The sequence below is a fragment of the Cyprinodon tularosa genome, unplaced genomic scaffold (genome assembly GCF_016077235.1).
Source record: "Cyprinodon tularosa strain WSP-4 unplaced genomic scaffold, ASM1607723v1 ctg85, whole genome shotgun sequence".
Lineage (NCBI taxonomy): Eukaryota > Metazoa > Chordata > Actinopteri > Cyprinodontiformes > Cyprinodontidae > Cyprinodon > Cyprinodon tularosa.
This window is the reverse complement of record NW_024039618.1, coordinates 406,028-478,116: the sequence shown is the minus strand read 5'-3', so window position 1 is coordinate 478,116 and position 72,089 is coordinate 406,028. Positions and strand designations below refer to the sequence as shown.

At 38.8% G+C, this 72,089-nt stretch overlaps 3 protein-coding genes across 3 annotated transcripts; 1 reads left to right on the top strand and 2 right to left on the bottom strand.

Moving 5' to 3' along the window:
- The first annotated feature begins 4,276 nt into the window (after positions 1–4,276).
- Positions 4,277–6,231, top strand: LOC119775105. Its single transcript, XM_038272999.1, has 2 exons — positions 4,277–4,603; positions 5,155–6,231. The coding sequence occupies exons 1-2, from the start codon at positions 4,277–4,279 to the stop codon at positions 6,229–6,231; spliced, it is 1,404 nt and encodes a 467-aa protein (XP_038128927.1).
- An 841-nt stretch (positions 6,232–7,072) lies between these two features.
- LOC119775079 lies at positions 7,073–9,354 on the bottom strand. The gene is made up of 3 exons (XM_038272955.1): positions 9,120–9,354; positions 7,530–8,902; positions 7,073–7,352 (listed from the first exon to the last, which is right to left on the bottom strand). Exons 1-2 carry the CDS (start codon positions 9,346–9,348, stop codon positions 7,530–7,532), a joined length of 1,602 nt encoding a protein of 533 aa, XP_038128883.1. The 5' UTR covers positions 9,349–9,354; the 3' UTR covers positions 7,073–7,352.
- Positions 9,355–24,453: 15,099 nt separating this feature from the next.
- On the bottom strand, positions 24,454–62,619 carry LOC119775096 (macrophage-stimulating protein receptor-like). The gene is made up of 21 exons (XM_038272981.1): positions 62,456–62,619; positions 60,641–61,924; positions 48,136–48,312; positions 47,914–48,033; positions 47,652–47,822; positions 47,403–47,569; positions 44,845–44,974; positions 44,615–44,754; positions 44,343–44,522; positions 44,106–44,202; positions 43,772–43,996; positions 43,509–43,655; positions 43,260–43,422; positions 41,891–41,977; positions 40,121–40,321; positions 39,954–40,034; positions 39,300–39,481; positions 39,102–39,211; positions 37,641–37,806; positions 26,099–26,235; positions 24,454–25,384 (listed from the first exon to the last, which is right to left on the bottom strand). Exons 2-21 carry the CDS (start codon positions 61,838–61,840, stop codon positions 25,156–25,158), a joined length of 4,110 nt encoding a protein of 1,369 aa, XP_038128909.1. The 5' UTR covers positions 61,841–61,924; positions 62,456–62,619; the 3' UTR covers positions 24,454–25,155.
- Positions 62,620–72,089: the final 9,470 nt, after the last annotated feature.

The window sequence follows — 72,089 nt, the reverse complement described above, 5'->3', positions numbered from 1 at the left end:
AGACCATGATTCCAGGTGACGATCAGTCCAATTTATGTGTGGATTATGTTTCTCCAACCATTCGAAACCAAGCACCAAGGGAGAGCATGCGGAAGGAAAAACAAAAAATGTTATTGTCTCTCGGTGGTTACCTGAAAGAAGTAGCTCGAGGGGCTGAGTTTGATGGGTAACTTGGTGGAGCCTTTTCCCGTCAATAGCCGAAACACAGAGATTGAGTCAGAGGGATTGTTTCAATCTGAAGTTGTTGAACAAGGTTCGAATCAATTAGGTTTCGTTCACAGCCTGAATCGTTGAATGCAGAAAAAGAGAGACTTTGGTTAGCACAAAACAATGTGGCTGGAAGCAACAGTCGAGGAGATTTCTTAGTGTTAATTTGGCCCGGCAGACTCCTCAGATCCCCAGGCGGGCCCTAGCTTTTGATTTAGCCGGGCAGGAAGCGATGAAGTGTCCACTCTCACCACAGTAGAGGCATAATTTACTCAGAAAACGTCTTTGTCTTTCCTCAGGGGAGAGCCTGGTGTGTCCCACCTGCATGGGTTCGACATCCCTTTCCCCAGAATGAGAGGCCTGAACCGGCAGAGGGAGAGACTGGGCCTTAGGTCTTTGTATGGGCAACTGCTCTGTGGGGGAAGAACAAACAGTTACGTTAAGTGAGGCAGAGGAAAGTGTCCCCTGATTTCTTGGTTTTGAACTGTTTCTAGCACGGATTCTATTATCCAGTCTGATTGTCAGACGAATTAGTTCCTCGAGGGTGGCAGGTTCGTCGAGAGTAGCGAGCTCATCCTTAATGTGCTCATTTAATGCCATGAAATAGGCTCCCTTCAAAGCGCTTTGATTCCATCCGGAAGCTGCCGCTTTAACCCGGAAGTTGATTGAAAATTCTGCCACAGAAGAATTACCCTGCTTTAAATTAAATAGGGCTCGAGAGTCAATAGTTTGATCAGTTTCTTGATTGAAAACCTGGGTAAATTCGGAGATGAAATCAGAGTAAAGGCAATCAAGGCTATCGTCAGTGGCAAATCTTGCCTGAGCCCACTCCAAGGCTCTTCCTGTTAGCTGAGAGAGGATGAAGGTTATCTTTTTATAATCCGTAGAAAAGCTGCCAGGAGAGTTCTGAAATATCAAACCACACTGAAATAAAAATCCTTTGCAATCTTTCATGTTACCCGAAAATCTTTCTGGAAGACTTGGGCGGAACTCGGATGACGTCACTACCGGTGACCTCGGAGGAGGAACTGGACCCGGAAATGGTTGCGGTGCTGCATTAGCGCTGTTCAAGTAGTTAGCACAGCTTTGAAGCATATGATTATGAGTTTCAACCAAGCGATATAACTCACGGAGCGTTTGGGTTTGTCCTTGAATTTGGGCATCCTGCTCCTCCAAGCGACGGGTGAGGTGATCTGCTGGGCCTTGATTTTGGCCGCAGTGTTCTGTCATGATGGGTTCACTAAGGATGACCCAAATATGCAGAACACCACTAGACGGACACTGGAGTAAAAGTTCAACAAGTTTATTTAAGCACAAGCACACTGATTGACTGGTTCTGGTTCGGGCCTGGAGACTGGTTCACCGGAGTCTGCGTGAGAGACAGTTCAGTTAGCGTTGCACTCTGGAGCTTGCTTTTTTGATTGTTACTGATTGTACCTTGAGGGTTCTTGTAGGAAACTTTGGGAGGGTCACTGTTGGATCTGGAGAGGAGTTTATCAGCAGAGTCCACTAGCTGCTTCAGCGTCTTACATCTAGTTCTGAGTAGACCTTGGCCTTGGGTTTTCCAGCTCTTAGTCCTGAGCTGCATGAGAGTTCATTGAGGTTCTTCAGGTTTGGCTCGGAGGGTCGGCTCGGCAGGTTAGCTCTTCCTGAGCTCCACTGAGGAGAAACTGGTTTCCTGGAAGACAGAGACAAGGGTTAGAATCCAGGCTGGATTCAAAGTCACAAAAGATTCACAGAGAGACTAGGCTTAGGCGCTGACCAACTGGATCAACACTGCGGCGTTGAGGCAAGGTCTGAAGACAGCTTTTATAGTGGATCCTCTGATGATCTGATGGGCTGCAGCTGTGCAGGAGGTTCACTCAGAAGGATCCACGGCGGGCTCTGCTGGAGAAAGGTGGAACTTCTCCAGCTCCCAACAATAACTCCATCAAAAATCACACCCAGACAACCTAGGGTCACCCAAATACTGATTAATATGTGGAACGACATTGTTAGGAGCAATCACTGTCTTATCGGAGTTGAACTGCAGAGAGTTAGCACTAAGGAATTGTTTAATTTTTGCTTTCTTTTTGGAGTCCATTTTTTAATATCAATGGATTAAAGGAGCAATATTATGGAGGTCATAGATTCACTGAAAAAGAAAACCAACCATTTCAAATTTAACATTTAAATCCAATTTGAATTTCATTTTCTAATTGCCCATTTTAAATAGAATTGTTAAAGTGGAATTGTAAATTCTATTTGTTAATTCATTATCAAATACTACAATGAAAATATGGATTTTCAAACCCTATTTCCTATACATACCTTTCCTAATCACATATTTAAAAAGGTTATTACTTATTTAATTTTCTTTTTTAAGTTGTATTTTCAAATCCTTTTTGAAATTGTGTTTTGTTTTTTTTGGTTTACCAGCTCCATTTAAGATTTACGTGATGCTTCTGGTCCTATACGTGATGCTAAGACTTTTGGCAAATGTATTGTCCTTAGCTCCATTATCTCCATCCATTAGCTTGGTTTTAAACAGAAGAAAATGTGTTTTTTTACAGAGAGAGAGAGAGGAGATGTTGAGAAAGTGACTCTCTCAAGGAGAAAGTTCTCCTTTGAGTATGACATTGTCATGGACACTTAGAAACCACAAAACGCCACCAGAGTTAAAACACAGGTTTTATTTTCTTCTCCTTAATCTTTCTTATAATGAGTTGTTAGCTCTGCTAAGTTGCATGGATTCAGGAGCAGGCAATTGACTTTGGAGTTGCTGCCTTCCTGATCTGGAACAGAACTTTGAGGATTGGGATGATAAATCTCTTAAAACATTTTTCTCTCTTCTGCACTAAGTTCATCAAAGTATCAAAGAGTTGCTAAATCTTCCAATTCTTTGAGCAAAACTGGATAGCAGCAAAATATCCTTTACATTTTCTTTTAACCCTTGCATGAACACATCTATTTGAGCTTCCTGGTTCCTGCTGCTATCAGCTACCAACAAATGAAAATCAATGATATATGCTGTGACAGATTTATTGCCTTGCTTCAGAGAAAGTAAACCCCAGGCAACTTCTATGTTGGGTAAAATAGGATCAAAAACTCTCATAAGTTCCTTAGAGAAGGCTGAGTAAGATAAACATAAGAGAGAGTTATTTTGTCACTCCGCAATGCCATGCTGCCTTGCTTTGCCAGAATGATGAGAAATAATGAAAGCTACATCAAATCATTTAGTCAGGAAGGAGGAAGGTTTTAGTTCAAAATATATTCACATACTGGGTCGAAAGGGAACAACATTATTCAGGGTGTCCTTTAAACTGCTCTGGGGGTTTCAGACATGGTTCATAGGAGTCAGGAACAGACACGGCGGGCATGGCCACAGAAGAAGGCTGAGTCTGGGCATAAGCAGAGCTAGATGTAGACATGTTATGTAACAATGAAAATATTTTTGGTCTTCTCTGCCTGTATCTAATCTGGATCTGTAGTTATCCACATTAGAATGCCACAATTGCACCCATGAAAGGTCCATTACGAATTTTCTGCATTGACCTGATAGAGTGAGGACCTGAAACTTCAGCCAGACACAAAAATGAATGTTCAAAAAAAAGTATTAAGAATAAATTATCTGGATAACAGCATGCAGTCATTGACAGAAACAAGAACCACTGGGGAGGGAGAGACTGGTTAGTGGAGTTGAATAATTTTAACCACACATAAAAAAAAGCCATTAACCTTCTCAGAACTCTGGTGGAGAAATAAACCATTCAATGAGAGCTAACTGCGGGGTAATGTGGTCACCAAAGGTGAAATGGAGGCGAGACCGATTGGCTGTCTTCACAACACAAGTCACTGACAAAATGGGCAAACAGATCCAAGAATAAGGCTTGAATGATGGTCAGAGAAAAGAAGTGGGGTAAGAACAGTGGAGGTAGATTCAAGCAAGCAGATTTAAAACCAATCGGTCTCCGTCAGTCACGTGACATTTGTTGCTTAGACGCCATTTTGAGTGGAGAAGGCGTAGTGTAAACAGCCGCAGCACAGCCAAACAAAAGGACTAAAGGATTGAGTTTTTTTCGCCGACTACATGGAAAAAAGTAAGCAGAATGCGAAACTACCGTACCGGGAAAAACTTAACAACGAGGCCAGGGACCGTTACTTGGCATTGGATATTAACGGCATAGATCCCTATGATCTCCGGAGCAAAGACTGGAGCTCCGACGTCTCTTCACTGCCTCCGACCTCATCAGTGGACATAACCACTTACCTAGTGTTTGGCGTCAGTGCCTACACGTGCGAGGAATTCAAGGCATATAAATCACTGGAAGCACACGGACAGTTCACAAATGGCTGGGTTCAGGATCTGTTTTCCTACCGACCACAGATGTGCAACAACACAGTTGTTACTGCAAAGGTAAGCTCCCTCAGCGCTTCTCAAGCAAGCTCCTAAATGATGTTCAGTAATCAAAATATTTTTTTTTTTTATGCCCACGTTTACATAGCAGCCTGTCCAAGATAAGTCTGTACAGTTAACATAAGCCTGAAAACAGGGGCGGATTTAGAAAAATGGGGGCCCTAGGCAAAGACAGGCAGGGGGCCCTATGAATGTGGTCGCCAAAGTCTCCAGTAGCAGAAAAATTTTGCAAGATTCGGCGCTAGGCCCTTTTTTGATATTAAAGTGCTAGAAGAGCCTGTAAAGTCGCTCAAGTACAAAACCGCTCATTGTATCATTTTTTTTCAAATGGTTTGCTGCTGTCCTTTTAGCGAAAGCATTTATATCAAAAACATAATTAAAGTGCACAAGTCAGGAATAGCTGTATTAAACATACATGTTATGGGGGCCCCAGGAACTTGGGGCCCTAGGCACCTGCCTAGTATTGCCTAATGCTAAATCCCCCCCTGCCTGAACATATGTAAGACTCCCATCCCACTAAAACGTTTGTATCTGTGTTATGTTCCTTGTAGGTCATGCACTCCCAAAGACTAAACGACACACCACTGAAACCCTGGGCCATCATTGACCGATCAGGAGCCATATCATCTGCTCACTGTACATGTATGGCTGGGATAGCAGAGACCTGTACGCATGTAGCTGCCATGCTGTTCAAGTTGGAGGCCACTATCAGATGCAGGGAGAAAACAACTGTTACAGGAGAGCCTGCATACTGGATGATACCGAACAACATAAACAAAGTGGGAGCGGAGGTGGGACACAAGATCGATTTTACATCATCAAAAGCTAAACGGAAAAGCCTAGACCAACTCTTGGATGGTCAGGCCGAACACATGCCAGCGCTCAGAACTGTCACAAGCACCTGCACAGGCAACACCAGCACACAGGACCAGTGGAGCGCATATCTTTGTGAACTGCAGAAAGCCTCACCTAAAGCTGCTGTTTTGTCTTGTGTACCAGGATTTTGTGATTCATTTGCAGACACATTACAGCCATGTCCTGCACCAGATTCATTGTCCCGACTGCGTGATAAAAAAATGGATTGCAGTGATTTGTCTGCGTTACGGCTGCACTGCAAAACTTTGTTAAAAAAGGCAGACATTTCACAGGACCAGGCCCACTACATAGAATTGCATAGTAGATCACAGCACAGATCCTCAACATGGTATCGGTTTCGCACAGGAAGGGTAACAGCATCAACCATGCACGCAGTCTTTCGGTCAGATTTGGACAACCCTGCAGTTTCAACCGTCAAAGCAGTATGTGGCACAAACAGCGGTGCAACCAATCATTGTGCTGCCACTGTATGGGGGAGACAAAATGAACAGAGAGGGCAAACACAGTACAAACAGAAAATGGAAAACCAACACTGTGACTTTGAGCTAAGCCAGTCTGGGTTCATTATCAACCCCAAGTTTCCCCAGGTTGGAGCATCACCTGATGCAATTGTACTGTGCACCTGCTGCGGAAAAGGCTGTGTCGAGATAAAGTGCCCATTCAAGTACCGAGACAATACCATTCTGGAGGCATGCAGGAGTGGTGATAAAAATTTCTGTTTGGAAATGGTGGATGGTAAAGCTGCAGCTTAAGAAGGAGCATCCATACTACAAACAAGTGCAGACCCAAATTTTTGTTGCTAATGCAGCATATTGTGACTTTGTAGTGTGGACCCTGAAAAACATTGTCGTGTTACGTGTGGCACCTGACCCCAAGCTGTGGAATGCACTCCTTGAAAAGGCACAGCAGTTCTTTGAGCGTGTGTGTCTCCCTGAACTGGTCAGCCACTTCTTCACACGTGATGCACAACGAGCACCGCTGACAGACAGCTCTGATCCTGTAAGGAAAAGACCTTGCAAGGCTGCAAAACCTCTGGCTGAAAAAGCAAACAACATTGTAGCAGCTGACAAGCTATGGTGTTTGTGCCATGGACCGGAGGCCAAAGATGACATGGTGGCCTGTGACAATGAAAACTGCCCCATCGTTTGGTTTCATTTGAGTTGTGTTGGCCTACACCTCAAAGATGCTCAGTCTGATTTTTGGCTTTGCCCTCAGTGCTCGAATTCAAAAACTTAAACTGTCTTTGTTAATTTAAATGTGTTTTGCAGTGATGTTTGTGTGTTTACATATGTTACCAGTATGTTAAGCTATTGCTTGTGTTTACTTTTGCACTGATCACTTGACACTGGAAGTGCTCAAATTTAAGAACTTAAACTGTTTTTTTTTTTTTTTGCAGTGTTGTTTGTGTTCACCAGACAAATGTAGCTGAGCACCTTATACTACTACCTCTTCACTTTACATATGTTACCAGTATGTTAAGCTATTCCTTGTGTTTACCTTTTGCACTGATCACTTGACAGTTAAATGCACACATAAAAACAGTTCAACTTAATATTTTTCTCAATGACCCATGTTCTTTATGCTACCAAAAAAAAGGAATATTTACAGTTTTAGAAGGTTTTAGAAGACTTTTATTATTCTAAAAAGAATGTTTACAAGTTTTCAGTGTTTGACAATTTTTTATGATGCTACAAAAGAATGTTTACAGGTTGATATTTGCAGGTTGTGGGGATATTTCTATTATGCTAATGTTTACAAGTTTTGTTGAAAAAAGTTTATTGTGCTAAAAAAGAAAGTTTACAGTGTGTACAAGCCTTCCTTATGCACAAGTAAAAAAATCAAAATGCATTTACATCTTGGGTGATTTCTGTATCTGTATCCGCTTCTGTCAGTGAGCCCCAGGGCAGCTGTGGCTACAATGTAGCTTGCCACTATCAGTGTGTGAGTGTGTGTGTGAATGGGTGAATGAATGTAGTGTAAAGCGCCTTGGTCAAGTCTCCTAACTTGAATAAAGGCGCTATATAAGTACATGCCATTTACCATTTACCATCTACACCACAGTTGGACAATGATTTGTCAGGGCACAGCACACAGTGACGACCTTATCCAAGAATGTGACCTCTTCTCCAGCACAGGGTAAAACCATTGAAATAGGAATAGTTCCATTTAAGATTTTGTACTTTTGACATACATTTCCAATCACCCGTTCAACATGGATTCTCAAATGTGCTATTTTCCTAGTTTCCTCCACATCTCTAGCTGCTAACTGACAGTGGCCTTTGGTGAATGCTGGGAGTTTAACTTCAGCACACAGCATGCCCACACACTCCTGTATGTCAAAACCTCTGTCAGCCAAGACCAGGTCCCCAGGCAACAAATTGTCAAGGAAGCCACTGTTCAGCGTGATGTGTTTGTCGCTTGTACGACCTCCCCAGCCTTTGGACAAAAAACAAATGGCTCCTTTGGGTGTCACACCTATTAAATATTTCATGGTGTGATTGTGCTTGTAGCTGGAGAACATTTGGGCACGCGCTTTTAGGTTTGATGGTTTTTCTGTAAATATCTCAAAGCAGTCAATAATCACTGCTACTCTGTTTCCAAAGGCCTCCTTGAACTGATGTGGCATTACTTTGCGGAGAGTGTCTCTGTCTGGCCATATAATAGCACGCCTCAAATTTGCATAAAGACATGAAACCATATCATGAAATGTTCTTTGTGCAGTCCTAGGAGAAATATGAAACAGATAAGCAAGGTGCTGCAGAGGCAAATCCAATCTTAAGCGCATGAGTGTGAATAGGAGCATCTGAAAAGGAGTAAGACATTTCTTTTGATATGACATGAGTGGCAATAAAAAATTAAAGAGCGCCAGGAAGGTTGCAAGGTTTGGCAGACCAGTGTAATACTTTACTTTTTCATCATCAGCTCCAAAGAAACTATCGGATATCATGTTCTCATTAAGTTTGCGTCGCAGTTCTATATTCTCTTCTGTCAGGCGGTTGACCTCTGCACGCCTGAGCACACACAGGTCACATTCAGGCTGAGTCACAGTTTCAGTGGGGTTCTGCACCTCCTTGTTTGTGATCAGCTGAGGGTTTTCTTCTCCAATCTCCTGCTGAGGGTGTTCTTGGTTTTCTTCTCCATCCTCTCTGATCTCCTGCTGAGGGTTTTTTTCTCCATCCTTTCCAACCTCCAGCTGACCATTTTCTTCTTCAGCATCACATGTCTCCTCGGTCTGTAGCCCGTCAGTGTTTACATCCTGGTGTATGCCTGTCTCTGCTGACTGAAGGGTCTGTTTCCGTGTCTGCTCCCGTGCCCTTCGTCTGGCAGAGCGACCAGGGTCTGTTGGTTTGATAAACGTGTGTCCAAGATGTAAGGATGGGGCCCAGTCTGGGTCACTCTCCATCATCTCATAAGCTGGCTCACCTGAAACCACATGTTAGGTTTGATTTAGAAAGCAAGTTCATACTGGATAAGGCTATGTCTTATATCAAATTAATTAATTAATTTAATATGGGTGTTTAAATTTGTTTTTGAAATAATAAAAAATAATAAGTTAGAATAATGGTGATTATGAATAATAATAAAACACAAATAATGCATTTTCTGACGTTTTTTAAGTAATATTAAAAGTTTATGTTACCTTTATGAAAGTGCCGAGAACAAACACACATGTGGGGGAATGTTTTGTTGAAAATGAGATCCTTTCTCCTCACTGCTGAAAGCCAGGCCATGCGACGTCTCTTTGTTATTTCCTCCAATTGAGGTCCGTGTGATCGTTTCCAGGTTGGAAAACGGAAAAAACGGATTCCTTCGTCCCCCGATCTGCCATGCCGGGACTGGCAGCCTCTCACACAACACGCTCGGGCCATTTCAGGTTAATAATTGTGCCGAAAGAACAGCCGCGTGTGGGTTAACTCGACTTTCCGCCTAATATGGTGGTTTTCCCACGATGCACCGCGCCCGAGGTAAACAATGACGTCACCTGGCGGAGACCGACAAGGTGAGCTGAGCTGCATTGATTGGGATTGGGCATGGTTGGCACAGGTGGAAAGAATGAACACGCCGTTTGGCAGTGAAGAACAGAGCAGAATTCAAACACTGGTGATCAGTCAGGTCAGAATTATAACAACACATTCCTAAAATGCCTGAATACAAAGTTTCACTCTTTTTATTCATGCATCTCCCACCCAAGTTTCCACTGACACAATGTAGTCTGTCTTTAGACATGTTAAACTATAAAATCCATTTCTTCCATGTTCCCTAGAACATGCACATTTACAGTGAGAAAAATCAGTATTTGTACACCCTGCTATATTGCAAGTTCATGGAGGGGACTGAAATTGTCAACGTAGGTGCGAGTCCACTGTGAGAGACATAATCTTAAAAAAAGATGCAGCATTCACAATATATGATTTTTTAACTATTTATTTGTAAAATAGTGTCTCAAATAATTATTTGATCACCTGGGAAAACCAATGTTAATGTTTGGTACAGTAGACTTTGTATTTAGGTTGGTCAAGCGTTTCCTGTATTTTTTTGCCGCACTCCTCCACACAGATCTTCTGTAGATCAGTCAGGTTTCAGGTTTCATGCAAATGAACTGAATTTTAATGGTATCAGGGATACCAAGTAAACAATACTGACAGTGAGTCAGATGCATGCTTTATTTCTAACAATTCTTTAGCCTTGATGAAGCAAAGTGCAGACAGGCTGGCAGAGGCAAAATGGTGAGTTGAGAGGTTAAATTCCTAAAATAACATTTATAATGGTACCAGTATCCTGACCTGATATAAGCCTGATCAATATGTGTAGTTTAATTTGAATTCTACACAGAATCCAACTGGAAGGAACTTTCAGTACAATACTTCTAGCAGATTGGGTTGCACCTGCCTTCACGTAAACATATTTCCATCCACAAAGGCACAAATTGCGTCCATTTGCTTGTTAAAAAAAAATATATATATATAGTCTTCCAGCTAAGATCACTGATCTCTATTTATTCACTGGATTGCTGATTGCTCGTTTGGTAGTATGGGGTTGTAGTGAAGCCACCGGCCGCCATATTGTTACTCCCTTGATAGACCAGTCGCAATGTAAACAATATGTGCTCTACAGCATTGAACAACGATGATGTTCTAATTTTTAAGGGGACTTAAAACTTTTAAAATGAAGATAAATTCATCACTTTGACACAAAGTTGCTGTTTTATAGCATAAATAGATTACTTTAACTTATAACAAAAAATAGGCACATCACATTGTATAGTCAGTATGAAGTCAATGAAGTCTCTAATATACAAATCCATCACAATGAAATTAATGTGTTAATGGGGCATAATAATACTAATGTGCCAAAAGCGCTAAATTAATGATGTGCATGTAATAGACATATTTATTACAGTGTTATGGTCATTATATGGGGCTCATATAGAGGTCAAATATTTGAGTTTAATTTTTTTTCAATGTTACATCCATCCATCAATCTTCTTCTGCTTTTCCGGGGTCAGGTTGCGGGAGTAGCAGCTTCAGTAGGGAGGTGCAGACGTCCCTCTCCCCAGCCACTTGGGGCAGCTCCTCCGGGGGATCCGAAGGCGTTCCTAGGCCGGCCGAGAAACATAGTCCCTCTAGCGTGTCCTGGGTCTCCCACTGGGCCTCCTCCCGGTGGGACGTGCCTGGAACACCTCACCAGGGAGACGTCCAGAAGGCATCCTAATCAGATTCTCAACTGGCTCCTCTCGATGTGGAGAGGACATATTGTCAATGTAACATGCAACATATATATCAGCACATGATTTTTTCAAAAGAGAAATTCAACAAACTCTACAAAATAATGACTGCGTCATCTACTTAATCATGAATTACAACATTGACATTTCACAGTTAACTAATTTCTATTTACTTTCTATTTTCTTGCATTAGACACAATGTCAATGGCTAATTGTTCAATATTATCGAGTCAGTCCGAGATAGCCAGACTAATGTAACGCTACATACTATACTATAGGATACATTGGCATATATTTGGATTTTCTTGGTTAGTGCATTCACTGACTGTGAAATTACCTTTGGAACGTCTTCCGACAGCCAGCAAACTGCTTGTTTTTGCAGCCAAATGCTACACATGTAGGCATTTTTACTGTGCATCTCAGTGGGATTACCAGCATGGTAGACGGTGGCTTCACTTTTTTTGGCCAATCAGCAATCCAGAGAGTAAATAGAGATGGGTGGCTAAAACCAGCACAGCCATGTTTGTTTTGCTTCAGCATGCTGCCTCTGGTTGACGTCATACAAATCACTGCATTTAGTTGGTTCGAAACATTTTAAAGTTCAAGGCCGAATACATCTGTTGGGTTATGGCAAAATGCATTTTCAGGAGTTTATGGATTCTCAAATCTCACAAAAAATCATCTTGCTTGCAAGGTAACCAGTATTTTCCTGTGAGGGGTGAAAAAAAAACGGACAAGTATAGAAGTAACAAGGAAAAACAAAGGAAAAAAGTGGTGTCCTGAAAGAATGCTGTTAGGCAGGTGAACTGAATTAAATGATTTAGAAGCAGATGATAATAGGGGATCATTAACTCATTCAACTAGCAATGAAATGGACTGATAATAATATTCCTGACCAGGAGCAAAACTAGCTGGAAGCTTTTAACAAATAAAACATAATAGAACTAAAGGATAAGGTCAAAAAAATAAATAAAATAGCAACATGTAGATAAAAAATGACCTATGGCAACATCCAAACAGCACATCTAAAAACACGCTTAGGTAAGACTGAAACAAAAAAACACCTCAGTAAAAAAAAACTTCAAGGTGCTTTCAAACAGTATTCTCAGCATGGCAAATTTCCTGCATGGTTTGCGTGCTATTGGTAGCTTGACATTTGCCCCTCTCCTGCAAACAATCCATGCAGCTAATGTGGACACTGCAGTGAAATTCTCACCTACCTTGCTTCACCGCATAATCAAATAGGGGCTTCTATTCACTTGCTGATTCATGTTGCATGTTGAAATACCCTTGGTATTTCTTATGAGTATCACCAAGAGCAGCTATTTTAATATCCTACAGTCCAGGTGTAAGCTATATATGTGAGGTTTAAACAATATAAACCATATAGTGGAAAAAAATCATCCCTCTTTCTTCAAAAAGCATACTGTACCTCCAGTATGTCTGTTCAACTGGTTATTTTCGAAATGCAGCAATAACCCCACTGTATTTGATGTTAATATTCCTAATCCTACTCTTATCAGAAAAGATGTTGAGCACATGCAGGTGCTGGTCATAAAATTAGAATATCATGAAAAAGTGGATTGATTTCAGTAATTCCATTTAAAAAGTGAAACTTGTATATTATATTCATACATTACATACAAACTCATATATTTCAGATGTTTATTTTGTTTAATTTTGATGATTACAAATGACAACAAATGAAAATCTCAAATTCATCATATCAGAAAATTAGAATATTGTGAAAAGGTTCAAAATTGATGGCCCCTGGTGCCACACTCTAAACAGCTAATTAACTCAAACCACCTGCAAAAGCCTTTAAATGGTCTTTCAGTCTAGTTCTATAGGCTACACAATCATGGGGATGACTGCTGACTTGACAGTTGTCCAAAAGACGACCATCGACACCTTGCACAAGGAGGGCAAGACACAAAAGGTCATCGCTAAAGAGGCTGGCTGTTCACAGAGCTCAGTGTCCAAGCACATTAATAGAGAGGCGAAGGGAAGGAAAAGATGTGGTCGAAAAAAGTGTACAAGCAAGAGAGATAACCGCACCCTGGAGAGGATTGTGAAACAAAACCCATTCAAAAATGTGGGGGAGATTCACAAAGAGTGGACTGCAGCTGGAGTGTGTGCTTCAAGAACCACCACACACAGACGTATGAAAGACATGGGTTTCTGCTGTCGCATTCCTTGTGTCAAGCCACTCTTGAACCACAGACAGCGTCAGAAGCGTCTTGCCTGGGCTAAAGAGAAACAGGACTGGACTGCTGGTGAGTGGTCCAAAGTCATGTTCTCTGATGAAAGTAAATTTTGCATTTCCTTTGGAAATCAAGGTCCCAGAGTCTGGAGGAAAAGAAGAGAGGCACTTCATCCACGTTGCTTGAAGTCCAGTGTAAAGTTTCCACAGTCAGTGATGGTTTGGGGTGCCATGTCATCTGCTGGTGTTGGTCCATTGTGTTTTCTGAGGTCCAGGGTCAACGCAGCCACATACCAGGAAGTTTTAGAGCACTTCATGCTTCCTGCAGCTGACCAACTTTTTGGAGATGCAGATTTCATTTTCCAACAGGACTTGGCACCTGCACACAGTGCCAAAGCTACCAGTACCTGGTTGAAGGACCATGGTATCCCTGTTCTTAATTGGCCAGCAAACTCTCCTGGCCTTAACCCCATAGAAAATCTATGGGGTATTGTGAAGAACAAGATGCAATACACCAGACCCAACAATTCAGAAGAGCTAAAAGCCACTATTAGAGCAACCTGGGCTATCATAACACCTGAGCAGTGCCACAGACTGATCGACTCCATGCCACGCCGCATTGCTGCAGTAATACAGGCCAAAGGAGGCCCAACTAAATACTGAGTGCTGTACATGCTCATACTTTTCATGTTCATACTTTTCAGTTGGCCAACATTTCTATAAATCCTTTGTTTTTATTGGTCTTCAGTAATATTCTAATTTTCTGATATGATGAATTTGAGATTTTCATTTGTTGTCATTTGTAATCATCAAAATTAAACAAAATAAACATCTGAAATATATGAGTTTGTATGTAATGTATGAATATAATATACAAGTTTCACTTTTTAAATGGAATTACTGAAATCAATCTACTTTTTCATGATATTTTAATTTTATGACCAGCACCTGTATAACCTTGGTCACTCTTCTAAACAATGAATAAACAGGCCACATATCATCCAAAGCTACCCCCAGAGCTCAGACTTTGTGTGAAAGTGACAGATACAGTGTCAACAAATGTTAAGTGTGACTTCAACAGACTGAAGGAGGAAAAATGTTGGTACAAAAATCAACAGAGAATTAAATTTCTTCATATTGCATTCACCTGTTTAATTTGACCACATTATATTTAATAAATAATTGTATTATACTGCATATATTGTTAGAGATGGAAAATCTAATTAAAGGTGACTCCCTTGAAAATGTTTCAGTAAATGAATATAAATTAAAACATGATTGTTACCCGGCAGAATGCAACCTTCAGTTTGACAGAGAACCATGTAAGAACATGAGATAGATTTGTGTGGGACTGTATATCAAAACTGAACATAAGGTTTTAGAGAAATTGTGACATGAAGGATACAAATGAATAAAGCTGCTAAATAAAATAGATCATATGCAAGTACCAAATATGGGTTCGTTAGTGATGACCTGACTCTGTATATTTTTTTTATATTTTGTAAAATGAATGTTAAGTCAAAAAGATTCAGTATTCATTACAATATGTGCCCATACATGATCATATCACCCGTGAGTAAAGTAAAAATGCTGTGCTTGTACTGTTAATATTCATGATATTGCTTTGGATGTATGACCAACTTAACTTGGAGCATCAGGGATTTCTCTATTCACAGTTTCTCCAATTTCAAGTCTTCATAGTACAGTTAAATGAGATGAGATAAAATTGAAGGAAAGGTGATATTCTGCCAGCAGTGATTGTGTGCTCCTCTCCCAGCAAGCAACTCCCTTGTAAACAAAACAAAGGAGATGTATTTTTTCTCTGTAATTTATTTTTATTCACAATTCAGTTTTACATAAATGGATTTGCTGTATTTTTGGTCCTCTGTAAATAGCCCTGAACTCAACGCTATTTCTGACATTTTTAATTGAAAAAGCTTCCTGGACGGGAAACGAAATGTCTTCAAACTTGGAAACTAAGTCCAGTGGTTTGTTCTTTTTTGGAATGACTAGTTGTATCCCACCTGAAGCTTTAAAGCCATAATTTCTGTCTCACTAAGAACGTGTGTGGGGCCTTTCAGTGTCTGAATGGGAAGAGAGATGATCTTTGATGATCAAGTTTTTCCTCTTTGCCTGAAAACATGTCCTTCATTCGTATCTTCAACAGGTATCTGTGTTAATGGGAGGTTCTCTTTGGAATGCACCATTAATCCACAATAATCCTGGTCCCCACACAACATAGCAACATTGGGATCAAAATACTTCAGAACAGTTGATCTGATGTAAAAGTAATGCATTTTTTTGTGCATCCAGTGCTGAAACCTCAGAACATAATCAAAGTCCATGTACTGGATTTTCTGCAATTCACATATCATACATACAGATCAGCAGAGGATAGTGTTAACTTGATCCTACACCTCATCTGGCACCAACCCTGGAACCTGCTGTATATCAGAACCCTGTTTGTGGACTCCGGTTTCATAGACCCAGACATCCAGAAGCTCAATCAACTCATAATGCTCAACTGGTGAGAGCTAGTGGGTCAATGGTTAGAACCAAGTGAGGATAATTAAGGCAAGAGGTAAGTGAAACACCTAGTGCAGGGGTGTCAAATTGGTTCCTGAAAGGGCCGTGTGGCTGCAGGGTTTCTTTCCAACCAAGCAACAGCACATCAGTCTCCTGTCATCTCATCAAGTCATGTTCAGATTTGAATCACTTGATGAGATGACTGGAGTCTGGTTTGCTATTGCTTTGGTTGGAAAGAAAACCTGCAGCCACACGGCCCTTTCTGGAACCAGTTTGACACCCCTGACCTAGTGTGTCAATGAAGAACATACAAAACAGATAGTACCTTCGCACCATCTCCTTAGACTTATACAACTTTTTACATTTTGTATCCACAGTGTGTACCCAAAGAAATTTTGTTTTTACAGCTCTAGTGACATTTCCATTTATTAAAGTGCAGCAGTGATCAAAAGTAGGCTTTCAATAATCTGGCAACTATTTGCCAGTAGGGTAAAAGGTGTGAAAAATGATTCAGACCAAGGAAGGCTCATAGCTGATAGTTCTATCAAAATAATAAGAAAATATCTAAAGGTACAAAAATATAAAATAATTGGGATAGAAAATGCAACAGTAAGAATATAAACTGGTAGGTTGAGTAGAGGTTTGAAGGACCCAAATGCAGAGACTGAACCTGAAGGTGGTTTCTTGCAGATTTAATTTCCCAAAAAAGGCAACAGAAGCAAAAATCCAAAAACTTAAATCCACAAAATACTGAAAACCTGGAATACTCAAAAGAAGGGCAAAGAAATTACGATGAACCAGCAAACAGTGACTATGCAGGAGGTGAATATATTGGAGACAGAAACAAAGAACAGGCTCATCAGCAAATTGGGAGCAGGTGTGAACAGAGGAGCCTAGAAGGGAGCTAGGGAAAAGGAGACTGACAAAAGAGGGCAACAGAGGGCAAAGAAGAAATATCTATGAACTCAAATACAAAAAAAAAATAGAATAGAAATGGAATAAGACAAAATGGAAATAAAACCAATGAAAATTCAAAGATAAAACTTAAACAAAACCAAAACCATGACAATAAACAAAAAACACATATGAAAAATAAATACTGAAATACTTGACACAGCAGGATTATGAAAAGAAACACATTTTAGATCTAGATTTTGATACTTAACCAAAATTTGCTTTACAGCAAGGTGGTAGACATCTTGCTTTGTGAGGACGAACCAATTGGTAATTGAAGACCCCCAGTGCTGGAAGTAATGTTGTGGTCAATAAACTCCTAAGTTCTCTCACCCATGCAATTCTATCTCAAGAAGAGTAAGAGTTTTCAAATCACCAGGTTTTGGTGTTGAGAAGGTCAATGGCTTGTCAAAAGAGTTGAAGTCAATTACCACTTTCATTTGTAAAGGGACAATAGTCATACATCAGTGATGTTGTGGAATTAGCTTTTTAAAGTTTAAATATTTATCTAAAACAAATTACACATTATAGTTAATAATTGATTCTTGCCAAAGGTGCACACAGTAAATAAGGTACACCAGGAAATTCTGATTAGTGGGCTGCTTGCATTAAACAATTATAATTGTTATGCAAAAATACTGATTTTAGTCTGAATATTATTAAGAATTATAACTGAAATTTTTAATTGATAAAGTATTATTCTAATCAAAGTTACTTCATCATGAAAAGATGTTTAAATGATTGTGAATAACTTATACCAGTTAATCACTATTTACATTAGTAAGGATCAATTATTAACTTATTTTAATAATGAAAGCAAACCTGGTGTTGAATGAAACACATGTAAATGTTAATTTTAGTTTACAATTGCGATGGATATTAACTAACCAATTTTACTAAACCACACAGAATTTCTACCTAATGAAGCAGTTTACTTAAAGGGATTGTTCAGTACTGTCCTTTGACTGATATGTGATTATTTTAACTGATATGAAAGGACCACATACAACCACTCTTTATTTACTAAAATGTTTTAAACCAAAGAATTCCTCTTACAAGCAATTATTTTGTTTAATCATACTACTGGAATACATTAAAACCACTGAAAAAGGAACAAAATGCAAAAGAAACTCAACTACACATATGGATTTTGATAGCATCAGTTTTTAGATAACTTTATTTATTAAATTAATTAGGGCTTGAGTGATTTAAGAGGTCAGCCACAAAGCGTCTCTGGAAGACGCAGGAACCTTGCGGGCCACCGCCTGTGGAACAGCAACATTGGTGGCCGCTGCCTGTGGAGCCAGGACCTTGGAGACTGCCGTCTGTGAAGCAGGGACCTTAGGGGCCACCTTGGGGTCTGCCACCTGTAGAGCACTGACCTTGGAAGCCACCGCCTGGCATTGCAGCAGTAGAACCCACAATGACACAGAACAGCTTGAGACCCACGAAGAGGGCAGCAACTTGAGACCTACGAAGAGACACCACTGCTTAAGATTTACAAAGAGGAGCCGCTGAGGACCCTCTAAGAGGGACACCTACCAAATGTCCTTGAAGATAAATAGCACCAACAGAGGAGCCTTGGAGAAGAAGAGTGCACACGGAGGGGCCTTGGATGTGAGGAACATGCACTGAAGGGCCTTGGAGACAAGGAATGCCCATGGAGGGATCTTGAAGCAAAACTTCCACAGTTCTCTTCTTTAGAGGAAAATCCACCATTGAGCACAGGTCTTGCCCACAGGTCTTGCCCATAGCCAGTATTTTAACACCATCATAGGGATCTGTAATGGTCACTAAAAATTACCAATCAGTATTTCAACTTTTAATCAGGCCACAGCTGTCATGAATTTGGGCAGAACGGGAAGAATATGGACAATGACGGCTGCTAGATCAACCACCTGCCTGATGTAAGAGGGTGGGGACTAAAGACTTTGAGATGGTGGGCAAAACTGGTACTCCACCAGAAAGATCTCTCAGAATCCTATCTTGAATAATATTCTATTGGCTTAGAGATAACAAACCCAGGTGGGGTTTGTTAGCTGAGGCCAGGACAGACACAGGGTGACTCAGCAATGACTTAGATTTTAACACATGAAAGGATGTTTCAGATATATGCATGAGGTGTTTTCTTAATGAGTAATGGGGGGAACTTCACCCGGGGGCGGAATCCGGAAGGTTAGTCCATAAATGTCCTTTCCAAAGATGTTCCCTGATGATGGAGAGGAACTTGATTCAAAAGGAGTTTAAGTAGAGATGAGCATTTGGAGACGAGTTTGAAATGAGTATGGTGGAGGAGGGGCAGGTCTCCATCATAGGAGTGGATAAGGCAAGGAAATCATATAGCTGCCTGTCAGGAAGGTGTTCCAGAAATGGGTCTTGTTAGATGTGATTATATTAACGGGTCCAGGAACAGGAGTGGAATCCATAGCACAGCGTCAAACCTCAGGGAAAAACAATATTAGATCTTTCGGGGAAGAAGGAGATAGAAGAACAATGGAGGGCTAGAGTCATACCTCATAGGTTAACACTCAGGCGTGGAAGAGATGGAAGCAGGCATCTTAAATACTCCATTCCTGATAATGTAGATGGAAAACACCTGTTGCTCCATCCAACACCCATGCCTCCTGATGCCATGTAGAGGAATAGATGAGTGAAACAGAAGGAAAAGTAGACGGTCTCCCAGACTCCAAATTATATGACTAGACATACACCTGACTAGTATAGGTGTCGATTAGTAACTCTTGTCTTTTTCTTGAATTGTGCAAAAACTGACATTATATATAGAAAAAAGGTCAATTTAGACTCAGTAGCTGAAAACAATAGCATTGTATATATTATATTTACATTGATTACCTTATTACAAATTCAATTTCTCCTATCTGTTATGCCACACATTTTAACACAAGAAAAAATCTGTGCTCAGAAGATGGATGATGGACAAACTCAGAAGAGCCTTACAAAAACAAGAAGGTGCAGTCAGCCATGGGGTTGACCTTGTGTTTCTAAAGCGCCGTGCTTGCTTTTCAATGTAATCTCATCTGTGGAGACATTCACTAGCAAAGCAGAGACAGGAACAAACATAACACTTCTCCCTTTCTGTGACCTCCCTAGTCCTCATCCTCTTTCAGAATGTGATGCGACATTGTAGAAGAGCAAAAAAGAAGGAGAAAGACTGCATTCCTATTCAGGCAGCTACTGATGGTACAAAAGTTCCAGGGTAGCAGATATAGCCTGAAGAAAAAAAGTGTCGATTCCAAATCGACTAGATATATTTTATAAAGAAATTCACTTAAGGAAACGATATATCAAACAGTCAAAGATAAACATGAGTTAGAAATTTATTTTGTACATGGAATACGTTTCATTGATTCATTGAGAAGTGTAAAAATATTGCATATATTTAAAAAAAAGAACAAAAAAAGATTGCTATATGTGTGTATTGATAACTGATTAAAAAAAACTGCTATTGGTAGACTTTATATTTTTATATTATTTTTTGAATTCCTTTTGAATAACACTGAAAAAAGAGAGACCTTGACTACTAATGAAAAGCTTCAGATAATTAATCAGCAACTACAATTCAAGCTGCAAGGACTGGGTAAGGAGCAGTGATTGGAGGTAATTTATTTGCAGTCCTGCAGGATTTCTCACATTTGCTGCAATGTGAATCATCTGATGCAATGTTTACTTAATCAATTGCATTGTTTTATTTATAAGAAAAATAGTTGGTTTGGTAACAAAACTGCAGCCCTGCATAACTGTCCACATAACACATTTGTTATGTTTTGTGTTTCAGTTTTAGAAAGACAAATCTGCATAAGTCCTGATTGGAAATCGCTACAGCCACAGTTACTTTGGCTCAAACGCGGATCACACAACAGCTGCTGTAAGATATCTCACAGATTTCAGCCCAACTCTCCAACAGAACCAGGGCAGTGTGAAAGAAGGTGTAAAATATTTATGAATATATACGTATATATATATATATATATGCCAAACTTTTGAACAATTGTCCAGATACACACAGAAGTAAAGGCCATCCAAAGAAGAAATGAGAATATGCATATGATGTCATTTTCTTCACCATAAAAACAGAATCATTAATAAAGATACCATGCCAGATTAAAGAAATGTGCAACTGAGTTGCTATCTGTTCTCTGCATTTTTTTTCCTTTCCTGAGTCACTTATCTTAATAAAGTCTGATTTTAACGATGGTTATATGAATTAAGCTTTAGTTATATATTGTTATTGTTATTATTATCATTATAGTATATTCTGATTATTTAAAACACGTAAACAAGCATTTTGAAATTCAAGCATTTTGACACAACTTAGAGCTATAAATATATTTAAAGCTCAGAAGATTAGATTATTTATCCCTGAATACTGTATAGTTGAGTAGAAAGTTAACTTGTAAGAAAGGCACTCCCTTAATATTGAACAATAATGATAAATGTGTCTAAAGCTTCTTCAAATGGATCTTTAACATTATAAACTTGGTCTGAGTCTAAGAATTTTTAATAACAGATGTTTTGTTTCATTGCTAAATGAAAACTATTATTCCAATTTATCCATATTTACATTCATTGAAGAAACAGCAACTTTGGCTGAGACGTACATGACTGGATGAGGACCAGGCAGTTTCAATAACCTTTCATAGTGAGGAGGGAAGAAAAGCTCCAAACTCATTGCAGGACTTCAGCAAATACTTAAATAAAAGATTGTAAGTCTACAACAAAGGATTGATTTTAAAGTGTTTTACCAATCTCTACCAGTATGCAGGGTGTTTTAACAGTGAAACTAGAGTCCTGTTTGAACAACAACAACATTTAACTACTGTCAACCTAAGATATCCCTATACATTATTCATATATTCATTGTGTGTAGCTCTAATATTTATAAAAAACGGTTATTCTCGGGATATGGGAAACAAGATTCTAGTATGAACCACTCAGATGGAAGTCTAAAAGCAATCACATTTAATTGGTAGTATGAACGACCTTGCCAAAAGGGAATTTTGAAAGAACATTGTAAATGAGCATGAAGACGTCCTCTGTGAACATAGCCTGTATAACATAAAACAAATGCAAGACACACTTGTGCTCCATTTCATTGTTATTGCTGCTGTTGTGTTTGTTGGTACTATTAAAAGTAGTAGTTATCCAGTAATGCATGCAAAGAAAATTTATGAGTTTCGGTATCAATATTTCATAAGCAAATATTACCCTATAACCTGATTATTTTCAACTGTTTTCCAATTTTGTTCTCCTAAATATTTGAAAAGCTATCCACCGCTTTATTCTCTGTTTAGCTGTCAGGGTGAGGAGGTGTAATGTATGTTTCCAGCAGTCTGGAGTGGTCGCAAGATTGTAAGGTCAGTCGAAACACCAGTAAACCTAACAATCATGTTTTTGGACTGTGGGAGGGAGTCCTTTACATGCAGAGAACCCAGCATGTACTGAGAGAACATGCAAACTTCATGCAGAAAGATCCGTACCCACTACCTACAAGACAACAAGAGCTACACAGCACTCTACTGTCCAGCCCTCAGTTGAAATTTGAAGATTTTATTTTACTTAAACCTTAAATACATCAGCACTCCAACAACAAATGTCTCTGGTGCAAGCCATTAGAATTGACAAAGACTCCTAGAAAAGGTCTTCAGAAAAACTGAGAAAAAGTCCTGTTCCTTCTGATTTAAGCATGTGTTTTTGCTTCATCTGGTCTGATGGTTTACACGGGATTTGGAAATTTTACTCCTATTTTAGGTATTAACTGAATCCATCCAGTCAGAAGTAAATTGGGAATACACGAAAAAGAAAAAAAAACAAACAAAAAGGAAACTTTTCTGTTCCTATAATGTTGGGTTTAAAGATGATAGTATACGGGAGAGATAAATTTTATCCTCACCATTTGGATGTGCAGAGACAACATGTCAGCATAATACTTATTATAACAGTTAATGTGGTTTGGAGATCATTTTACTTCATTTAATTTATCAGTTATTTTATACATTTTTTTATTATATTTATTTCTGGACTAAAACCATTTTCATGAGTTCACATAAGTAAAAAGCACAGGGCTTAAAGCAAAAAATATATCCTCCGCCTGAACTTTTTCGACACAGGCAAGAAACTATATGTATATATGTATGTGTGTATTTTCATGGGGTTTTGGGGGCATGGGATTAGAGATTGCATGAATGATTGAAGACTAAATTTGAGTTTTGAAAATCCAATACCAAAAAGGCCTGAAGATGGCAAATGTGCATCTATATCTACCACTTGCCTGAACCATGCTACTGTTGATATCCAGTTTTGCTGCTAAGCGTTGTGTTCACAAAGGAAAGCACACACCCTTATTTTTAACTTGCATACACGGTCATTTATTGATGCTGGTACATCAGCTGTTGCCGTAGCTCCCGGCAGTCGTGTATGTGCGGGCCCGCACGAACAGCAGCTCAATGACCAGGGTCTATCTCATGTTTGCGTAGCACCTTTTTGCCACTGGATGCTTCCTGGAGCACAGCAAGCAGAAGCAAGTGCCTGGTTCACCTAACTTCCTGCGCCAGCTCCTAAATGGCTATAATACTTTAATCCCTGACAGCAGTAGAATAGAATTTAACTTTATTGTCATTACATTGTCACAGTACAAAGCAACAAAATTCACTCTGCATTTAACCCATCCCCTTAGGTAGCAGGGGGCTGCCATTGTGCAGCGCCTGGGGAGTGGTGTGGGGTTAAGGGTCTTGCTCAGGGACCCAGAGAGGCAGACCGTGGGAGTAGGGCTTGAACTCAGAACCTCTGGAAACTAATTACATGAAAGCATTTAAGTTGGTTATCTTAAAAGCAATGAAGCCAAATAACACCCTGTTCAGAGTAAAACAATCCAACACAAACAAAGAAACACAGCCATGATGGTTTTCATGCAGGTATGTTGGCATTACATTATTTTTATGATGGCTAACTTTTAATGCCAGAATGACCAGACTGTACTCATTAGAGAAACATGCTCTAAACCTGAAAGCTATTCTTTAAAATGTAAAGGATATGTTAAAAGCTGGATACAAAGATCAGCTTCAGGCAAGCAGGTTTTTCTCTGGTTGAACTGCCACACTTCAGACCTCTATCATTGCATGTGTCCTTCTCTCATCTACCATGCTGAGAATAAAAGATTTTCCTCCTTTAGGTTTATGCTTTTGCAGTCAGGATCATTTTCACTTGTAGCTTTGATAAATCAGTTGTACTTTTTATTTATACAGTGATTTTCCAACACAAAAGAACATTTTTGGAGCCATTTTGTTTTTGTTGCATAGCATCAGTTTATATTCTGAATTTTATTTAAACGGTACTCAGTGCAGTAAAGTGAAAAAAAAAATCATAGTAAAAAAAAAAGGGCAATTTGTAAAAGTGGCAATAAGTATTTGTCCCTTCTCAGATAAGAGAATCATACAATGAAGTAAAAAAAAACGGTCAATCGAGGCTTTTAATTATAGTTTCCTTGTTTTACTAAGGATAATGTACATGCATTTTTAAACACTGCTGTATTAAACTGATTTAAAAAAAGAACGAAATATAAAACAGTAAAAAAAAAAAAAAAACTGAATTTGGTTATACTGTGTGGAATAGATTCAGAAAAAATACAGCTGTACTGTTGCTGCAGCAGCTCTGTTTGGAGATATTCTGTTTTACCGCACTGCCAAAGCCTTGCTGCAGAACAGTTCACTTCACATTGAGGCCTTGGTCACCCTCTAGTGATAAAACTGGATATAAGAAGAGTTTTGAAAAGCAAGATGAGCTCTGCATAAACCAGTACTTGTTGGGATTCTGCATGCACGAAATTACATTAGCATTTTGAAGCTATGAAATATATTTATATTAAATATATTTAAATTTCCATGTATCCAAGTGGCGAAAGAAAAAAAATATACACTGCAGATCTCTGGATATTAATTAGCTGTCTCTTATAAATAAAAATTATGTTTTGACAAACAGGTCATTAGGTAAAAATACTTACATTCATTTTGTCCCATATGTACCAGTGATGCAAAAACATTTCTGATTGTCTTTTGACACATTCTGCCACCCAGTAATGATGAGGAACTGCCTGCATCAATACTTTAACAAATATCAGTAGTTAAAAAGACTCAGGGTTAGAAAAATAACCACAACTTACTAAAACCAATGTTTTCCGTATCTAAAAGTCCTCACTGCTTTCTGTCTATCATGCTTCAGCGGGATTTCAGACAGTCATGCATCACTGCAACCTCAGCTGGCTGAGTAGCCATCTGAGTCAAAGTCCGAGGCATCATCCACTGCAGAACCACTTAGTGGCGGGTACGGCCTTGGCTGATCCAGGTTGATGTAAGTAACCTTAAGGTTGATGTAGTGTTCTCCTTCCAGGCCAGACAGGATTTGGTCAACTTCTGCCACCAAGCTGTGGAAACTGGGTCTGCATTCAGGTTCTGGGTCCCAGCAAGCCAGCATGATGGAATATCTGTGGACGATTTTAGGAAAATAATTAAGAATGCAAATGTGGAAACAAATTAAGAAGGATTCAATAATAAAGTGACAAACAGAGACTTATAACACGGTAGTACATACAAAATCCTAAAAGTGCCCACTACTAATCAGTTATTTTAAGTAAGCCTGCCTGTTTGAGCTAAAGTTCACCTTGTTTGCTAGATAATTAAACTTTACTCATCTTCATAAAATGAATTAAGCTGAATAGATATAGTATGTGAACAGGAAATACCATAGCATGCCATGGAGTCTCGAGTGGATTTAGGTATATACTTTTACTGGAAGATTATAAGATTAAATGAACCTGCTGTTTCTCTGCCAAAAAAGAAAATAAACAAAGCATGGTACGGTCCCAACTATGTGTCACCCGACTGTCTTTATGACTTTTTCTCTTGACTGCCTTTCAGTTTAGTTGGACTATAATTTGTTTTTAGCTGAGAATGAGATGCACATATGTGTATTTTATTTACTAATTCTGTGACCATTGAAGTCATTGGGTTATATCAAGTAACATCACTGAAGGGGCTGAACACAAATACAAACAGTTTATACAAAACAAACTAAAATCCTTGTTTCTTTTTAGTTCCACTTACAGCCGATAATATACCTAAAAAAAGGATTTTAAAAGGGGAAAAAAAACCTTTTTCTTATTTTATTTGATAGATTTGTGAGCTAATGGGCTGCTTACATAGTATCTGGGCAATACTGTGGCTGTGGAAGTCTTCGTCCCTTAAGCAAGTAGTGTGTGATGTCATACGGATCCACGTCCGGATATGGGCTGGCTCCTCTGGTTATCAGTTCCCACATTAAGATGCCGTAAGACCACTGGAAACAAAAATGAAAATAGATTAAAGTGAATCTAAACTATTTCAGAAGGATAAAAGATTGTTTGCCATTGTTATGCAGAACCACAGTTTTTCTCCCCTAGGTTGTTAGATAGAAAACCTATTTGAATGCAGGACTGTTGGGTTTTGCAAAAATTTAATGGATCAAACTTCTGTTTTCTTTTTACCACTATTTCTATCATTTTATTTCACAGAAAAACAGTATTCTGTACATTTATACTGTAGATTTAACAATGATTTGAATGCAACCTTCTCATCTCAACAAAACAAATAACCTTTCATGTTTTACAAAAGAAATAAAGTTTAAGGAAAAATAAATAATTTTAAAAGAAGGTATCCTAAACTGCAGCATTAAGGATATTTCATTGAAACCTAGTTATATTATAGTTAGGTCTAAGTTTCCATTGATTCCACTGGTAGAATTATTTTTATCAGGGGCGGATTAAGAAATTTTGGCCCCCTGGGCCTGACATGGTCTTGGCCCCTCAACCCCCCGCGCGTGCGGGCGCACACACACGCACGCACTATGCAAGAAATACTGTATACTGTGAACAGACATTGCACACTGTCGTGTACAGAAGAGTGCACATACTGCACACACACTATTAGGTATACCACACAGACACTGACAAGCACAGGTTTCACACAGACACAGGGGGAGGGGATAAATGGCCTAAAAATAAACATTTTGGAAAATGATTATGCCCACTTCAGTGATGGTGCATTGGGTCATTTAAGAGATATTATGTATTGGAAGTTGGTAGCTATCATGAAATAAACCCCCCACCCCACCCAAAAAACTAAATCGGACATGATTTTTGCCCCCTTTTCCTCCCTTCTATCATTAAAAATAAAATAATATCTTAGGAAAACACTTTGGCATAACGGCAGCTGTGCAGCAAATTGAGGCTCAAAGTCTGTATCTATTTGTGGTTAAGCTTGAGGAGAAGGAGAAAGGTAAAATGATAACATGCATCGGAGAGCACCACAAAGAAAGGTGTAGGCCAGTTCATGGTACAAGGGCTGCATGCAGGTCAAGATAGCCCATTTCCAAGAATGCTATAGTGGCTGGACAGGCACTGGACATGTCCTGAACTCAGTGTCAGACGTGGCTGCCGAATACTTGGATGAAGTGAAGCAGCTGACAGATCTCATGCTGCCCCATCTGAAGACTGTCCTGGCCAGGCAGAGGATGGATGAGGAGACCTTCCCAAAGGACCCTGTCAGTGAACAGGCTAGTAACATTGATGGCACCCCTGTGCACAACATTGGGATTGAGAGACAATGTGGCAAGGTGGCAGTGGCGGCTGGTGAAAACTATTTTTGGTGGGGCTGATATAGCCTAGTGTATGTCTCCAACTAATCCGGAATAAGAATTCAAATAAACAATTGGACAATACATACAATTTAACAGTAATGATTTAATTTACTATATAATAACAGTAACAGTGATGATTTGGGTCACTGTGACGGGGTTCTTTGGCCTCCAAGAATCCAGTCTCAGTCGGGTTACCGGTGTTGGTGATTTATTGAGCTCAAAAACTCAAAACAGGGTGCAAAAGAAACTAAACATGTACAAGATACTCTGGGCCTCAGCCTCCCTCCAGTTACCAGCAATGTAACAAAGAAACAGAAAACAAAAATTGCCGCTTTTCTTCCCACAGCCCTCATTAAATAGTTTAAGCCCCTCACATCAGGCTCTCTTATTTCTGATTTCTTCTCATTAATCAGTTTTGTCCATATATTACCTCCACAAACAATTGATGTACAAAAACAAATAATTTTTACAACTTAATTCTTTTACACAGATTCATTGACTTATTCAATTACACCAAACTGGGTTTGAACCCAGCAAAGACGCAGCCAGACTGAAGATGACAAGTCCCCGTAGCATAAACACGTACACCCACACACACGGCTAACCCCACTGAAATATTAAGTGTGCACCCTCAATATGCCAGCAGGTAACCAGGAACAGCTTGTGTGTTTTAAGTTCATGGAGCTACTGGTCTCAGCGCGAGTGTATTGGTCCTCACAAACACAGTATAACAGGAATGTGTGTGTGGCGCGCAAAGTTAGAGAGGTTGTTTTAAGCGACGAGGTGGATTCGTCACAGTCACAATAACCATGACATGAAATGTTCATATCCTACAACAGGGATATTCTTCTGGCAAACGGGTAGATAAATAAGGATCTCACCGAATTTGGTGGAAGCTGCATCTCGGTCGTTACATTCGCCATCTTCCCTCTAACTGTCTGCACCTGCGCTTGGGTTCAGAAGCCTGTTAAAGCGCAGTATTTTCAGCGCCCCAAGACCATAAAGTTCTGAGACGCTGATTGGCCATTAAATTCACCTAGCAATAGTACATGATTGACAGATTCTCTGCAAATGTGGGTCAGTCTGATCACAGCCCCCAGAACAGAGACGGTAGGAGTCTGTCTGTGGAAATCCACAAATTAATGACAATAGATAGGGAAATGTAGTTTATATAATTTGTTTTGCTTATAGGTACACAGTCTAGAGAGTAAAACTGACATTTATGAGTTAATTTCTAAAAATATATTTTACGTTTCTCTCTTCTTATCAGGGAGGGCGGTGCCCCAGCGCCCCCTATGGGCCGGCTGCCACTGCAAGGTGGACTACAAACTGAAGAAGTTGGGCACACTGAACGCAGTCAATAGGTCAATAATTTTACAGAAGTGCCAGGAGCTTCAGAGGTTTCAAGGCAGCAGCACAAGCAAAAAGGGAGGTTGAACTCAACTGGAGTAAATTCATGAAGGCAAAATTCGAGAGTAGGGCAGATGAGAAACAAGAGATGGCTCAAAGAAAGGAGAGTAAGAGACTAGACATGCTGGACACACTGAAATCTTGTGATGGCCCCTTCACGATAGTGGGGAAGTTGAAAAGTTCCTTGTGGATGAAAGTCTGCACAAGAATGCAAAGCTGCAGAGAATGAAGCTTGAGGTTCAGTTTGCCAGAGAAAGCACCAAGCTTCTGCCTAAAGTCAATCCTATCTTCACAATCCAGGTGACACTTCCCAGAAATGGCGAAAGTGCAATTCTCCAAGTCATAATGGATACTTAGAATTTTATGGTGGTGGTAAGTATTCATGAAAACAGGTAGCCTAACATTAGTGAATGGGTGAATTCTGGAAATAACCTAAAAATCTTACACAGTGCACCTTTAAGCAAGGGGTTTCTTTCGTGCTTTCAATTTTGCAAAATCATCCACCACATCATTGAAGTCCAACTCTCTTGTCAGCTCACTCTCAATTGCCATTAGAGATAACGCATTTAATCTTTTCTGAGTCATTCTTGTGCGCAGCTCATTTTTTACTCTTGACAAAAGAGAGAATGAGCGTTCTCCCTCACAGTTACTGACCGGTAGAGTGAGAAAAATCTGTAGCGCAATGTATGTATTAGGAAACGTAGGCTGTAGTCCAAAATGTATTATTGTTTTGAGCAGTCCTGAAGGGGTCCTCTCCTCATCAGTGTTGTTGAGCTGTATAAAAGATTTGAACTGTATAAGCTCCTGTCCAAGACTTTCATTGAGGTCAGATGGGTATCAGTGAGAATCTTGGCCTTGAGAAGGACTGAAGCATTGGACTCTGTATCCAAAGAGAAAAGGACACTGAACAAATTGTTCAGATGTTTGTAGGCCTCCAGACGGTGATTAAGGCTTGAACTCAGTTGATCAATAGAGGCAATAAATGTCTCTATTTGAAACAGTTGCCTTCCCTCAAGCACAACATCTGGGGATGCTGATTCATCAGCAAACTTTTTACATTTCCTCGTCCGTTCAGCCCTGTAAGATGGGGTGCCACCCAACATGTTTAAGGCTTTCTGCTCAAAATGATCAAATAGATCTCTTTGGGAGAGAACAAAGGTGCGCAGAGATTCCAGCAATCTAACTGCTGTACCAAGGTCCATGTCTACTTTTTGAAGTTGCAGACTTGTGGCCTGAAATCTGGACAGAACAGTGTCCCAAAAGCCTGCCATGAAGGCCATCTCAAGTGAATCCAGCTTCCGCACTAGACTGTCAGCTTCAGTTCGTGTGTCTCGTTTCTCGTTTCGCATTATCATAAGCCTGCCCCCTGCAATTTGACAGCTCTAACCCTAGATTTTCCAACACAGACATGACACAGTTAGCCAAACTTTCACCTGTATGGCTAGTAATGGGCTCAAAACCCACAAAGCGTTCAACAACACTGCCCTCTTTGCTAACAAAACGGAATATGAATGTCAATTGGTCCACATGAGATAAATCCGGGGTTGAATCCACAATGATAGAGTAGTATTTGCTTGCTTGCAGTTCATCTGTTATAGCCTGTTTGGTTTTTGCACCCATCAATTCAATGAATTCCTCACAAATGGTGGAGGACAGATATGAGATATTACCTCGACCCATCTGCCCAAATCCTTTAGAAAGGGATCAAATTCAGCCAGGACCTCCAGAATACCAAGGTAGTTCCCATTGAGAGGAGACCCTAACGATTCATTTTTACCCCTAAATGCAAGGCCCCTTTCTGCAAGGAATTTAATGACTGCAACAACTCTTTGTAACACCTGCCTCCAATAGCTGCTCTCTGCCTGAAACTGTTTGAACAGGTCTGCATCAACTGTGGCACCTTTGGCGCGGTTCAAGACTGCTTGCATGCAGGTTATGTGCTCAGCACTTCGCTCATGTTCACCAAATCTTTCTGAGTGTTTCCAATCACAATAGCCTGTCACAAAAGAATGCGTTTTTGGGGAAAACAGTTTGCATGCAAAGCAGTAAACATTACCAGTAGAGGGAGAGTACATCAGCCACTCTGTTTGTACTCGTTGTCCATTGGGCAAGTGTGACGTAAAATGTTCATTGTTTAGGCATCGGGTTTTGCCTCCTAGCCCACTGTTCCTCACAGAAGCTGGATAATGGCTGTGACGGTTGTGAAATGATTTTGCACCTCTTTGAATAAGAACTTCCTTCATTGACTCAGTGAGGGTCTCAGCCCATTTAGCGGGATCACTAGGTAGAGTTGTCACTGTAGATGGTGTTGAAGAAAGATTCAGCTCATTTTCTATGCTGTCCAGAGGTGCAGTGACCTCACATTCATCCGAGCAACTGGCTACTGCTGAATTGGTTGAATCATAAGCATCAGAAGCATTTGGTTCAGTGTCTACACTTGTAGTGGTCTCAGGATCTTGGGAGCTACATGCTAGCTCAGGTGCATTGCTAACCTTAGCTGAATTTGCAGTAGCATTTATAGAATTGCTTTCAGCAGATGTCTTTGTACTGAAGAAGCTGGAGATATTTGGAACACTCTCAAGTAAAACTGATTCCTTTTTTTTCTTTTCTTGCTGAATTTTTTTTCTAGCTCCTCCACTTAAATGTTTATGATCCATATTTCCCTTCTTTCTTTGCACATTGGCTCTTTGCCTATCACAACAGATAAACCAACTATGTGTGTGTGTGTGTGTGTGTGTGTGTGTGTGTGTGTGTGTGTGTGTGTGTGTGTGTGTGTGTGTTTGTGTGAGTTTGTTTGTGTGTTTAGGATCGGTGCTGCTTCCTTCAAGTGTGTGAGGTGATTTAGAAAACTAGCAACCCAGCATCAACACTCCAAAGCAGAGAATAACAGCTTACTAGCATAGACAATTGAGAGCAGAGAATCAACTGATTCGTCTGATAGACAGCAGGAGAGCAGAGTGGTCAGTGATGATCGAATCAAGAAAATGTCTAAATGGCAAGGGAACAGACTGATTTGTACTGAGGAGAAAGAGAGAGAGAGCCAATTACAGTGAAATATATTCCAAAAGAGCCAAGTGACTAGCTGAAGGCAGGGACAAATGCCTTGGAGTGACCAACAAGAGTGCAAAGTACCAAATGGCAAAATGTGGGAAGACCAACAGGCAGATCTGCTTTTACCACTTATCTTCACAACCAAAAAGTCGCTAAATGATTTTTTTAGTCGCTAGCCAGGTATGGCCAAAAGACACGAAATCTAGCGGCAAAGTCGGTCAATCACACTGACAGTGAAACAAATATTTTGAAAAGATAATAATTGTACAACTTTGTGCACTTTTGTCTTCTATCTAAATATTTTCACAAAGGACACCAAAATGTTGCTATCTGCAGGCAGCTTGCTAGCTATGATGGCAGCAACGATGTCTGCCAGACAGGAGAGAGTGGTCAGTGACGATCGAATCGAGAAAATGACAAAATGGGTCAAAGACCAAAAAGTTATTAACTGACAGCAGTGACAAATGTCAGACTGTAAACTTTTTCGAAAGAAAAGGACAAAATGGGAAGATGCTGATAGTAACAGGAAAATGGAAAATATAAGAATTTCCAAGTAATGCTCAACTCAAGTGTGTGTGTGTGTGTGTGTGCGCGCGCGTTAAACTTCTTGTTGAATGATTTCAAATTATCTCTGAGTCTGAACTGAGGGAAAGGAAACCAAATTTTGAGCAGTCTCTCACGAGTTCAAAATACCAAATGAGGAGATTCTAAAAGAACAGACCGGTTTATGAAAGACTCGATGGGGGAGGGGCACAGCTAAGAATACTTGAGTGAGATTCTGTGATCCAAATTCGAGATAGAGCTTTTTGATAATGATAATTTGTCAGAGTAAGGTTGTGTAATCAAAATTTGAGAATGAGCTTTGTCAATCAATCAAGAATATTTGCATTAAGTTCTGTGATCAAAATTCAGAAACAACCTTTAATAATTGATAAAGAATATGTGAGTGAGGTTGTGTGATCCATCCAATTTGAGAATTAGCTTTGATAATAATGATTGAGAGCCTCTGGCCCTCTGTGGATCATGGCCGCGGGGCCAATTTTGCCTGGCCCCTTGGGGCCTCTGTGGGTCGTGGCCGCGGGGCCAAGTTGGCCTGGCCCCTTGGGGCCTCTGACCCTCTATGGATCGGGGCCAAGTTGGCTGACCCCTCGGGGCCTCTGGCCCTCTATGGATCATGGCCGCGGGGCCAAGTTGGCCTGTCCCCTTAGGACCTCAGGCCCTCTGTGGGTCGCGGCCGCGGGGCCAAGTTGACCTTGCCCCTTGGGGCCTCTTACCCTCTATGGATCGTTGCCGTGGGGCCAAGTTGGCCTGACCCCTTAGGACCTCAGGCCCTCTGTGGGTCGTGGCCGCGGGGCCAAGTTGACCTGGCCCCTTGGGGCCTCTGGCCTTCTGTGGCTTACGGCCGCGGGGCCAAGTTGGCCTGACCCCTTAGGACCTCAGGCCGTCTGTGGATCGTGGCCGCGGGGCCAAGTTGACCTGGCCCCTTGGGGCCTCTTACCCTCTATGGATCTTGGCCGCGGGGCCAAGTTGGCCGGGCCCCTTGGGGCCTAAGATTATTATTTTTGCAAAAGCAGTTTTGCTTGGGTCGCGGCCGCGGGGCCAAGTTGGCCTGGCCCCTTGGGGCCTCTGGCCCCCTGGGCCTGGGCCCGGTAGGCCCGGTCATTAATCCACCTATGATTTTCATGGATCATGTCTGAGTCCATTATACCCTAATGGAATTAACCTGCCTTTTATGTGTCCAAACTAATGTTTTCCCATGTTTATCTAATTAGGACGGTTCCTCTGTCAGGATAAAAAGCCATCTTCATAGGGGTGGAACGATTCACAAAATCCACGGTTCGGTTCGATTCACGGTTTCTGGTCACGGTTTTCGGTTCAATTCGATACATGTTGATTGTTACACCGAAATTCCATAAAAAATTATGAAATTAATGAAAAAATCCCCCCAAAAATAATGGATTGTAATTATTTTAAATGATCCGCGGAAACCCTGGATCATTTCCGTATGTTTTGCTGCTTTGAATTTAATCATCTGGCGCATGCTCTCTAACCTGACAACAGCCAGATGCATGTCGCTCAGCCACATGCATCTGGCTGTTGTCAGGTTACATGCTCTCTACCATCTCCAAGGAACTCAGAGGGGAGCAGACGAAGCCACAGCGGGGGCTGTAGGCTTTGCTTTGAGCAGCCAGTCTGGAGCGCAGCGGGGCGGAGCGGGGGTTGCTGACGGAGTATGAGGGATTTCGGGGTTAGCATGACATGTTGCTGTTAGCATAAACAAAACGTGTTGCACAATGCTTGCACACTGTTGCACTTTTATCCACAACTTTCTTTCCGCTGTCATCGTAGGTCACTCTAAATGCAAAGCACTCCCATACAGCAGACCTATAAAGTGCTGCTGGCGCGTCTTCCAACTCCTGTTCTTTCCCACTCGCCAGTCCCACACAATTCTCCACAACAACTGATTTTTTTCCCTGCTACACTTGGCTAAGCTGCTTCGCTTCTTCTTCTTCTTGTTTACTACTGGCGGTTGGCTTTGGTCGCAGTACCGCCACCTTCTGCTCTGGAGTGTAATCGCTTCCTCTATGAGAAAAAGGAGCAGCGCATGAACCGAACGAAACACACGCGAACCGAACCGAGACAGTCGAACCGAAAGATTCTGACGGTTTTCATAAATTGTCCCATCCCTATATGTGGCAAACATTTGGGTACGCAATGAGAACAGTGTCCTTGATCGTAGAACATACAGTAGTGTAATATTTTGATAAGGCTGGAGCCATGGATGTCACCTCATATTCAAAGGTGTACAGTAGTAGCCATTCAAAATGTCCCCACTTTCCTTGATAGCCCCTTGGCTGGTCCCCTAAGATACCTTTTTTAAACATTAATCTTTGTACTAAAATATTCTTTCTGTCATGATTTGTGTACATTAAGTTCTAGAGAGAGGCGCCTTCTCCTGTCCAGACCCTGTAATTCAGTTAAAGGGTGGAGTCAGAGTAAAAAAATATGCATGCCCAGAAGAAGGAGGGGGTCACTCCAGTGGCTGGAAGTTGGCTGCCATTTGGCTGGTGTTTGACTGGAAAGGGCCATTTTGAATGGCTTCTACTGTATGATGTAATGATGGGATGCTGGATACTGGAGTTTTATATAATGCATCTTTAACTGGGATTCGGTGCCGTTTTAATGAAGCGAGACCGGTTGGTAAGTGCTGCCTTCGGTAACTAAGCAGCTTCTCTGATCCGAGTAGGATTACAACTTCTGTCAAAATCTGTTTTCATATCTCATGGTTATTTTATACATATACATTATGACGTGTAACTGAAAGAGTTTTTCACCCAAGTGATCCCTTCTTCCTGCCCTGACCTGAATGTAGAGTAACTTGTGGAGAGCCACTGAAGGACCAACCCCACAGCTGTGTCCACACAGAGGTGAGGAGATTCCTTTTTAAATATCTCCAATGCTTTTTGAGGGGTTCGATGCGCTTCGGGCTCTCAGGCCGCCTGAAAGTGTGCAACAAAAAAAAGTGTTTTTTGAGCATCTGAATCTACCGAAGTACAATTTGAACTTCTGAGAAAATACGTTGTCCCACATTGGGCATGAAAACCCAAATAATTAAAATCTCTGTTAATTAAATAGAAAATTCTCTGGACTGAGTAACATTACAATTTCTATAAAAATCTGTTGTCCTGTCTCATGGTTATTTAATACATTAAGAAGTGTTGTTTAAAAAGTTTGTCCTGAGTGATTTCTTCTCAGGAAAAGCAGCGGAGAGAGAAAGCTTCAAGGTCTAAACAACCAAGCTTTCTTTTACACCATGGTGTGTTCCCTTTTTTAATAAAAATTATCAAAGGTTTCAAAATTTATTCAAGGACTGTTAATTTATTTTTAAAAAAATAATTCATCATCTTAAATGCAATACATTACAATTGTGCTAATCTGACCAACGGTTGTAAAGGGCATATAAAGATCCATCAACCTTTTGACCAGTAGCATTAAAAATCTATAATTTTAAGGCTTGATGGGCTTTCATAATAAATGTATTTTGTTATAGGAGTAGAATGATCATCATTGCACCTTCGGGCATATGTATAGACAATATTGTTTGCACTAAATTGTTATGCACTATTGCTATGGCCAATTTTATAAAGTCCTTTTAGATGAACATTTATTTCATATTTATGTGACATTAGACAGATCATTCTAAAATATTTTTTTCAACTTCTTTTTCAAGGAGGAAGCAGAGCAGCCACTTATAAAATGATAAAATTAGGCCTATCTTAAATAAAGTCTTTTTTGTCACAGGTTCCTATAGGGATGTTAGAGGTGGTAATTGATCCTTTCCATGTTATCACAGAGCAGTAAAGTTGGTCATTTCTACAATTTTGAAGAAAAAAAATTCTTAATATGTCTTATTCTAAAGAAGAACCTTCAAAAGACATCAGTCTCCCCTCATTAAAGAGATTTCCCTTTGTACAAAACTGTTGATATCCGAAATCCAGAACCTTGCATCCATCTTTCCTTGTATATCTTCCCATATAGAGCTAAATTAGGAAATGTTGTCCTATATTTATCCTTTTTACCACATAGGAAATGTAAACTATATTACAAACTTTAGAATTATTAGTTTCATAATTTAATTTCAATGAAATTACATACATCTATGTATCATGTGGCAACACGGCTGAACTTGATCAAATGCATTTTATATAGATTATTCTTCAATGAGTAAAAAACTTAATTGTGCACAGTTGTGTTGCAAAATAATAACAGTAAAAGTTAATTCATTTAGGTCTTCCTGCCTCTATAAACAGGAATAATGATAGGCAAAGTTATTGTAATTTTTCTACGTATTTCAAATACATTAACTTTCCTTTCAACTTTAACATTTTAGCACACATTCCTGCAGATGGCACTAGAGGGATGTTTTGAGATAAATACAGAAATTGAGGAAGAAATTTAATATTTACAATATTTCTTCTTACAGTAATTGATGTTGGAAGAGATGACCATCATTCCAATTCTTGGTTGCTACTACTAATGTATTTAAGTTAGCTAATACATTATTCTCTGACAACGGCACTGTTTTTGATACATAAATAGATAAGCTCCAAAGTAATAAACTTTGCATTGTACTTGGTTGAAAAGTAGGAAGCTAAAAAAGAAAACAAAGCTTTGTAATTTGAAAGTAATTTACAAATGTTGGAAGAAAAAAATCCCTCGTTTTCTCAGTTAGATCATAGTATCACTCAGAGCAGTGCCCTAGTTACCAAAAAAACACAAACAAAAAAATATTTTGGACGGTCAGTATTTTTTTCCATGGCAACAATCCATGGAACTCTGAATCCTGAATTTAAGGTGAATTCAAACAAGGGTTGTTTCAGATATGATCTGAAATATTTCCCTAGAAAGAGATCAGATGTTTAATCGACATTATTCACTTTGAAATGCTTATATGCACTTTTGACTTTTTCCTAACTCTTTGTTTAAATCATTGATTTTGTAAAGGCCATTCTAGGTACAAGTATAGCAAATTATCTACAACTACAAATGCCACAGACGTATAAGTTAGATACATATTTACAAGAGATTAGATGAACCACACTCACCACATCTGACTTTGTAGTGAACTTCTGTGTCTGAAGGCTTTCAATTGCCATCCACTTCACTGGCAGCTTTGCCCTTTGGTGATTCTGAATGCTGTAGTACTCCTTGTCATAGACGTCTCTTGCCATGCCAAAGTCAGCTACTTTAACGGTGAAGGTTTCATCAAGCCTATAAAGAGGAAACAGTGAACATTCATCTATCTCATTCAGTTATTTGTAAAGTATGCTGCAAAAAAATCTAAGTAGGTCAATTTTCCTAAAGAGCATTTTTTTTCTTGAATCAAGCAGGTAAGTGTAACACTTTGCCAATGAAATGAGGCAATTTACATTCAAATGAGAAAAAACTGCAGTCTCTTCTTTCAATTGCATAATATCTAATTATCTTATTTTATTCTTATTATAAGGTTTTAGATTGTTTTTGCAGTGTAAACAAATATTTCAAATAGTTCGCAGTTTTCAATAAAAATCTATCCAAGCTCAACAACAAAATATACTAAATACATCTCAACAAGTTTTTCTAAATAATTTGGGTAAAAGTACAATTTATACCCTTCGAATTCTCTGACTACAAAAATAACTGCAAATGTGTGTTTTCTTTTTCACAAGTATTTCTCTTTATTTAGATCAATTTTCTAATGCTATAGTGTCATAGAAATTCTACAGTATGATGCTGCCACCACCATGTTTCATAGTGGGCACAGTGTGTTTAGGGTAGGTGCAATGTTGATTTTGTATCCTAGACTCAGCCTAGAAGAGAACTGGTTCTCCGGCCGTCTTCCACATGTGATTGGGCATAAGGAAAATCATTTACAGTGGCATACTGTAAATGATTGACTCCTCTTCCACCTCTCCAGTAAAGACCAATGTACAAAAGTAATATTTATCTTGACAGATTCTCTCACTTCCAGATTTAGCCTAGGCTTCTAGATTTTTTTTCTATTTAAATCTTAGCTTGTAATATGTAGACAGGCATATATGGTTAAATGAACAATGGTACTGTATCTTTGTTTTTTAATAAGTGGTTGTACAGTCCTCCATGAGCTGTTTATAGCTTTACAAATCATTATAACTATATTCTTTATGCTTTATCTCAGAACTGTTTGCTCTGTTCCGTAATGATTTTTCAATATGTCGGTTTTTTTATCAAAAAATATTAAACAAAGTCCCGAGTCAATTAAAGAATATCCCAATTTTGTACTGAAAATAAGTTAAACAGCTGGATGCTCGTTATAAAGCAGTTGAGTACTTAAGGTATTATGTTGCACTGGAATTTATTTAGGAGTATCAGAGTAAATAGGGTCAAATAACATGTTACATGTTTATGCTACAGGCTATAAATTGTTAATAAAATTCTGTCTTCTTTTGTACTGTTTCAATACTAAGTTAATTAAGAGCAAGACATTCCACTAAATAGAATAAAGTTTGATGTAACATAGCATTAATCTGGGTTTGATTCACACTCACATGCAGTTTCTTGCAGCCAAGTCTCTGTGAACAAACTTTTTTTGAGCCAAGTATTCCATACCCTTGGCAACCTGAAGCCCAAACCCAATCAGATCCTTCACTGTTGGGTTCTGTGGGAAACAAACAAATACATATAGAAAACTGGTTTGTAGCACATTCATTTGAGCTGAAAGTATAGAAAGTAAGTAATGAACTTGCCCTTTTCTCGGATCGGATGAAATGGCGCAAATCTCCATGTTTCATGTATGGCAGAACCACCAGAGGAAGTCCTTCCTTGGGCAGCATGATGCCCAGCAGGGACAGTATGTTGGGGTGGTGAAATTCTTTCATGATAATTCCTTCTCTCAGGAACTGGTCCACTTCAACCAAATCTGTGATTCCTGTTAATATAAGTTGGTTTTAATAGTAAAGGTCCATTGAGATAATTAAGCTGGGCAATTAATTGCATTTGCAGTATTATGGCATGGAAACAATAAACCTATGCTTTAAAATTCTTCATACTTTTGGTTAGTGCAGATAAAAAAAATCAAAATTAAATCACAGTTGCAATTTTGATTAAAGAAAAAAAATCACTATTTAAATTTTTCACAAGATCATTTAGCCCTAACGAACATTAGAAATATTTCTCAGAAAGGGAAAGCAATTTGGTCTTCACCTCTGCAGATGCACACTTGCTGGAGAAATCCAATGGGAATGCATAACACATGTACATTATATACAACCAACATTTGCTAATAAATCGGCACCGTTACTCCTTGAATTTAATTTATGCAGGATAGTAACAAAATGTATTTTAACAACAGAGAATAATAGAAACTACTGTCATGATAACCTTTAAACAAATGCACTTACTGTTTAATGATTTTACTGCACAGTGAGTTTCTTGTTTATCGCTTTCTATTAGATATCCATGATAAACAGTCCCAAAGTGACCTGTGTAAAGGGGATGCGGCAGGTGAGGGAAACTTTGAAAAGAAATGAGTAAATGTTGTGGAACCAAGTAAAGAAAAGAGGTTTACCTTTTCCAATAATCTGCCCCTCCTCAATTCTGAGCCTCTCAGCAGGAATAAGCACATCTTTAACTTCTTCAAGCAGTTCAGGGTTTGTGCTAATCATAGACATGTTGTCTCTTGGCATTAAAGGCACAGCCACATGATCATAGCCAGAGGCATATATTAAACCTTGGAAGGCCATAGCTCCTGTGGGACTCAACATCTGACCTAACAAATAAGTTAAAATAAAGAAAAACATTTACATAAAGAACATTTTAGCAGTTTTACATTTGAATGGCTGTATTTGAATTAAGTTAGGGGTTGTATAAAAAAAAAATCATACAGTAGATGGTATAATTTAAAAGCATTGCTTAACTACTGATCCACTTTTTAGACTATTAAGGACTATAGGACATGCATATGTGTAAAGGGAAAATTTACTAAACCAGTGAGGCCCCAGCCAAAGGCCAAGAATTTAGCATTTAATTTTCAATTATTCAGCTTTGATCAGTTCTTTAAAAAATCAATTACTGGGATAAATGTCAGTCTGCGTATCCTAGGTTTTCAGTTTTAAAAAGCTAGATAGATGTTATACTAAGTTAAGCTAACTCTGCATGTTACTCTGAGCTAATTGATCGGTAGCAGAGTTGTTGAAATAACCCTGGGAATGTACCAAATTCGAAATGGGTAACAATTTAGATATGGTGTGTCCTGTAAAGAATTTTAAAGGTATAGAGGATGATCTTTTATTTCCAGATGGATCATCTAAATGAGTGGTCCTCCTAATTGTCTATCATTCTGGTGATATGTTTACTTAAGGCCATCCTACGTGCTCTTCCCGTTAGCTATATTTTTCTGAGCATGCGCATTTTCAGGCATATACCTGTGTTGAGCTATGGTTTTAGACAGTCATTGAAGCTCAGTTTTTTTAAAAGGGCTGAGGGTCGTAAGAGAAAAAGTGATATGAAAAGAAAAGAAAGGCCTCAGAAGAGGCAGATATATCATGGAATGCTGTCACAGCGGACTGCTGTCACTACCAGACAGTGGTGAATAATACAAAGATGGAGCAGGCACCATGCAGTGAAAGGGGAGTTACTTGACCTATGGAGCAAAAAGAAGTGATCATCTGTCCAAACGGTCAGTTACCTGGGTTCACTATAAAGTCCCCTATATAGTCCCTGCTCTATATAGTGATTGAGGGATATAGGGGTAAGGGCGGACGTTCGGGCACAGTAAGCTTGTATAAGCTATAAGAACAGCAACTTTTAAACAGAGCATGCACGAGGAGAAATGGGCTCGTGCATACTCCGGCATATGCTTTTTTTTTAAAGTGGAGAGAAATCCTCCACTATACCTTTAATGGACTCCAATTGTTGAGTGTTACCCTATCTACTTTAAGTTATCCCATATCGGTCAAATGCCACTCTTTAGCAGAGCGGAGAATGTCCCTGCCTGTCATGCTGAACATCGGACTTCAAATCCTGCGCGCATTTATATGGATGTTTTGATAATCTTCATATGCCATCAATAACATTTAGTTTTACTGGCAAGATATGAATCCTTCCTTTCACTGATGAGTGCTATGTATGTACGTATAACTTTACACTTAATTATAAGCCGAGTTGACTCAGAGTTCAGTTACCTGATTAACATCACCTGTTCTTTAACCAAAAATTCTAAATATCACAGAGAGGAATACATTGGCTCAGGATATTCACTCTTTACCCAGACTAAGCCTCCTCTCAGTAATGGGGCTAAAGCACAAAGGTATTTATTTCCTGTGTTCATATGGCTTACTTTGTCGGTATTCAATTGTTGGAGATAAGTCCATCCTGCTCCCCATCCGATTTCGGGACATTGTTGACAAACGTCGTTCTATGCTGGCTGAAAGAAAACATTTAGTGCAACAAATACTGTGAGTAAAAATAAAAGCAGAAGGCTAAAAGTCACATGTTTGAGAATATAAGTGCTCGTTGCAAAATACAAATACACAATAAATAAATAATTAAATCTTGTTTTTTAGTGTACCCTGATCAATATGACCATTTTCACCATGGTCAAAAGAAAAGATGGACTGATGTTTAACACCAGTTTAATCGAAACCCAATATGTGCTTCCGATTCTTTAAGCTAATATTGCTTTCTTTTCCTCTGATTAAATGATAAAATGGCAATGATAACTAGGGATGCACTATATAATCGGCCCCCTATCGGTATCGGCCTGTATCAGCCTTAAAACTGAATATTGGACATCGGCCAGCCCACTAATATTTAACCCGATATTTGATCAGCTTCTGAGTTTCTAAAGTCAAAAAAAAAAAAAAAAAAATACTACTTCTTCTTCTTCCTCAAAAACGTCTTTTTTACAGACTTAAAAACTTCTAAAGACGAGGGAAAAAATATTGATACATTAAAATATCCCAATATCTTCATATGCTGATATATTGCCATTTAAAAACACCATATCAATCTCTTTTACTAATGAAATATTGCTATATGTCATTGTTATGCTACGAAATCCCCCGAAAATTCACAACATTTTGCCATATTTTTATATGTTGATATATTGACGCGGTATCAATCTATTTTACTAACAAAATCTCACAAGAATTTGCAAAATATCACGAGAGTTTGTAACAGAACGATGAAATTTCACAAGATTTTGAAAATAAAATAGATCGATACTGCGTTTTTAAAAATCAATTTGATATCAGCATATGAAAATATATTTGAGTATATTATTTTTCAAAGTGTCAGAAATGGATAACAAAACTGCTATTTTCAATGACTACTTATTTTTGTCCAGCTTTAACATCGGTATCGATATCGGTTATCGGCTACATGAGTTTTAAAATATCAGCATATCGGATATTGGCCAAAATCCAAATATGGTGCATCCCTAATGATAACAAATGTTACTAAAGTATCAAAATAAATAAAACCGTTATTGACAAAACAAAACACACTAACAATGGAGAGCAAATGGAGATAATGGCAATGCTTTCTGTGATCTTAAGGCATTGCTGATAAATGCATCTATGAATCGGTGAACGCAAGAAGTGCTTATATCGACAAAAACTATCGGCCGCCCAATGTATCAGTCTATCTCTAGTCACAAGTTTTCTAGAGGTTTTCGCTAATAAATATTTTCTTTTTTCTTCCCTTACCTCTCTCTTTGTTTCTTAGATGTCTCATCACAAACAGTGCAAGGCCAGCACCTACGACCAGTGCTGCAATAATGCCCAGCACAATACCTGCAATCACAGTGTCGTTGTTGGTTTTGGTGCTGACAACAGTGCCCACATCATAATCTTCCCCATTGACAGAAACCTGCAGCAGCAAAGCAAAAATGTTGGCTTTTGTTTTGCATTTCACTTGGTGTCAAATCTAGTTTAAAATAAGGATTTTTTTCTCACTTTAACCGGTAATCCTGCGCTGGGGATAATCAGGTCTTTAGGAATCCTGCAGGTCACCTCATTAAGAAGAACTTTATGCTTGCAAAGCTCACTGCCAATGCTCATTGTTATTTTCATGCATTTCTCCACTGACTGTAGTTTGTTGTGCTGATATAAAACCAAAGATTATATATTAAAAGACGGGCGGCTTAATATTATGCAAAGCATCATATTTAATTCAAACAAAACTTTATTTGCTGAAAGAATAGTATAAACTATCGTACATGCAGTGAAACTTCATCATCTCCTGGTTTCAGACGTAAAATGTTGTCATCATGTTCAAACGGGATGACTTTGGCATCCGCGTGGTAGACAAACTTTTCTCTGAAAAGATCTTCTTTTCCATCTATCTGAATGGAAATGTATCCATGATTAACCTCCTGTACCTCCGCCGAAAAGGCTGGGGTCCAGCACTCCAGGTGCGTGGCGTTTCTTGAGCCGTTACATACCTCAAATTAAATAACATCGTTGTTTAAACCAAGAAGCATTAAGTACTGGTTTTGTTTTCATGCGTCTGCCTGCCAGACGCATTTTGAAGGTAATATAAATTAAACTTACTTGATCTACAGTCTTTGAAGATGTTGTAGAAGTATACTGAACGACAGGTCTGTGGCCTGAATCCAGATTCTGACCATTTATAACAAGCTTGGAGCCACTGTGTGGCAGCATAGGCAATGTTAGTAACACCAATAACATTTTTATTAAAAAAAACACAAAAAAAACTTTTTTTTATCAAAAAGCTTGATTTTACTTTAAGATTGGTACTGCATTAAAGGTATTAAGTGAGTGCCCCACCTTCTGAAGCTGCATCTGGGCTCAACAGAGTGTATGACAGGATCTCTTTTATAGAAAAACTTTTTAGCTGATGTCACTTCAAGGTTGTCAATTAAAACTTTCACTGGCACCTCCCCAATGTTTTTCGCCGGTGGAGTACTGCAGATTATTGAAGACAAATTTTCTTTTTCCTTGGGATCACTGAAATCAAAAGAAATCTGACATAGGTGAGCTAAATGTCCTTAAACAGTCTGTTACATTTCTAATAAGTGTTAACATCCTGTGTGTCTCACCTTAAAATCAATCTGCATTTTTGGTCTTCAAATAGAACCTCTCTTTGGTTCCCCGCGTAGAGATGTTTCCCGATGAGTGTAACATGGGTTCCTCCAAACATGGGGCCATGGTCTGGCTTGATGTCTATAATGCTGGGCTCCTGATGGAGATTAACGGATTGTTTTACTAACAGTTATTTCAATAAATTATCTGAATTTTATCTGTTACTTTACAAAAAGGAAATTCTTACCACAACAGAGAAGCCAGATATTTGGGCTGTACCTTCAATGGAGTAGACACCCTCCACCTCTCCCTCATCTATTTGCAGAGTGATGTTCAGGTCTTGGTTTGGTACTTTTTCATTCAGTTTACAAAACAGCCTGCATTTGAGCACATTCAAAAATAATGTAAAGATATTGAATAACGTAAAGACATAAATACATAAATCTCTCATAATGTCTCAAACATATTTATCTTGTCTTACTGCATATATTGCAATTTCTAAAAGAAGACGCCTTTAAAGGCTAAGGGTTTGAAACCAGCTCTGTACACTTTATCAATGCCCAATATGCAAAGGATAAGTACCACAACCATAAAAATATCAAATCATAGACTGAATTATTCAGAAAACAAATTAAACTGTTCAGCCGTTGGAGCAAATGAAAGGATCCTGAATGCTAAAATGAGTAAGCCTTCATAAGTAAAGGCAGAGTGTCTGCATAGCATAGCATGAGATGCTATCGCACTCAGTCAGAGATTTGACACTTGACTAGCACTGAAATTAATTATAAAGAAGTGGTCTACATGTGTGGTATGGCAAGTCTATGTGTTGTATTTCCTGTTGATTTATGACATGTATAAAGAATTTTATGTGCCCTGGCCTGGGTGTCGCTCTAATTAAATCATGACAGAAGATTTAAATAAGCTGAGCAATTCATAGCCATATTTTTACTTTTATTTTTATAAGCCAACTTAATTCCTGATCAAATTCAACTTGTTTTTATATGTCTAAGTTGTTCCCTTAACTCATTTTGAAATGTTAAACAGCTAAAACAAGTCAGGTGTTTGTTCCAGAATGTTCAGTTGTAGAATATTAAAGTGTTAAAAACAATTGGTTTGGGGAAATTTCAAAGCAACAAATTGTTTTCTGTATAAAACACAACATTTAAATGACAAAAGCCCTATAGAGAAAACAGACAACAAGTCTAAAATTTACCAAAATCCTTTGAACAATGACATAAAAAATAATTTGAGCAGACCTTTCACTCCACCACCACTCACCTCCACTTTTGAAGAGATGTTAATAAAACCCCAACAGGTTTGTTTAGTTAAGAAATGCAAAATACAATATTAATTGAGCTGATGGTGTTTCAAATATATCTATATTTACCTGAAAATTAGTAAGGTTTTGGAATGGAAGTGCATAACTTTATGTCAGCTTAACCTGCTTCATGAGTAATAGATTATCCATTTTTATTATTTTTGAGAAGCAATATTTGAATGTGATAAAGATAATCTCCAATAATGTATTGACAAATGTATGGTATATAGTGTAACTGGAGGAGGGGTTTGGGCAGCTATTATCCTGGCACCATGAGAGAGAGCCCGACTAAAATTATATGCCTCCTGCTTTGTATCCCTTGGTGTTTGTTAGATAATTAAGAAGACGGGACATTTTTACATGTTTAAAGCTGGTGCAGCTACTGAAAGTGTTTTACTCAAGTCTCCATCGTGCTTATACATAGAGATGAGAAATATGGACTTAATATTTTCATTTGTAATATTTGTGTTATAATAGCAAAGCTGAAGAGAAATACTATAGAAAAATGTATCATAATAGCCATAATATTGAAACAGGCTACTTTTGAACATCAGTTCCAAAAACTGATGTTACTTTACTGCTAAAGAACTCACATTAAAAGCATAGACCATTTTTAAACATGAATTAACAGGTTAATTATGAACAGGTTATTACTGATTAACTTGACCAACAGTGGTCCCATGTGTAATGAAACCAATTGTACAGTCAGTTTTTGGGTGTGCAGACATCATCAATTAGAGATTATTGTAGTTTTCTCAAAAATAATTAGTACTGCCTGATCTGCTTCTTAAGCAAGATACTTACAGTATTCAATAACCTAAAAAGTTATATATCTAAGATATTATGTAATCAATTTTACCTTTTGTTACTTTGACATTTAACTAGCAAAATCCAATTTAAATAATACACTTCTCAAAACAGTGACAAATATTAGTGTGTTTAAGGTTACAGACCGAATCATTGCTTGGAAGAAATATTTTGTAAGAAATTATACTCTAAGGTTGCCCTGCGCTGGACTGGCGACCCGTCCAGGGTGGACCCCGCCGCTCACTCAATGACTGCTGGAGATAGGCATCAGCACTCCTTGCTACCCCACTCGGGATAAGCGTGTTAGAAAATAGATGGGTGGATTATATTCTAAGGTATTGTGCATGCAATTTATGAATATTAATTTTGACTTGTAGGATAGACCTTCAATGTAATCAAAACCACAATTCTTTTTTTGCAGTTGAGGTGCAAATGATCACAAAAACTAAAAGAAAGAGGTAACAACCAGAAAAAGAAGGGATATTAAAACAATGCCATTCATTTTCAAACACTCACTTTCACCTCCTTCTTTAAAGATTAAAAAGAATCTATTATCGAGAACAAAAAATAACTAATGGAATTGAAGATCAGCATTTGCTTACATTGTTTTTTTAGCAAGTAAGATAAAAGCTAAAAAAGTAATTCTAATGGTACTGGTGTTTTGTGTCTGTGATTTTTACATTGTACTGTTGCTTCTTGTAGGCTGGACAACACATAAGGTCCCAGAGTTCACTTTTATGATGTGTGTTTTTCCATTAATGATGGCTGGCCGCCGAGCAGATTGGAATTCTGAACCGCACAGTGTTACCTCTGTCTCCCCTCCAGCAGGTGCTGTTTTAGGGAACAACTACAAAATAAATAGAGACAGAATATGTGTATGAGTGCAATTCACTTCATAATCAATAAGTACGAGTTAGGGACATAGCTACCTGAGTTATAATAGGTGCACATGAGTCTTTGTTCCAGACTGAGGTACAATTAGGCCTCCTGGAGCATTTGCCAGAACACCAGCCGCAGTTCATGAAGCTTGGAGCCATTAAACACACAGGGCATGTCAAAAAATGTTCACATCCCGGTCCTGCAGATGGCACCTTGAACATCTTTTGTATGGAAATAGAAGAGCTAAAAATGAGAAACCTTTTTTTTTTTTTTTACAATGTGTGTGTGCGCAATAGAATATGGTACATGTACCTTGTTTCCAGCTGCAAAGATAAGGTAATCTTCAGAGTAAGTAGTTGCTGTCCTGAATATTTCATCCTTTCCCAGGGAATAGTTGGCAAAAACTATTAGCTTGTGCCAGGTGAGAATCATCTACAAACAATTTAGACATAAAGGGCACCATATTAATTTTAGTCTGATACATTTTCCCACAATAAAACAAATTAACACAACAAAAGCATATTACGGTATTACCTGAATTATCCTGCCATCTGATGTGCCAAAATGCCCAATCGTATGATTTCCTATGGTGTTGACCAGAACAGATGTGAACAGGACATCCGTCATCTTGCTGTTGAAGATATCCAGCCTGTAGTGCGGCTTAGAGATCAGTGTGGCCTTTTGACTGCATGTATGATTCCCCGCAGAATTCTGCACAAGCAAAATACCCACATTTAACAAAACAAATATCTTCAAGTTCCAGGTCAGCTTGGATCTGACTCCATCAAAACCTGTCAATCAACTGAAATAACACAAATAGTAACTGCTTTACAATAATTGTTTCAAAAAAAGATACTCATGCATACACTTAGTGAGTCAGAGATACAATCTATTTTAGTTAATGTTGAGCATTATTGCATATTTATAAAATGCAAACCAAGAACTTTGTTTCTCAGATCATTTACTGTACACTATACACCTTTAATGCTTGGATGGGATTCCTTTTTTTTTTTTTTAGAACTACTGCATTAATACAGCCCAGCATAGAAGAATAGCTCTCCTGAGGTGTTAAAGCAGAGGTCTTCAAAAGGAGGTCCGCGACCCCTAGGGGGTCCGCGGAGGTACTGCATGGGGGTCGTGAAATTCTTGGTTGATTACTTTTTTTTTTATATTCCCTCCTGCAATTTTTTGCACTAATTAAAATGTCTTTAAATACACAGTAACATGAATTCAACACACTGTAGTAAACAGATAAATGGAGGCAGAAGATGTCTTTCAGTCGTCAATGCACACATTCAGCGACACACAGGAGCTCTTTCAAACCTGGGCACCGTTTCATTCACAACACCTGTCCTATCAACCAGGAATCAGATTCAGAAATACTTTAATAACCCCAGGGAGAAATTACTTTCGTTACATGACTCCATATGTAATAGAGTGACTATAGGACCAGTTTGATATAAAACAATTTCATACAATATATATAATTAGGGGGTCCCCGCTCCATCTCGCAATCAGTTTGGGGGTCCTTGGCTTTGAAAACATTGAAGACCCCTGTGTTAAAGACATTCATATAGCCGCATTCAACAATCTGCATTGTTGAGGCTGGTATCCTTCCCTTTATGTGCGTAGGTAAAATTAATTTTCTTGAAAGTACTGCCATTTTTTTAAAATCTCAGGTTATGGTATTTTTGGGAGTGTTGGCAAGTACCAAGTCCTTACTGAAAATTAAAATAGTGTCTCTGCAAAGCAGGTCTTTAAAAGGAAGCATTAAATGTTCTAAACTATCTAGGTAAATGGCTGTAGTAACTTTGGGTTTCAGGAATTGCCAAGTAAAGTATCAATACTTAATGTACTTAAGTAGGTTTTACTGGTTTCTGTACCTTAATAAAATATTTTTTGTGGACTTTTTACTATTACTCACAAAATGTGAACACAAATACCTGCATTTTCTACTTCTTATTTTCTCAAATGAGTAAACAGGTTAAACAAAAAAAAGGTGACAATATAGATCACAAAAGAGTCAATTTTTAAGTTTGAGCACAGTTTTTTGACTGCACTGATAGCAATGCAGATGAAGAGACTGGAGCTAGGAAACATTGCCAGACCAGATTCTGAAATGTAAGACATTCCCAGTCAATTCCCCTTTCATTAGATTTTACATTTACATTTTCATTATGTTTCAAGTTCTGTTTCAGGTCAGTTTGGATTTTCCTGTTTAATACTTTAATGTACAACACAACTAAACAGAGTAGATTTCAAGCTATTTTATCTAATTTAAGAAAAATCTTCATTTTAGTTTTGTACTTAAGTACAATGTAAACCCTTATTTTTATACCTTCACTTAAAAGAGTTAAATATGTTTAGTACTTCAGTACAGTACATTTACTAGTCTTTATTACACACATATCTGTACTTAGAGAATGTGGGTATTTTTGACACTTCTGTGGGCTTGTTAACAAATACTGGACCAACTCTGGGAAAACCTGATTACTCATATAATTTCTGTATAAGAAAATTTCCCATTCAACCTCAGAAAAGTTGGATTGGAGCAAAAGTTCTGTCTTTTTTGTTGTTTTGCAGTATTTTACGGCTTTTTCAAACTGAGTTGGACCCTAACCAAGCCAGGATATCTGGAAAATCCACTTTGTTCATTTTGTGATTAAAGCCGGGATTTTACAGATATCCTGGCTTAATTAAGCCCCATTTTGACAATAGCAGTAACATACTGTTATTTCAAACTACAGAGACTCTTCTAGTTTAGAAGGGTCTCAATTAGAGAAAAGCTTCAATTAGAAAAGTGTTATTGAATTCAATTCATTTATAAAGGTAACACATTCAGATTGTTCAAAATGTTTCTATCAAAGGAAAACCAGCTTATCAATCGACTCATTGACTCTCTGCAATCCCTCACACCAAGCATGCATGTGGCAACAGTGGAGAGGAAGACCTCCTTTTAACAGGAAGAAACCTCCAGCAGAACCAGGCTCAGTGAGAGCGGCCATCCGCTGAGGCTGACTGGGATTCAAGCACACAGAAACAGATATGCAGATAGTGACATCAATGAAATAAGTTATTTGGCGCTCAGGCCCCTGTAGAAGACTGATGCTTTGAATCAACATTTTCTTGTTCAAGTAACCTGGGAAATTAATAAGAGTAGTCTTCTACCGGGGCTTAGACACTGGTGGCGGATAAAGCCAGAGGGTGAGTGGGACTGAGAATAGTCTGAGAATGAGGGTGGAGGTGGGTGCAAGTTTGCTTGCATGCGGGAGAAGCTAGACCAAATGAAGGGGATCTTGAAAGATGAAGAGTAGGTGTGGCCCTGAGTTAATTGGCTTGAGCTGACCAAAGACATTGCAGGTGGTTCAGGTGAAACTGACAAGAGTCTTTCAGATTTTATTTTCACTTACTGTATTTTCACGACCATAACGCGCACCGTACTAAAAGGCGCAGTCTCAGTTATGTGTCCCATTTCTGTATTTAACACACACATAAGGCACACCGGCCTATAGGGCGCGTTTTTTATATACAGGTACATGTCCTCTACTACCTTTAAATACCTCTACTGCGTATTTAAAAATACAGCGGGGGCAAAACTGAGTATGACTGTGCTTTCTTCATGTATTTATTAAAAAGTATTAATCAAACCTGGCAGCTGGCCGTGAGACAGACACATCGCAGATGACACAGCGCTGTGATCACTCCTAAATTAACTTAAAATCCTGAAACCTGCCGACGGAATATGTTCGCTTTTATGGGTGCCTGCAGTTTAAATTATTTAGATGAAAAACACCTGCCAGCAGCCGCGGTGAACCCGGAGGCTACCCTGCTTAGAGGCTGCTGATGAAAGGATTTCTCCTGTCGGCGCACCGCTGGTATGTGGGGGTCTGAGCGCCTCCGACAGAAATAGATAATCTGGATGAACTGACTGCAATTATTAAGTTTTCAGGTGGACTTTCTCACTTAAAAACATATTAAAACTACTTTATTCCCACTGATCACAGCAAATATAGCTGCAAGATTTAGATTATTTAGATGAAAAAACACCTGCCAGCCACCGCGCTGAAGAGGAGGAGACGCGCCCAGAGGCTGCTGTTGAATTAAGTTTTCAGGGAGAAAAATACAGCGGGAGCAAAACTGAGTATGATTGTGCTTTATTCATGTATTTATTACAAAGTATTAATCGAACCCATCAAAGTCATCATCCTCTGTTTCTGAATTAAACAGCTGCGCTAAATCAGACATGCCAATTTCCCCTTCTTGGCTGTCAGTCACTTTCCGTGCAGCGCAGCTCCTCAGAAATAATGCCGGCTTTTGCAAAAGCTTGAACAACAGAGCCAGCAGACACGTTAGTCCAAGCATCTACAATCCATCCGCAAACGGTGGCGTAACTCGCCCGGCGCTGCCTTCCACTTATCGTGAAACTGTGGTCTCCGTCTGTCATCCATCGCTCCCACGCCGCTCGCAGCCTTACTTTGAACGGCCGCTTCACACCGATGTCGAGCGGTTGAAGTTCCTTTGTCAGACCCCCCGGGATAACGGCGAGCACAGCGTCCATTTGATTCACCTTTTTTTTCACATCGGCTGTGAGATGGGCACGCAGCGATGGTGATGCGTGGAAAAAACCACCTGGTCTCCTCACATAGGCTACACCTCCCTCAGCCACGCTTTCATCATCTCCTCATCCTTCCAGCTTTTTCCATTTGCGTTAATATCATATGTCATCAGAGCGATGTGTCTGTCTCGCTGTCAGCTCCCAGATCAGCTTCTCTGATTGGTTGATGCGGCGCGTCCAGCAGCAAAACTTCAATTTTTCCATCTCGAGCAGCAGCAGCGCGTTGGCAGATGCTTAAACGCTCCTGCTGCTCAAAACGCGCTGCAGGACCTTTTGCTGCACCTATACGCGCGTCAACCATTTACTTTGCATGTAAACTCGCTGCTTCTGCTGCACTTGCTGGGTCCGGTTCACACCGATGTCGAGCGGTTGAACAGCGAGCACAGGGTTAATTTGTTTCCCCATGTTTTTCACATCAGCTGTGAGATGGGCACGCATGGAGTTACATATTAACAGCGATGGTGATGAGTGGAAAAAAAAAAACACCTGGTCTCCTTTACATTCAGTCACTCTTTCATCATCTCCTCAATGAGGTGGTCTCAAAAGTCGCAGTTACAACACACATAAGGCGCACCGCACCAAAGGGCGCACCGCACATTTTGAGGGGGAAAAAAGACGTTTAATTGCGCCTTATAGTCGTGAAAATACGGTAAGCTTCATTAATTTAGCATTCTTATGGTAGACTTTAGCTCTGTGGCCATACTTCCTGTTTGACTGTTTTTAAAGACTACTCTTAAGTTTAACAGAAAGAACTTTAATAGACTTATATATTCAGGATGCAAAGGTGTAGTCAACATATTGTAGCTTGGACATAAAAGTAGCTCTTAAACACGTGCTGTCCTTTACAATGGTATGTCTGTTTTTGTAATTTTCCAGACAATTACTTTCATTAGTTACTGCTCTTCTGTGGAGGCTATCCCAAAATTCAGCACTGCAACATAGCCATAGCCCATGCCTTGACAGTTACATAGATGACCTCTACTGGAGATGCTGAGAATCTTAGCAAAGCTACCATTTGCTGCACCATCACAAGTGGGCATTTGACATTGAATGTATATACACATATCTTTATAACTGTCCCTGTTCATGGAGGAATTAACTACAACAAGGAGAGACTCGGGTTGACTACTTATTTTAAATTTTTGATTCAAGGTTCCCTATTGGTGAGTGCTGTGCTGCACTGATTCCCAAAGTTGGTGTTATGACCCAACTCTGGGTCCTTATTTATTTATTCATTCATTTCATTGAATACAAAAAAAAAAAAACAGCCTATCAAATTTTTGATATACTAAAAAATAAAAAATACACCATCCATACATACCAACATATCCATCTGTATACATTACATACATATATGCACACAGACATACTACATATGTATTTCAAAATTTTAAAACAAATGAAATGAAAGGCAGCAGAAAGAAGAAAAAAATCTTATAATATCTGCCCCTTTTTTCTCAGCTCTGAAACTAAACAGGGAAAAAAATGGTTATCTTCTGCAACAAAAACAAAGTCAGTCGTCAATCTCAACTAAACAACGATAGTATGAGCTCACTTTATACTATTTCATACTTCTTCAAGAATCCAGTCTTTAACATTCTCTTAAACATGTGCAGTGATTTGGCATTTTTAACATCATTTTGTAGTTCGTTCCACAGTTTGACTCCTTGTATCGAGGTACATCGTTCTTTCAAACTGGTTCTGAATTTGGGTTTCTTAAAAATCTGTGTCCCCTTAAGGTTATAACTGCTCTCTCTCTTTGCAAAGATTTTTTGGATGTTTGAGGGTAATGTATTTAGGTGTGCCTTATACATAACTAACAAAATATTATAATCAACTAAATCATAGAATTTTAATAACCTCAATTTACAAAACAATATATTGGATGGGTATTTGCCATGTTTTCGAGTAATAACTCTTATAGCCCTTTTTTGCAAAACAAAAACAGATTTTGTACTAGTATAACATGCCTTTCCCCATACCTCAACACAATAGACCAAGTGTGGAACAATTAATACATTATACAACATATACAGTGCATGATCGTTCAGAAAATCCCTTACTTTATAAAGCACTGCAATTGATTTGGCTATTTTTTTTCTTAAATAATTCAAGTGGGATTTCCATGTTAATGTCTCGTCAATAATCACACCCAAGAACTTCACCTCACTAACTCTACAAATCTCTACACCATCAACTTTAAATGGAATATTAACAGTTCTTTGTCTCCTTGTAAATAACATATAATTTGTTTTATCCAAATTTAAAGATAATTTATTAAGTTTAAACCATTTTTGTATTTGCATAAATTCTGTTTGCATTTTTTCTAACATCCATTCTATATCTGTACCTTGACAAAAAAAAGTGGTATCATCCGCAAATAGGACACATCTGAAAAACTCTGACACATTTACCAAGTCATTAACATATAGGATGAACAACTTTGGTCCAAGTACTGAACCCTGTGGAACTCCACATTTAATTTCACAAAATTCGGATCTAGTATCATGTACTTGTACAAACTGTTTTCTTTTTTCCAAATAACTCGAGATCCACTGTAATGCCGTCCCTCTAATCCCGTATTTAATGAGTTTTTTGCTTGAATGCTTTCTTTAGATCAACATAAATACTGGCGCAATATTGTTTTTGATCAATTGCATTTGTTATTTGTTCTATCAGTTCCATTAGAGCCATTGATGTCGAGTTTTTGGCTCTAAATCCGTATTGACTGCTACTTAAAATATTATTTTTATCAATAAATGTATCTAATCTGATTACAAATAACTTCTCCAAAATATTTGAGAACTGTGGTAACAACGATATCGGTCTGTAATTACTAAACATACATTTCTCACCGTTTATGTAAATGGTAATTACCTTTGCAATTTTCATGGTGTCTGGAAATTTTCCTGATGAAAATGACAAATTACAGATATAGGTAAATGGTTTAATTACATAAGACATGATTTCCTTCACAAAGGTCATGTCCATGTCTACCCAATCTTTTGATTTTTTTATCCACAATTTTATTGACAATACTCTTTATTTCTTCCTCGTCCGTTTTTCCAAGAAAGATGCTGTTTGAACAACTCCCAGTTTTTTGAGTCACGTCGCTATCATCTTTTGGTATCTGAGCAGCAAGTCTTGGACCAACATTTACGTAATAATGATTTAATTTGTTTGCTATTTCATTCCGGTCATAAATTTCTGTATTTTCTTTTAAAAAGTGTTTTGAAATACCAGATTTTATTTTATGCTTTGTACAAACACGGTTTATAACTGCCCATGTTGCTTTTGTGTCACCATTAATTTTGGTAATAGGTCACTATAATATTCTTTTTTATGTTTTCTTATAATCCATGTCAATTTGTTTTTGTATTTCTTATATCTATCCTCTGCTTCTTTTGTTTTTAACATCAAAAAGGATGAATACAAATTGTTCTTTTTTTTACAGGCATTTCTCAACCCTTTTGTCATCCATGGCTTGTCAACAGCATCTTTCTTAGCAAAATTTGTTTTCATACAACATTTTTTATACAAAACTCCCAAAATATTCATAAACTCATCATATGCTCTGTTTACATCATCCACATATACACTATTCCAATTTTGTTTACACAGATCATCTTTCAATTTATCCAAAAAAAATTTTGATGTATTAAACACTTTCTTTGTTGGCGCAGGTACAGTAATACTGTTCTGATGATTTTTGTAAATAGCAAAAAGTGGTAAATGATCACTTATATCAATTGTGAAGAGTCCACTCAGCACCTCTCCATCTTTTATGTTAGTAAATAGATTGTCAATTATTGTGGCAGAGTGTGTTGTGATTCTTGTTGGTTTTGATATCAATGGGAAGAAACCCAAACTACACATTGTATCAACAAACATACTATTTGAATCAGTTTGAGTTCCCAAGTCTATATTAAAATCTCCACACAAGAATAATGTTTTATTTTTACTAATTTCAATGAGCTCTGTTAATTTATCAGTAAATAGTTCTAAGTTAGATCCTGGTGCTTGATACACACAGCTCACCACTATATTTCTTGATTTCTCATTTAACACTTCTATAGTAATCATCTCCATAACACCATCAACAGTTATTGACATAGTGTCCTTTATTTTACACCTTATTTCAGTGTTAGCAAACAAAGCAACACCCCACCTCTTTTACTACTTCTATTCACCCAATGTAATTCATATCCATTAATTTGAAAATTATTTTTATTTTCGTCATTGAACCAAGTCTCTGAAACTGCTATTATACTGAATTGTCCATTCAACCGTTTTAAATAATCTGTCCTTACTGAACCAGTATGGGGTCTTTAGATTCACCCCAGAAATCAAACTACCGTAAACAATAAATATGTATTTTAAAGTGCTTAAAGATATATAAGCATCATTTAGAAACAGGCAGCATCAGCTTCTTAGGTTGTTGATGTGATTTGTAATATTATTACACCTGTGGTTAATTAAGTATGTAGAAATGTTTGTATACTCAACCAATAGTTTGGCTCATAATTTGACTCTGGCAGCATGTTGTGGGTCAGAAGCTGAAATACGTCATGAGAAAATCCTTTTTTAGTGTCAACATTCAGATAAGGGTGAGTTATGGTCAGGCCTATGATCAACTACAATAATTTATTATGGGCATAAATCTAACCACAAATTCACTCATACATCCTCATTCACTCATACAGGCAAGTTTGCATGCATACTTCCAACACCCACACTCATATATCGCTATCTGAAAAACTGTACTGAAAGAAATTTTGTTTTGTTTGCACTCTGTGTATACAAAATGACAATAAAAGTTGTCTTTCAATGAGGGCATCAAAGAAGTACCTATCTGGCTGCCAGATAGATAAGTGGTTAAAATGAGGCATTTTATGAAAGAAAAACGGACCATTAACTACCAGTAGACATTCCACATACAAGCAGCTAGCTGACCTGTTCAATCATGTCACAGTTTGCTTATTCAACAGGCTAACTTCCTGGCATTTTTTTCTGGCTGTTTTTTTTTTTTTTTTTTGGCTAATGTTTGTAATGTAACTTCCCACTTTTTATTCCAAAGAAGAACAATAATTTTCAAACAATTTTGCATTAAATAACTGAATCTGAAATAAATAAATACACAGTTGAATCTTAAACAAACTTTTCAAACAAAGATGTTTACATTTGTTACATTTCACATTTTATACATTTAAAAAGGAATGATTTGCTTTTCCTTCCTGCTTCAGAGACTTGTATTGTTCTGTAACTGATGTTATGCTTTGGTGAATCTGAAAGGCCTACAGCTATAAAATCCTTACTCCAACACATATATATGTATGTGTGTGTGTGTGTGTGTGTGTGTGTGTGTTGGATAATAGAGGGATAATAAGCTGGCCAAAGGATGAGATACAGGCCACAGATATTAAGACACGAAATCTTCAAACCATGCACAGAGGGTACCACCCCAAATCCAGCACCCTGAGACTGTGTGCTAGCCGTAAGGAAGGAGGCCGAGGACTAGTGAGCGTGAGAGCTACTATCCAGAATGACTGGAGTGCCATAACCAAGTGGCTGGAATAGTGTACAGGAACATCTGTGCAGAGCATGGGCTGGAAACCCCAAGGTGAAAGTGGAAAACACCTCCAAAGATGGTAGAGAATGACCGAGCCAAGATCCTGTCGGACTTCCAGATATAGATGGACTGAATTGATAAACCAACCATTGTGGTGGTGGACAAAAAGCACAATGTGTATATATATATATATATAATTTTTCTTTTTTTTTTCTTTCACTACTACTTGTTATCTTTAGTTTCTACTAAAACTGAAGATAACAGGGACCTTCCATTGAAATGTCAGGCTTAATTAGTAGAGTTTACAACCTGTGTTGCATGGACCTGATTTTTGTTTGTGCAGATAGGCCACAAATAGAAGTCCATAAAAAGCACAAGCCACTCCTTTTTTTTTATTTTTTATTAGGAACCCAAGGCCAATTTCTGAAGTTTCAAGATTTATGAATTGAGAAATAGCCTATTTTTCTTGTGTACTTAAAAATTAGGTAAACAGAGAAGTTGGCTGGGGCGCTGCACTTTTTAAAGTGAAGATAAAACGCATTAGTTAAAAAAAGTTTTTAACTACGCCTTCACAAATGTGACAAACATTTTTGAAAGCTTAATTTTGTGTTTATACTAAGCATTTAATCTGGTTAAATATGCTTTGTTCTGTCAGTATCTGACACTTAGTGGAACCTATGGTTTAGATAAATGATGTGGCAATGTACTGGTTAAGTTTCTGACTCAACCACCACTCCCTGTTCTTTTATTGAGGTGTGCTCTTTATTGCATTATCAGGTGGGCATACGCACAAACAATACCATACAAAACTAAACCATACATGGTTTTTCAAAATCTTTCATTAAAAAAAAAAAGAAACGAAAAAACAATGTGCAAAATTTTTTTTGCTCTTTTGCTCCTATGATTTCAAGCCCCTTAATAGAATCCAGAGCAATTAATCCCCCCGTGTATGATCTTATTCTTGTTTCTTATCCTTAGACCACATGCCAGATCTTCTGATATTCAAAATAAGGGGCTCTAAATTGCATGTGCATTTTTTTATTTCTTTTATTTTTATGAGCAATAAGTGGATTAGCTGCAGACCGTTTTGGTTCTGCCCATTAAATTAAGCAGAATTTGTGTTCACCACGCAGTTGAGGTCGGTTGTAAAAGAAAAACGAGTTTCTAAGCTATGGATATAGAGGTAACAATAAAAAAAAAATATTAAAAAAATAAGAATTATAATATCAACTAATATTTATGAAACACAAGGAGATTTGAATTGTATTTATTTTTATTTTTTTGCTTTGGTTTAATTGAATAAAGCATTAATTTGTGCCCACCCGCATGGACGTTTTTTGTTATGTTTTTTTTGTTAATATTATTCTACTATTGCTATTACACAGAATCTCTCTCCATCCGCTGGCATTAAAAGAATGTCTCCTTTGTGGCAATGACAACAGCTTTTATTTTTGTGTCAGTTTTCTTTCAGGAGTACTAAAAAAAGAACAGAAAACTGCAGCAGTGGCTTAGTTTCAGATTTGTAAAATCCTTTTGCATGTGGTAAATATTTACATTTGCATATACTCTAGCCACAAATTTGTGCATTTTGGTTATTAGAATATGATCTGCATATTGATGAAGCCACACACTGTCTGCTAAATTGCAAGCACAAATCCATTTGCACTTTCTTTGAAGCCCTGCTTTGAGCATACAAACAAATTTACAAGAGTTTTAGGACACAAAACATTCTGAAGAACAGGCCTTATGTGTGGAGAAAATTAAAAACATTAATAACACAATAGGCAAACATCACTGTATCACATAACTCAATGTGTAAATATAAGTAATCATGTTTCATTGTAGACAGTGAAGCAAAACGGTGAAAATGTCCTGTGTGTGAATGCAGCTACTTTAGTCAGGAACAGGGTAGCTGGTCAAAGTTGAAAATAAATCAATCTACATGCAGAGCAGACTTGAAAGGAAACTTTTTATAGGCGACAAAAGAGTTGAGCTCAGCCAGAGCTCCAGTGAAATGTTTAGACCAGGTGTCTGCCACCTTAAGCTTCAGAGCTTCAGGGTTGTGCTAGAGGCCCTTTAAAGTGACTCTTGATAATGTAATAAAAAAAAATGGAGGTAGAAAAAAGTGAAGCTGTAAGACAGAACTAATGTGGAAATCCAGTGTGATTAAAAAAAAAACTACCTTAACCAATTTTATCTAAACTTTTAAGATTTTTAATTGGTCTGATGCCACAAACCAAATTTTTCTTTATTTTTTATCTTTATTGAAATCATAAAAATAATTTATTCTCTAGATTTAAAAGTTTAAAATTAATCTTGCTGAACCCAAACATAATCATAAAAAGATGGCTCTCTAATCATAAAAAGGGTATGTTTTATTTAATGATCAAGTACGTATTGCTGCTCTAGGTATATTTTATGTGGTGAAAGTGGTAAAAAAAAAAAAAAGGATTTTTGATTGAAAAGACTGATGACTCCAGACTTAGACAAAAGCATATCCATGCTCTAAAAGGGCAAAATAGATGCCAAATGTTTGTCTCTAGAAGTTTAAAGCACATAGAGAAAGAAAAATAAAAAGGGTCTGGGATTCAATACAGTATTGATTCATGGACTTGGTCAGTTTCATTGCATAAAATGCAAACAAACTCATAATACTGATTGATTTTTGCGTTTAAATAGCTCTATAAAAACATGGATATCTGTTTTAAGGTTCAGACAGGGATTTTCCAGTTTTTCTTACTCAAGTTCACGTGCATCATTAATTGCACAATGTTTGTCTGAAGACGCCACTTCCTTTCCAAGCACAGACCGATCTGTGAATCAATTTGTTAACACTGAGACAAAAAGTTACTCACCTCATGCGGGCAGCTCTCACACGGCTGGAAATGGCAGAGGCCTCTGGACAGCTGTTCTGGGCCTGAGGAACAACATGCCTCCACTCCCATATCAATGGCATCGTTGATTTTACTCAAAGGGAACGCGCAGAGGGCTGAGCTCCTCTGAGGTTCCCCTTGCTCATTGACTACTGCAAACACCCCATACAAGATGTTCTCCGTTGTGCTGACCCTCAATTCTTCAGCCAAGTCCTTTCCAGCATGCCCTAAATGGGCCGCCTGTAGTCCATTGTACACAACATCCCTGTAGTTGCTTCTCTTTCTGCGCTTTGGTTCATAGCGGCACTCCAGCACCAGTTCTCTGTACATCCAGACCTCTGGAGCTGAAATGGGTAGCCGTCCCAGATGAGTCTGAAAGGCAGAGTTGTTCCTGGAGGGATTTTCCCTCTGCAGGGATAGAAAGTAGACAAACTCTTTGGTGGAGAAGCTGTAAATGTAGTCAATGCTGTAGGAGTTGCGTAGATTGGGCAGCACCGTCAACCCATCTGTGATCTTGAGGAATCCATCTTCGGTCGCAAGTGGCCTCAGGACCGATATTGAGCTCCGTGGATATTCCTGCACCAATTTGTCATTGATTGTAGATGCTACAAAGAATAATGCAATGTTTCTATCCTCAACGATTGTGACTTTGGTGCCAAGAGGGCTGGCCACACAGTCAGGACAATTGGTAGGAAAGTTCTGCTCTCTTTTGTATAAGCATTTGGGTTCAAGTTTTGGAGAATCAACTTCAATAAAGTAACATACACCATGCTGAGTGCTTCCACAAATATAAAGGTAGGGAAGAAAATAAGCAAAGGGATCCAAAACAAGAACCTTGTTGTCTGTGTCCACTAGATCCTCTGGATTAGTTTCTGTGTCACATACCAAACAGGTATCACAGTCAGAACTGCCTATTGGGCCCGTTTTCAACTCCCATTTTTTTCTCATAGAATCATCAACTCCAATAACTGCATTCTGATATCCGAGATACACTTCTGTTAAATCCGAATCCCTTTTTAGCTCAATGTTTTGAATAGGTTTTTCAGTTTCAAAGTAAGGGAGAGAGTATTCTACATTGAAATCCACCTGTTTACGCTCAGTTACGGGACAGATTTTCTGTCCTGAGGTAGTCTGTGCTTGTATCCATATGCAGATTGCCAATAAGGCAGTCACAGTGACCATTTCCACGCCACAGTCCACTTTGATTGAGTGCTACCTGCGAGACATTTTCCAAAAAGAGAACATTCTTGAGAGGCAACTAGGACCCTGTGGGGAAAAAAACAGAGCAGGAATGTTAAGGTTTACCAGACAAGAGGAGTATAACATATTATTTTTTACGTTTGAGTGACTCAAAGAGGGAGGCGGACTGAGTAAATATTTAGCTATTTCAACTTAGAAAAAAGGGGGAGGATCTACAGGCTTTTAATAAGCAAATACTTTATCATTACAAGAGATACATTTGGATAAAATGATGGAGGAAAGTGGGGAGGGTGAGCGGCAAACAAAAAAGTTCTATGGGAAACTTAAATCAAAAGAGGACTTGTTGTAACATGTGGAGCAGCTATGGAAATATTCAGGCATAGCTACAGTTACACAAAACAAATAAGCCAATAACAGTATATCATACTGAAGTTTAATACTGATCTAATATTAGATACAGGCTTAAGTTTGAGTGTTATACGTCTAATCTAAGGAAGAAAACAAAAAACGGTCTTACAACAGAAAAAGTTGTTTTATGTGCCTTGTTTAAGGCATTGTTAAAATCTCCTTAAGAAAAGAAAGTAAATCAAACCTCACCTCAGTCTGAAAAATGAAGCAGTAGCACTGGAAATGTCCAACAAACTCCAAAATGTGTCCCAGGGAGGTGAAAATTATATATGAGAAAAAAAATTCTGTTGTATCGAAGTTCAAATCTGACTGTATTCACCTGCCAGTATCACTGCTTCAGTCTATTCGCAAAAGGGGGGATGATCTCTACAATGTTCAGCAGTCTGAGGAAAAACAGCGCAGGATCTTACCTCAGCTTTCAAAATAAAAGCTTCTCAGGACTTTGGTTAAAGGTAACTGCAAATGGAGATCAATTAATCAATTAAAACAAGTTATCAATTATTCAGTTAAAAAACAAAGTTACCAAAGCATATTATATAAACTGTATTGCATGTATATTCCAAATAATATAACAGAGCAACACAGAGGACAACAAACATACACACATAACTCATATACACTTCTGAAATTACCTTTATCTTTAGGGGAAAAACAAAATGATACAAATAAATAATAATAGATATAAATAAAATAACAATAGATATAATCACATAAAGAATGTGTTTTATTTTCTCTTAAAATCCAAAATAAAATATTAGTTTATCTATTTCTTTAAGTAATATATCTTTGTCAAAAACAACCTCAGTAAATTTTATTTTAGAGTCTTAGAACTGTTTATGGCCAAAAATACTTTATATTTTTTTTTAGACCAAGAAGTGACAGATTAGTGAGACCTGTTGTTTATTTTGTTAAGGCTACAGACAACACCTTCTTTAATCTGGCTGACTTGACAATAAACTCCATATGGACACTGTTCCTTCAAGCCGCGCCCGCAACAAGGAAGTACAAAACTCTTGCGAAATTTACCTCCAGAGAAAAGTATCCCGTTGGTTGCCCTCCTAAAAATCATGGAATATTATTAACTACGTTTGTTGCTCCACACACGCGAAAGGGGGGGGAAGCTACCAGAGCAAAGAAAGTAGTATTTCTGCCAGAAATACATTTCTTTCTCATGAGGGATGGGATTTTTGTAGACAGCTCCAGCCAGGGAGTTATGAGAAGAATGTTTTCTCTCCCCAAATATACACCCACCCGCATTTAACTTACGGATAGAGGGGAGAGAGAAGTGAAACATGGACTGTTTTTCAGCAGAAATCATTAAATGTTCTCTTTTAAACTTAGTTTTATACGACGGATGTTCAATAAGTAATGCCCCTGATCCACTTAAAGTTTGCACAGTTGCTGAAATGTTGCATGTGCAATTATATACATCACTATAGACATGGGTGGTTCAAGACAGGGGCCAACGGGGGCCAGTGTCCCTGCAGTTAATGTCCTGGCTCCTATACCGAAGGCTTAATAGTAAAAGAAATTCTAATGATGATATTTGCTGGAACAAACATGGTTACTGTTTGGATCTATTTCATTCATTTATTATTTATTTTTTTAAATTGTTTTTTACAAAGTGTTTCAGACAGCCCATGTCTCCCGGAAGTTCCGAGAGTCTCTACCTGATATCGATAGTTGTTCACGGATGCCCGCAAGTCGGATAAATTATCCCGGATTTTAGACTATGCAAGGTGGTGTTTTCTTAATACGAGTAAGAGTGAGCAGGCAATACAATAATTCGTGCACCATGTGTGGATCCTGGTTTTCACCTGCTAAATGTGTTTTTCAAAACAAATTAAGAAAAATACTCTATGCTCATGAAGATTCTCAGTCATCCAGGTCATATTCATTCGGTAAAAGTTGAAAAACAATCCACTGCAGTTGGTTTCCAAGGTTTGAAGACGTTTTGCTGGGAAACAAAACGTCTTCAAACTTTGGAAACCAAGTCCAGTGGATTGTTTTTAAAGTTTTATGGAAAAATTACTCTAATTTTTACAGCTGATTTTATTAGTATTCTTGGGTTCTGATTCTGATTTTATAGAAAAAGGTTATTTTAACTTAAATTTGGTCAAAAATATGTAACATTCATAAATTCTGATTTTATATTGACCTAATAAGACTCAACCATTTGAATAAAAATTTCACTTCAATGAAGCTATCTTAATATATTTGAATCCCTTGCCCTGTTTTTTTATTTCATGCTTTTCTGTTCTCCCATGAAAACACACTGGCCCCCTCCTAGCCCCCTGGTACATTTTGGTCTAGAACCACCACTGGCTATAGAAAAAGCAGCAAATTATAGGTCTGACCTAATAGTGATTTGTGATTTACAGCCTGATAATTATAGTGAAGTGATCCGTTTTTTTCTATTGTAAAGGACTTTGCATAACTTATGGTGATGCTGCCCAGTCGTAGGGCCTTGTAAAATGTTTTACAATGTAAAAAGTTGTAAAACATTTTACAAGGCCATATTAACCAGAAGTTACTTTAATTTCATCAAAAGTCTCTATAGTGTGCTTCCTTTGAAATACAAAAAAACGGATCACTGCTCAACAGAGGCGTAGCCAGAAATTTTTTATAAGGGTGGCCAGGCAATACCCAATGTGTACAGAGGGTCGGCCAAAAGTGGATAGGCACCAAAACCTCACGGTCAATCTACACTGTTCCAACAGGAAAATTAACAAGCGAAACATCCATATTTTCTAAGTTAAGACTAACTATACTTTCCCACAGCCTTTGCTAACAAATAGATGCATATATTTTAACATTCGTAATTTCTAGATAAAAGGTGTATTGGATAAGTCTCAGTTTTGAGTTCTGGGCCATAGATCAATCATCATTGCCATTACTTACTTACTTGTATCAATAAACATCCTGCATAAAATTGATATTTACAACTACCAATATCCACATTAAGTTTTTATTAAAGTTGTTATTTATTTATCCTTTCACTTTTGACTCCTAGATGACTTGCCGAGACACATATTTACCCCATAAATCTCAAAATCTAGTTCTGAAAAGAGCATGAATTCTGTACTTATCATCTATGATATTAGTATATTGATGTCTATAATTAACCCCAAAAATTAAAATGTTTTGAATATTCAACTTAAGAGTATTACTGCTGCCACCATCTGTATTAGAGGGGAAAATGGTATTGGTGGCCACAGTGGGGGCCAATGATTGGCTAAGGGTGGCCATGGCCACCCCTGGCCACCCATCTGCTCCGCCCCTGCTGCTCGACACTCAAAAGGCTCCGTTTCAGACTTGACTCAGTTCAAACGCCTGTAAATCTCAAACAACAAATAGTTCAGAGCTGTAATTTGACACTTGATCTATAGAGATATGAATAATTGCACATGCAAAATTTAGATCAGATCGACCAACTGGAAGTCGGTCAGGGACATTACTTATTGAACGCCCCTCTTGAAGCATCCATGAGCTTTTTAATGATTGCTTATTTTTTCTTCCCTAATTCTGCAACTACGTATAGGATAGGTAATTCAAGAGGAAATACCGATTGCAAAAGTTGACAAGGTCTTATCTGATTTGACAACCAAAAGTTAATGATCTGCTATTGAATCCAAAGTTCAGAAAACCTGAGTTTTAACCCCTCTGGGGAAAAAATAAAATAAAAAAAAAAAAACAAGCAAACATCTGAACCAGTTTTCACAAAAAAAAAAAAAACCTTCAAAACATTCCACCATGAAGTGCATAGACTGATACCGCCTGAATGAGAATAAGGAGAAAACAGCATTATGTATACTCTGTGCTGCATCAAGGAGAAATATGTGCAGTATTGCATCACAAACTGTTATCTACAATTTGTGAGAAGAACCATCTCCAGAGAGGTCAAATTAAAAATAAACCTCCCAGAAAAGCTGTTAGTATGGTTCCAAACAAAACTGCTTTTCCCTGTCTTTTAGAAAATAAACAAATAAATAAATAGCATTTGGAGCTCAATTATTTTAAGGTATTTCTATAAGGAAATGTTGAAAGTTTAACATTCTGAAAAAGTTTTTACTCAAAAGAATCCATATTTTTTTTAGAGATTTAGCTACTTTAATATGAGATATTATTTTAATACTTTTTACAATATATATATATTTTGCAAATAAATTTGTTAATGGGGATTATTTAACATAAAATTTATTTCTGCAAAAATTCTGGTAGTTAATGGCATGGCTTGTGATAAGCAAATTGATCTACAGGTGCTGGTCATAAAATTAGAATATCATGAAAAAGTAGATTGATTTCAGTAATTCCATTTAAAAAGTGAAACTTGTATATTATATTCATACATTACATACCAACTCATATATTTCAGATGTTTATTTTGTTTAATTTTGATGATTACAAATGACAACAAATGAAAATCTCAAATTCATCATATCAGAAAATTAGAATATTACTGAAGACCAATAAAAACAAAGGATTTATAGAAATGTTGGCCAACTGAAAAGTATGAACATGAAAAGTATGAGCATGTACAGCACTCAGTATTTAGTTGGGCCTCCTTTGGCCTGTATTACTGCAGCAATGCGGCGTGGCATGGAGTCGATAAGTCTGTGGCACTGCTCAGGTGTTATGATAGCCCAGGTTGCTCTAATAGTGGCTTTTAGCTCTTCTGAATTGTTGGGTCTGGTGTATTGCATCTTCTTCTTCACAATACCCCATAGATTTTCTATGGGGTTAAGGTCAGGAGAGTTTGCTGGCCAATTAAGAACAGGGATACCATGGTCCTTCAACCAGGTACTGGTAGCTTTGGCACTGTGTGCAGGTGCCAAGTCCTGTTGGAAAATGAAATCTGCATCTCCAAAAAGTTGGTCAGCTGCAGGAAGCATGAAGTGCTCTAAAACTTCCTGGTATGTGGCTGCGTTGACCCTGGACCTCAGAAAACACAATGGACCAACACCAGCAGATGACATGGCACCCCAAACCATCACTGACTGTGGAAACTTTACACTGGACTTCAAGCAACGTGGATGAAGTGCCTCTCTTCTTTTCCTCCAGACTCTGGGACCTTGATTTCCAAAGGAAATGCAAAATTTACTTTCATCAGAGAACATGACTTTGGACCACTCACCAGCAGTCCAGTCCTGTTTCTCTTTAGCCCAGGCAAGACGCTTCTGACGCTGTCTGTGGTTCAAGAGTGGCTTGACACAAGGAATGCGACAGCAGAAACCCATGTCTTTCATACGTCTGTGTGTGGTGGTTCTTGAAGCACTCACTCCAGCTGCAGTCCACTCTTTGTGAATCTCCCCCACATTTTTGAATGGGTTTTGTTTCACAATCCTCTCCAGGGTGCGGTTATCTCTCTTGCTTGTACACTTTTTTCGACCACATCTTTTCCTTCCCTTCGCCTCTCTATTAATGTGCTTGGACACTGAGCTCTGTGAACAGCCAGCCTCTTTAGCGATGACCTTTTGTGTCTTGCCCTCCTTGTGCAAGGTGTCGATGGTCGTCTTTTGGACAACTGTCAAGTCAGCAGTCTTCCCCATGATTGTGTAGCCTATAGAACTAGACTGAAAGACCATTTAAAGGCTTTTGCAGGTGGTTTGAGTTAATTAGCTGATTAGAGTGTGGCACCAGGGGCCATCAATTTTGAACCTTTTCACAATATTCTAATTTTCTGATATGATGAATTTGAGATTTTCATTTGTTGTCATTTGTAATCATCAAAATTAAAGAAAATAAACATCTGAAATATATGAGTTTGTATGTAATGTATGAATATAATATACAAGTTTCACTTTTTAAATGGAATTACTGAAATCAATCAACTTTTTCATGATATTCTAATTTTATGACCAGCACCTGTATGTTCTCTGACAGAAACTTGGCTGCAACAAGAGGATTATCTGAGCATGAATGAGGCAATTTCCTCGATTTATTTAAATTTCACATACCCAGAAATTCTAGGAGAGTAGGGGGAACAGCATCAATCTTTCAATCTGACTTACTGATTACTCTAAAGCCAGATAATAATTACAACCCTTCTAAACTTTTAAAGCTTAGTTTCCCTCATCCAAATTCCAAAGCAACAAACCTCTTCTAACAATATTTTCTCACAATCCTGTCCTCTCTGACCACTTTATAATAACCTTATCTCCTCTGTATCACTGAAAAATACATCAGAGGCCAACCATTTAATTTATCTATTTATGATTTTGTTGATGGGGCTACCAGTTTCCTGCATACTGCCCTGGACAATGGGGTAAATAGTATCTATCTATCTATCTATCTATCTATCTATCTATCTATCTATCTATCTATCTATCTGTCTGTCTGTCTGTCTGTCTGTCTGTCTGTCTGTCTGTCTGTCTGTCTGTCTGTCTGTCTGTCTGTCTGTCTGTCTATCTATCTACAGTATGTATGTTATATATCATGCTACCACAACCACGCTGCATTCTGATAAACTACCAAAAGCATGCATTAGTTCTTCTGTTATTATCTATCTACTGAATTTGTCGAAACGATTTCGAAACCCAGTTTATAACCACAGAATGATTTATAGTTTATGACTCATCGAGTCTAGTTAGGTTAAGTTTCTGTGTTTAAGGTACTGTCTAACTTTTCTTAAAATGTTTGCTTATTTGAACTGGATGAATAAAACACATAAACCCCCATTTAAATGGAATAGAGCTTTTGTGAACATCTATTTTTTTTTCTAAATTAAATTTTTTCAAATATCTAAATAGATAATTGTAATAGAATTCAGAAACTACGGAAGAAAACTTACTCTGAAACTTAGAAGACATTTGTTGAAGGCTTGTTAATCTTAAAGTTAGCGTAGTTGGACTTTGAACTTATTTGGTATTTGGAAACAGGACAGATTATTCTGGTTTAAGTGGAGCACACAGACAACTACAGAAGAGGATTAGGACCACTTAAAAAACAACAAAAAAGTTAACTGATTTTTAAATTTTATTTCAGTATAATATGAGAAAAAAAATTACATTAAAGTCAGAATTCAGATTTTTTTTCTCAGAATTCTGACTTCTTTTCTGATTAAGTCAGACGTGTCATGATGGGTTCACTAAAAGCGACCCAAGAATGCAGAACACCACTGACGGACACAAGGATGAAAGTTTAACAAGTTTATTTAAGCACAAGCACACAGATTGTACTGGTTCGGGGCCTGGATACTGGTTCACCGGAGTCTGCGTGAGAGACAGTTCAGTTAGAGATGCCCACAGAGGTTTGATTTCCTGAAGTTCACTGATTGTACCTTGAGGGTTCTTGAGGTTAGCTTTGGGAGGGTCTCTGTTGGATCTGGAGATAGTTCTTCAGCAGAGTCCGTTTGCTGCTTCAGCGTCTTATGTCTACAATGAACAGACCTTGGCTTGGGATTCCCAGCTCTAGTCCAGAGCTGCTTGGAGGTTCTCTGAGAATTCTTCAGGTTTGGCTCTGAGGGTCGGCTCGGCAGGTTAGCTCTTCCTGAGCTTTCACTGAGGAGACACAGGTTTCCTAGAAGACAGAGACAATGGTTAGAATCCAAGCTGGATTCAAAAGTCATAGAGTTTACACTGAGGATCTAGGCTTAAGCGCTGACCAACTGGAACAACACTGTGGCGTTGAGGCAAGGTCTGAAGACAGCTTAAGTAGTGGATCCTCTGATGATCTTGATGAGCTGCAGCTGAGCAGGAGGCTCCCTCAGAGGATCCACGGCGGACTCTGCTGGAGAAAGGTGGAATTTCTCCAGCTCCCAACAGTACCCCCCGCCTCAACGACCGCCCCTTGGCGGTCCGGAAGAGGTTGATGGGCAGGAATGCTCGTACTCCTCGATAAGGGCAGGATCGAGGATGTACGAGCCCGGAACCCACTGGCGATCCTCCGGTCCGTAGCCCTCCCAGTCGACGAGGTACTGCCATCCGCGACCTCGTCGACGGGAGTCCACAATGCGACGGACAGTGAAGGCCGGATGACCATCGACCTCCAGGGCGGGTGGTGGGGAGTCGGACGGTGGGCACAGAGGGCTCGAAGAGACAGGCTTGATTTGAGACACGTGGAAAGTAGGGTGGATTTGGAGGGACTGAGGTAATTGGAGACGGACGGCAGAGGGGTTGATGACTCGAGTTATCTTGTAGGGCCCGATGAACCTAGGAGAGAGACATCCCCTTGAGGGGGATGTCTCGAGTGGACAGCCATACCTCCTGGCCCTCAGTGTACTCGGGGGCGGGACGTCTCCTGGCGTCGGCGAAGCGTTTTATGGACTCTGATGACTGGTTGAGGGTGGCGATGGTTTCCCTCCAGATCCTTTGGCAACGGCGGATGTGTTGGTTTACAGACTGGACCGAAATCTCTCTCTCGTCTGCGGGGAAAAGAGGTGGTTGATAGCCGAGACTAACCTGAAACGGGGAATGTCCGGTGGATGCAGATCTGAGGGAGTTATGTGCGTATTCTATCCAAGGAAGAAATTGGCTCCAGTCCATGGGATTGTTCGAAGTGAGGCAGCGAAGGGTAGATTCCAACTGCTGGTTCATTCGCTCAGTCTGACCATTAGATTGGGGGTGGTAACCAGAGGTGAGAGAGGGTTTGCAGCCGAGAGCAGAACAGAAAGCCTTCCAGACCTGGGAAATGAACTGCGGACCCCTGTCCGAGAGGATCTCTTGGGGAATGCCGTGTAGACGGAAAACATGCTTGATGAGAAGCTGGGCTGTCTGGAAGGCCGTGGGAAGTTTTCTAAGGGGAATGAGATGGCAGGATTTCGAGTAACGGTCAACAATGGTAAATATGGTGGACATACCTCGAGAGACGGGGAGACCGGTGACAAAATCAATGGCGATATGAGACCAAGGGCGCGAGGGAACAGGAAGCGGCTGAAGCAGGCCAGAAGGTGGTTGGTGTGAGGCTTTGTTACGGGCGCATGTGGGGCAAGCCAACACATACTCCTTGACGTCCCTATGGAGAGTGGGCCACCAGAAGCGTCTAGAGATGAGGGCTACAGTTCTGCTGACTCCTGGATGAGCAGAGAACTTGGCGGCATGCATCCAATGGATGAGACGGGACCTGACGGAAGATGGGACATAGGTTCGGTTAGTGGGACCGTTACCTGGATCGGGTTCAGTGGCCAGGGCTGAGTTGATGAGGTCAGTTATTTCCCAGTTGACCACCCCCACTGTGCAGGAAGCCGGAAGAACAGGTTCAGGTGTCTCGGGATGATCGACGGAGTAGAGACGAGAGAGAGAATCGGGTTTGACATTCTTGGATCCGGGTCTGTAGGAGATGATGAGATTGAACCGAGAGAAGAAAATTGACCACCTGGATTGGCGGGGATTGGCTTGCTTGGTTGACTGGATGTAAGCCAGGTTCTTGTGGTCAGTCCAGACTAGAACTGGATGCTCAGCTCCTTCCAGCCAATGTCTCCATTCTTCCAACGCCAGTTTAATGGCCAGAAGCTCTCGGTCACCCACATCATAATTTTGCTCTGCGGAAGAAAGTCTACGGGAGAAGAATGCACAAGGGTGGATCTTTTGATCGGAGTCTAGTCTCTGGGATAGGACTGCTCCAACTCCAGAATCTGAAGCATCCACCTCGAGAATAAACTGCTTCGCAGGATCAGGTTGTATAAGCACTGGTGCTCTGGAAAACAAAGATTTTAGTTTGTCAAACGCAGCCTGAGCTTCAGGAGTCCACTGAAAGATGCGTTTGACAGAGGTCAAAGAAGTTAATGGAAGGGCGGTCTGGCTGTAATTCCTGATGAACCGACGATAAAAGTTTGCAAAACCAAGAAATCTTTGTAGCTGTTTGCGGTTTTCTGGAACTGGCCAGT

What these genes read in the sequence shown, in the direction of transcription:
- LOC119775105 (XM_038272999.1), top strand. Translation starts at nt 4,277, where the DNA reads ATGGAAAAAAGTAAGCAGAATGCGAAACTACCGTACCGGGAAAAACTT. An exon ending in ACACAGTTGTTACTGCAAAG is followed by an intron (nt 4,604 to 5,154) that starts GTAAGCTCCCTC and finishes TGTTCCTTGTAG; the next exon opens with GTCATGCACTCCCAAAGACT.
- LOC119775079 (XM_038272955.1), bottom strand. Translation starts at nt 9,348, where the DNA reads ATGGCCCGAGCGTGTTGTGTGAGAGGCTGCCAGTCCCGGCATGGCAGA. An exon ending in TTCTCGGCACTTTCATAAAG is followed by an intron (nt 8,903 to 9,119) that starts GTAACATAAACT and finishes ATGTGGTTTCAG; the next exon opens with GTGAGCCAGCTTATGAGATG.
- LOC119775096 (XM_038272981.1), bottom strand. Translation starts at nt 61,840, where the DNA reads ATGGTCACTGTGACTGCCTTATTGGCAATCTGCATATGGATACAAGCA. An exon ending in GTGAGAGCTGCCCGCATGAG is followed by an intron (nt 48,313 to 60,640) that starts GTGAGTAACTTT and finishes TTGCTTGTGCAG; the next exon opens with AATTCTGCGGGGAATCATAC. An exon ending in TGCAGTAAAATCATTAAACA is followed by an intron (nt 39,482 to 39,953) that starts GTAAGTGCATTT and finishes TTATATTAACAG; the next exon opens with GAATCACAGATTTGGTTGAA.